This window comes from Ammospiza caudacuta, chromosome 7, assembly GCF_027887145.1.
Source record: "Ammospiza caudacuta isolate bAmmCau1 chromosome 7, bAmmCau1.pri, whole genome shotgun sequence".
Taxonomy (NCBI): Eukaryota; Metazoa; Chordata; class Aves; order Passeriformes; family Passerellidae; genus Ammospiza; species Ammospiza caudacuta.
Genome location: NC_080599.1, coordinates 32,507,806 through 32,579,894, shown reverse-complemented (window position 1 = coordinate 32,579,894; position 72,089 = coordinate 32,507,806). Strand labels below are relative to the sequence as shown.

Here is a 72,089-nt window from a genome sequence, read left to right as displayed (position 1 = left end):
TTACGTATTCCTGGAGCTGTGCAGCTCCACGGCCTGTGCTGGGAACACAGGCACAGAGCTCTGGGGCCTGCAGCAGCAATCCCGAGAGCAGAATATTTGTGCAGCCACACTGTGGAGTGGTGGGAGGAGAACAGGCACTGCAGAGAGCTGCAGCTTCTTCCCCTCTCCTTGTGCAGGACACACTGCACAAGGGAGCAGCGACTCACTGTCCTTCTCCCCAGTAACTCCCTTCATCTCAGTAAAGGCCAGCAAGCCAAATTCCTGACAGCAGCTAGTTGTTTTAAAGGCTCTGCCACTGTGGTAGTAAGAAAGTATGTGCTGGCAGCCTAAACCAGGTAAAATTACTTGGAAGATAACATAACAGTGAGAACTTAATGGGTATTAATTAGTATGTTAAAAATACAGCCATTTTTCTTGCATTGACACAAAACTTGTATCCATTTAATTTAATCAGTAAAGAAATGGTTGCAGTACCATCAACATGTAGACAAAATGCAGGGGGTAAAATGACATTGTATGGGTCTATTCAATACTTACAATTTCAGCAACCTTGTTTTCTGCAAGTACAATGCTGGAATTTTTCATCTGAGCACAACCTATAATGATCCAGATTCTGGATGTGAGGAACAAGACTCTGATCCACTATCCACTGGAGTACAAGCTGGTCTTTTGGGGAACTGCTAGAAGATTCCAAACAGAACTGTTTGTGCAGAATTGGACTGAACTGCTGTCTGAGACAAGGCCATTAATGGCAGTATTCCCGGTGCTTCAGTATTATAAAAGAAATACACTAAAATAATTAATTGATGTCATTAAACTGCTGTGGTGTTGAACACATATTGCACTCAAACATACTGAATGTTGACAATTTATTATTTCAGCTTTCATGACAACACCTCTGTGGTAATATTTCTGCAAAATCTGTAATATATAGGAAGGGGAAGTCTGCACACTATAAAGTGCCACAGAACTGAAGACTTGTCAAAATAAAATGAGCTATAAAAACAATAATATTCAAGCAACATCACTCTCATTAAACACCTAATGATGCCACAGGCATATTAGTGGGGAAATGCTCATGAGGCTCATGAAGAATTAGGAGAAAAAAAAAAAATAAATAAAACCCCTTCTCCTAAAACTGCTTGCCAAGCTGTTTGAACATTCTGCCACAGGCAGTTTCTTGAAAAAGATGGAGATGTGAATGGAGACAGGCAGTGACTATCAGATGCTGATGATGGTGAGGGCAAGTAGAAGTGATACTAGAGATTAAGGGCTGCATTTTGCTTTCAGTTGTCTCGCCTGTCCCAACATTTCATAGTATTTAAATGAATCTGTTACATAAGGCATTTCTCCTGTCTAAGCTGCTCAGCAGCCATATTCTCCTTTCTGGTATGGATTGTCTTGGGAAACTTGCCAAGCTGTGACAGAGCAGTGCATAAAAGGAAATCACGCTCATAAGCTGGGGGTGGGGCGAGCTGCAGGTGAACAGATTCAGCGCAGCAATATATATACACTCTCCTGTCTCAGAAACTGACGGCTTAAATGAAAGGGGACCCACAGTGCTGCTTTAAAAAAGTGCATAGGGCTGCTAAAGACCCCAAATATCCCATTCATTTGCTCCAGGGAGGGTGTGAGCATAGTGGAGCAGAATTGCTCAGCACTTCATTGGCTGCTGCTTTGGCAGATTGGAAGAACAAACAAGTACTTTCTCTTAAGGTGCCAAAAAAGCCACATCTAGTTTTGGAGCACATTCATGATACACAACACCTCCTTTACACTAAGGAAGGTGCTAGATCTTTAATTAAAGACAGGGAATCACAGGTGGACATTGCCTCTTGTAGGAGTAAGTTATTACCTGCCTGCCAGGACCTGTCTGCAAGGTTTGGCATTTCCTATAGAATGCAGGAAATGCACTTGGGTTTAATACTGATTATTTAGTAATAGTCAAGCTCTCAGGTAGCTGCTGGCTTTTCATCTCCATACCTCAAAATGCTTTATAAAGGAGATCATTACCAACAAAAGAACACAGACATCTACATTTGGGCTTTGGCATGGAAAGAGTGTCACAGTTCACCTGTAAAGCAGATTTGCCAGCTCAGCTTCACTCTGGCCACCTGCCCTGGAAACAATTAAATTATTGGGGGCGGGTGGAAAGATTCATAGCTGAACTTCAGTGACACAAACATCTACAGGAGATAAGGCAAGCCTACACAGTGTTGTGCCTGGCTGGAAGATGTGGAGGTCAAGGAAACTCAGCTTGAAGTCTGCAACACCGCAGCAATCTCCAGGCATCTCCACATCAGAATCACTAGATTACTGCAAGGTACTGCTGTGGATTACTACACTGAACACTTTTAACTGCTCCATCCCTGAAAAAGATTTACTGTCCTTTCACTATCTTCACTTGTTATAGTAAAAGACAGGTAAAGAAATGTATTTGAGCTGATAAAATTTTGGCAGTTTTGCACTGCACACAGACTAGGGTTTTTTATCTTAATGACCTGCAGCTGAAACAGATGTTTTGCTTTAATGTTTTAAAGAACTTCACAAAACTTAATACTAATTTATTCTTTCACAGTGTGTGTGTGTGGGGGGGAAAGCTTGATATCGTTACTCACATAGCAGAACAATGTGAAAAATGGAAACAGATGTGTCTCATTTAAGCATGAATAAGAAGGAAGTGAAAGATTAAGAGAAATACCATGGCTTGGTAAAGTCAAGACAATTTCTTATGGATCTCCAGTAAGTCCAGAAAGATCTTCCTAACAACTTGGTCCCTGATTCAGCAAGCACATGGAAGTGCTTAACTCCAGCTGTGGAGGTTGTCTCACATGATTCATTTATAATACTTTTAAAAGCTGTATAGTCAAATGAATGCTTTACAGTAAGGAGTTGAGGGATCAATGGCATTTTTCCTGAAGACAGCAAGGCACTTAGTGTTTTCACAAACTGCAGACATCAGAATAGACATAAAGTCAAACTCAAAATACATTGTTGCTGAAACAAGAGTGCTTTGATTTTCTGCAGCACCGACAGAGAATTGCAAGATCCATAAACAGCAGCCAGGGATCTGCTGAGAGCTCCAGCCTTCCCCCAAGGGGTGCAGCTCCTGGCAGCAGGCATCTGATCTGCTTTGGAAACTGCCTCTCACCAGAGACTGTCCCTGGTCCAATTTCAGCTGCAGGGACTTTGCCTTAAAAGATCTTTTGTACACCTTCAGTGATGTGAGTTTAACTGAGGGAAATGCAACCCTTCAACAATCCACCCCTGAGAAAAACATTACTTGCAGGGATGCAATGAACCTGGGCAAGGGGTGTATGTAACAGTGCCCCCCTATTTGGGAGTCTGGTGGGATTTGGGTGCACACAAAGAACCCATCTTTCATTGTTGCTACTATTTTGTCTTAAGCCTGCCTTGGACAGTGAAGGATCAGACAAGTTTGTTCTCTCCCTCTTTCCAGAGTAAAACCCAGGCCTAGAAATGTGTCCTTGTCCCAGAGGCATTGCCATGGCTCCCAGGGGCCTCCAAGGTGCCCTAGGGCTCTCACCACTGTCAAAGGCAGGACAACCCCACTTGTGCTCACAGCCAGGAGTGAGGTGCAAAGATTTATTCCACCACAGGAGATCCTCCTGCTATTTCCATCTCATCAAATGCCTGCTCAGACAGTTTTCACTCTTTGTCACCCCAGAGCAAATGATCCTCTCTCCAGCCTAACTGAATTATTTTGGTCCATCTGCAACTGTACGTCCTTCCCAAACTGGAAGAGGTGTTGCTACTCTTGATGTTCCCAACAGGGAAGAAAAGCAAAATAAATGTTTAGATACCCCATGAATTACAGCACTGTTAAAAAAATTAAATCCTTTTGTTTCTAGACTGTACCAATTGGGTAGAAACATGGAGCAGTACAAAATTCCTTTTACAAAGGAATTCATAAAAGGAAAAATTGAAAATAAGGCTTCAAATATTCTTGTTTGATTTTTAAGGACAACATTTCAGTTCTAGGAAACCGTCACCTTCCATTCAGCATTTTTAACATGAAAATAACGTTTCTTAATTTGTCACTGATTTCAGCACAGTTGCCGAGAGAGATTTGGCCCTGTGTGCAGTCCACAGACTGTGCATGCAGAATTAATACTCTCGTTAACATTACTATATGCAAATGCTCCCAGGATGCAAAGAGAGATTTGTATTTCAGATTAATATTTTATGGGAGTTTTGTGTGTACATGATAAATGAATAAATGGAGGGACACAAGGGGACATGAAGAACATGTGCATCATGTGTGAGAACTGCATTAATTCTTAAATGTTTGCAATGGCCACAAGATGGTTAAGGAACAGAAAAGATTTATTATTGCAATTACATAGGCGGAGAGAATAGGGAAGAAAGATGAGAGATCAAGGGAGTTGTTTCATGTTACAGTTTCTCCAGCTGCAGAGCTGCCTTCAGAGGTTCTCCAGACCCTTCTGCCCCCACGCTCTCCACCCTGTGTGCCTTCCCTGTCTACAGATCACCATGCCTTCAGTTCTGCCAATTCCACCATCTGCACAATCAGCTTTAAAACAGCTCTTATGGAATCACACCCTTCATTTACTTGGTCTCTCCTTCTTTTCCATATAGAGGGCCAGTAGCATATGAAATCTCAGCACTAATACAATGCTGTGGATATGAAAAAAAAAGGCATGTCAGGGAGACTGAGAAGAGATCTCAGAATTTGTGGGTTAAAAAGGAGAGTTATGTGGAAAAACTGTCACTGATTTCCTGCTGTTTCAACTTCTGGGTCACCCCTTCCCTACCATTCCAGCTGTCCTTATTCCACTGAAGCTTTATTGCTGCTCTAGAATGACATGAAGCTCCCTCACACTTTAACTATAAAAAATTTTATATTGTATTTGTCCAAAAACCTACATGACTAAAAGAAGATCCCTGAGGGGATATTATTAACTGCCTGCTACTTATCATTGATGGTTATTCTCTGAGACAACTCTCCTGTTTAATCTTTATGCTCTCGACAATAACCCTTCTCTCTTTTTGATCAAGTGTTTAATTTTCTTGAAAGATTTTCTCCGACTTTAGTTATTATTGAAGGGGATTTTAATTTTACACCAACTCTTTAATGGCTAAATCTTGCATATCCACTATTTCAAATAGGGGTATTTCAGTTACTCTAAGTAAATAGTTCAAGGATTTGGTCTTGATAGGTAGCTGGAAAATTTCAAATCAAAACAAAATTGAAAATGCAGTTACTTTTCCACTTTAGAATAGCGTTTTTTGTCTCCCTGAATGACCTGTCAGTGTACTGGAATAAGAAATGGATACTGCTAGACTGCTACAGAGCATACTCCCATGTCAGCACGGTTTCATCAGCAAGAGTGGCAGTCCTGTATGGGAAATCAGTTAGCTGGTTATTTCATCTGCAGCTGATCAAAGATAAACAAGACAAAAAAGACAAACAAAGGAAAACAACGATGCAGAATGTATTCTTACCTTCCTAGCCTCCACAGACAATATTATTGCAAAATTTCCTCTAATTGTTTCTAGTAAAACTTTATAGCAAAAAAGATGAGAAAAATAAAGGAAAAAAAAAAAACCCAAACCCAAACCAAAAGAGGTTCAGAAGAAAGCAAAGCCAGAAACCCTTGAAACTTTCTTGTTGCCCCTTCTAGCAAGTATTCTCAATCCTTCCCCATTGTCACTGCATTCCACAGCACAGTTTAAGTCCAGATCATTGGTAAATATCTAATATCAGTTAAATTTAGAGCAGCCCATTGAGCATGGAAATATTGCACCAAAGGACTGAGAAATCTTTTTGGGAGACTTGTTTTGTTATCCTGGATACTCCTGTTTCCAATGACCTTGTTGTCTGTCATAATTACAGTTTACAACATACTCCTGTTCCTGGAGCCAGTAAATTATTACAGGGTCCATGATTTTGTCTGTATTCCCAGTGTTGTTTTACTGTCTTCTCTTGTCTGACCTGGATGTCTGGGAATGGAAGCGCAGAGCCTCAGTCTGCTCCCTCCTGTGCAGCCACTCTCCTTCCCTGGTTCCCATGCTCAAAATGGGAGGTTGGTACATCATTCTTAGGGCAAGACAGTAATTCACTTTTCTTCATTTCCCCTTTTCCACAATAACCCATCCTCACTGCTAACCTCCCTCCAGCACAGACTCGCAAACAGGCTGCAACCAGAGAGGTGCCAGGACGCTCTGGTTGCAGGACACAGGACACAGCTGCTCCATGACCAGGAGCTCAGGTGAGGAAAGACTTGAGTGGAAGTAAGCAGGGCCAAATGCTAGTCAGCAGACACTAGAACATATGGATCTAAATCTATACATCTGAGCCTTACGTATCCCAGTCTGTAAAAAGAATGTTTCAATACTTCCTATTTCTCAAAGAAGTTACTAGGATAAATAAATGAATGCTTACATAACACTGTACTGTCAGAAAAATACTTTTCCTGAATCAACGTTTTCAAATATTTCAACTGATGAAATTAATTTTACAAACAGGTGCAACACAGACTATAAATGGTGGCTAATAATCTCAAAATAATCCCCTTAAGATTCTTCTAATATTGCAAAATCTTTCAGACTGAGTATTCAATTCCCCTGTTGCATTTCTGTTGAGGCAGTTGGATTCAGCAGCCCCATTTGCTTTCTCAGCATCAGACGCCAGAGTACACAACAGTATGGGTGGAAAGAACACAGCAAGAGCAAGGTGGCATCACCAAAGAAATGGAGCAACAGATTTAAGAAGGGCATGATTCCCACAGCAGGTCAGCACAAGTGGCAGCTGTGTGTTTCTGGGGTAGCAGCAAGTGTCTGCTACCACCTTACAGCAGCATTGTGGCTTTAAATTTTATCCTGGTTGACTCAAATACATACCTACTTTCTCACAGTACCACTGCTCTTCATGAAGCACTGCCCCAGCCCAGGACAAACTTCTCCAATGTTTCATTTTCCTACCCTCTAAGGCTCAAACAAGAGATGTGTGGAGAATCTTTGTGTGCTGTCCTTCACACTTGCAATCAAATCTTCCCTGCTTAATGAGCCATGGGCTGTTGCTCTGAAACAGAGGACATTAACAGTTCAGAAAAAATAAACCCCTGCAGATTAATCACCTGGCTTCTTCATGGGCCCAATTGCAATGAGCAGACATTGTGAAAGCAGAGCATCTCCATGTACACTGCCTGACTGATAAGCATATTAGCTGATCCCCCTGCCTGCCTTTGACACACATATAGCACATGAGCCTTATTTCATTGCTTGTTTCAAATATATACCAGAGGTCTCCCAATGTCACTACAGCCACAGAAATTAACAATATGCAGCCATTTCATGATTCTCCTACTGTTCCCCCCTTCCTGAAATAGTATCTATTTCATGCTTCTTGATTTTTGAAGTGAGTGTTTTATTGCTTTCTGAACAGCACTTACTGCTAGGTTATCATTTCTGCATCCACCATGCAGTAATCCTTGCAAAGACAAGGACCTCAATTCATCTTGAGAACTACACTTTGCCAGAAACTGCCCCCTAACTAAGGGTTTTCCTGCTCCATGGTAAATCACCAGTAGCTTTATTGTTACTCAGTCTGATCACTGCATTTTGGTACAGGAGCCATAGTAAAAGGAAGCAGGATTAGGTGCTGGGCAAACCCATCAAAAGCCCTTTGCCAAACCTTGAACATAGCACAGGCAGGACACAGTGCTTAATTTGCTGGAAACACAGAGAAAAGAAACAAACAACCAATTGTGCAATCAGCACAGCTTCCCCCATTGCACTGCAAGGTAAGTTCAGAAAAGACTAACAGGATATGGCACCAAACAGTTTAACAGACTTGAAATGCTCCAATTTATGTAATGACAATACCCTTCCATTACCATAACCCACCTCTCCACCCTTGCCTGCCCCAGCTCTCTGTGGTTCAGGAGCTTTTTTGAACAGTGTGATTCTAGCATAACATGAAGGAAACACCAGCTTTAACTTTTCATAATTTTCATAATTCCTCCTTTCTCTTGCTGGCTGAAGTGTCAGTCTCACTCAACTGCTGATTTAGCCTATAGCAGGTAACAGTGAACCCTCATCCTATTTCATGTATCTATGAGCTTGTTTCCCATGTTTCCATTTTTACAGCCCTTAGAGGCTACAGGAACATGATGCTTTGATTGCCTTTACCTTATCCTTCCTATGGGTCATGTGGGACACTGGCATACCTGAAATAACCTGGGCCTGCTGTTTCAACCATCAGTCACTCCTCAGCTGGAAGGCAGAGTCCTGTTGGCAGGGAGACTCCAGAGCAAAGCAGAGGACAGTGGTGTCTTTGATGGTAACTGTGTACTTCAGCTCCCACCTGATAACAGGTATCCATGGGCACCACTCCTCCCCTGGCTGTTCCCATTTGATCATGCTGTGTTGCTATTGGAGCATTCCAGTAAACAGGACCCAGAGCAGGGTGTCTGCCTCTGTGACCACGCACCAAGGCTAAATCCTCCACAGATTACAAGTCAGAAAAAGCTGTGGTGTTTACCTGAGCTGAGGATTTGGCTCTACAGTATTAATGTAAATAAGAGCCACCAAGCAGGGCTCTTTCCAGGCGAGACACTGAGCAGCATTTGATTAAGGCCAATGTGAGTAGAGTGTGCACAGCATGCAGAAATTCCTCAGAAATAGTCCTTTAGAAAGAACCACCTGGATGCTACAAAATGAGCCATAAATGTGGAGATCTCATAAATATAACAGCACTTCAAACTGGACATCTTTGTAGCCCTTCAGTGTCTGCTGGGGTCACAAACACTGGAGTTGGGAATATTAATTCACCACATCTTCAAGGAGGCAAAAACACTGCTGAGAGTGATGCAAACATGTTTGCTTTATAATGACGCATAAGGACTCTGCCTGGAGTCTCCCAAACAAGCCTTTCCCTTCCTTTACTGGCACAAGAACAGTGCACACTACATGCTTTAAATGGGATTCAAGTCACTTTTTCATTGCTACTAGAGCAGGTACTGCTGGAGATAAAAGCAACTGTCTCAGAAGAGCAGGTATGACATCTGGTACATAGCACCAAAAATAAATCTTTAACTTCCTCTCATACCTGCCAAACCTGTTCCAAGGAAACAAGCCTAGGAAATATTACAAATACACACTTCTCTCTGATTTCAAAGGAAGAACTGACCTATTTTTTCTTTGCCCATTAAACATATTTCCTATGAGAAGACCAGTTTGCTAAAACAATAGGCTGTGTTTGGAATAATCCAAATCATAAACCAAAACCGCATGCATATGAAAAGGGCAAGTGGCCTGATGTTTGCACTGGAGGTAATTCACGCTAACACCGCTATTTATAGTGCAGCAGCACCTTAGGGACACAGTCATGCTCAGCACACCCACTCGGTACACACTATACAAACATGGAATCTGATCGTCTCTCCCCTGCAGTGCACTCCTCGTGCTGCTGATTTATGGAAACTGGCTCTGTAATGCCATACAATTTGGGAGTGGTCCTTTGTGAAATCATCTTCTCTGGTCATATTTGTGTAGTAAGTATTTTCCATATCCTTTTCAACAGCTGACCTGGCTTACCAGAAGACAAGAGATTTGTGTATTGGAGAAGATGACCTACTTAAATCAGGAACAATTAAAGACCCAGCTCCTATTTACATGCTTGGGTAAGGAACCACATACACACACACACACAAATCACAATGAAGATGCCAGGAAATGTTTCTCAGTGCTACAATTCTGGTCATACAGGAGGGTCTAAGACAGGGGGAAACAATAAAAGGAAGTGCTTGTGATTCATTATTAGCAATGTAAATAGGACACATTTGGAGCCTGTCATCATCCTGATCGCTCATCTGCTTTTATTAGTCCTCATTCTTTATTCTTATTGTCTTGTTTTCTGTGCTTGTCGTTAAAGTTAGTTATATTATAGGCATCTGTTTAGCATATTCTATATGAAAATGCAAATAGAGATGAAAACCACCCGTTAAATAAATATATGCAGCTTCCATGACACATACATATTTGACTGCAGCATGTCAAACACAAAAGAATTATCACTTCCTAAGTCTGCATGTTCATTACATGCATTACTTTTCTACCAGCAGATGGCAGTTTACTATTGCTTCAAATAGGTTATTTTGTTAATGTCAGATGTTTCAAAGTCCTGCGTGGTTAGTAAAAAAACTTTCAGCTCATTTCACAGCTAATTTTTAACTCAATTTTCTTCTGCATCATCCCCTCTAGAAAATGTAATCAGGACCAAGCTATTTACTTCAGTTTACAGTCCTGCCACTGAGCAATTCTAATCACTATCAAAACAGTTCCCTGACAGCAAGTTCATGCAAACCAGTGGGTATTATCCAGCTTCAAACACTCACTGCTGCCACCAGCCCCTTAAGGCACACCTCACACTCCCCAACTCCCAGTCTGTGCTCGGGAAATTATGCACAATATTAACACGGGTGGCAGGGCCAACGTGAGAGATGAGACTGTACAAAGGGGCCAGTGGTTTATTTACTTTGAAACTGCCTGAATTTCAGGTAACAAAGAGTTAAAACTACCACCTGGCAATGCTGGCAGCCTCCTACACTGCAGGAGGTCCAAGGGCAGCAGGGAGTCTGTGGCAGGAGATGAAGCCTACAAGGGCTTTCAGAAATCCTGCTGCTGCCCGAGGCCATCCTTTAACCCAGTCAGAGCTCAACTATGAGCCCATCTTGTCCTCCCTCACAGGGCTGAGAATGTGAGTTTTCCTAGTGAAACACTCCAGCAGGGAGCACAAGCAAAATGAAGGGATAGGCCAGTCCAATGCTGCTGTAACACCTGGGCAGGGATTGACCCTGGGCATCAGCTGACACGTACAGACCCCACAGGCACAGCAGTGCCATCCACATCCTAAAACCAGGCACCGGGAGAGACTCAGGCTCCAAGAGCCTCTCTCTCCACTGACATGTGGTGATATTGCTCCTCTTTGCTTCCTGCCCAAAACTCCCTCCTTTGAGTCAAAACCAGCATTCAGGTTGGCCCCATGAGGCAATGTAGCCCACAGTTGGATTTGTTCCCTCATCCAACTCTGCCACCCACCACAGCAAACAAATGCTCCTTTTGGCTGCATCAGCCACAGAGATCTGTGCTGGATTAAAGCAAACACACGACTCCTGGCTTCCCAGGGGAGCAGAACTCCTCTCCCAGCACAGGTGTGGCCCTTCAGTACTTGGTATTTCAGGCACACACCCATTCCTGCCAGCTCGCCAGCCACTGACCACAATGGTGGGCTGAAACAGCCTGTACAGAGGGCAGGAAGGAGGAAAGGACTCCTGTAATGTGCCCATGGGCTGAGGACAGATTAGTTTTGTGGCTGGACTGGGATTTTGTTAATTTGATTTTTTGCTCTGCTTAACACAGGAAACTGCCCTTTTCCTAGGGCAGCACAGGTCCTTTCAAGTCCTGCAGCTCTTGAATTTGTTCCTTGTATTCTCATGCTAGAGTGGCAAACAAGAGATCCAGAGATCTCTTTGCATCTACTAAAGAACTAAACAAAGCTAAAAGTTCCAAAAGAGAGTATTGACACACACCGCTTTGTAACCTGTCTTGGGAATGCAGTATTTTCTTTTACAAGTAGTCCCACATAGCCCCTTTTTAATGATCTGCAGAGAGACACAAATTCACTGGTGGTATTAAATTAGAAGTGAAAAACAACAAAGACAGCTGATGCATTACAAATGGGAAAGAGAACTGAAAAACAGAGGAGGAGAAAGGAAATGTAACAACATTTGGAAAAAACAGGAGAGCATTACACTGTGGGGAACAGGACACGTATACACGGTATCAGGCACTGACTGACCAAGGGAGATCAAAAATGTGCCAAGAGGAACAGGTCAGCAGTAAGAGGGGAAAGACTAACAATTTTTTTCTCCTCAGTGCTGAAGACTCCTGCAGTCTTTCCTTTCACTGGAAACCCTTTGTGGTGAAGTCCTCATGCATAGAGCTGTGCTTGTAAAAACACATGGATATGGTTCCAACAGCCTTTTGTTGGAACAAAGAGCAAATAGAAGTATTTAAGATTCACATAATGACTTGATAATTCCTAAACAATCACTTAACCAGAAAATACATGCTGATCAACCTCTCTTCTTCATGTGGACAACTGTGTAAGTAAAGGTGATGTTCATTTGAGCCTGACACCATCCTATCAACTTTTGTTTCCATCTGAGAAATCCTTTAAATAACATTCAGAGTAGGTTTAACATCCATTATCACTCAGATTATTCCACTCCTAAGAGAATGGATTTCAAAATTGTATTTTCCAGTTGAAGATTAAAGAGCTACTTCTAGGTTTCCTTAACCTTCTTTAACAAATTAAAATTCTGCTGCATCTCAAAAGCTAAACATTAATACAGACGGGAGTTGCTGTCATTTTTGTAAATGTTAGCAGCAAACATTTAGCATTCCCATTATTTTCCCACCCAAACCTCCTCTACTCACGTTGAGAAGCAAACTGGATTTCTTATATGCTCATGCTGCCTTGTCTTGTGCTCAGGGATACCTGCCACTGTTGGACCCCAGCTTTTCTGCTCGGCTTCACAAAGTGAAAGCAGGTTGTTGCCTCAGGGCCTAAAGAGGGCAGCTTTTCACGCCTGTGATGCACAGGTACCCCGCTGACCTTTTAAGCAGCCTGCTGCCCTCCAGGGAGGCTGCTGGAACAGGGGAATGCTGCTAGCTCACCGCATGGCACACGCGCAAACAGCAGCTCCCCACAGCTGATGCTGTGGTACGTACTTGGCACTGGAAAGCAACACATATTGCTGCAGAGTGCAAGGCAAGACGGATTCTTTTCACTGCACATCAGCAAGCAGTGGAGTCCATTTAGCTAGCCTTGCATTCCTTATAGTCACATCACTTTCCTACTGCAGGCAGTCACAGCACTTGCCTCTGACTACAGCATACATCCCTGGAAACAGGGGTGGAGGGGAAGACAAGACAAATCTCATAGTAAGGAACAGAGCTGGGCCCCTTCAATCTTACCCTGCAGAGCCACAAACTCCTGGCCCTGCTGCTGGGGAAAACAGAGGGAAAATCCCACATCCTGATAAGAGCAAAACTATGCCCTGTGGAATTTGTCCGAGGTATAGCATTGCCTAAATCAGGTCTAATTGCCATGCAAGATAGGATGAAGAACACTTTAATTCCCCAGCCTCTGTCCCAAAGGCTGAGCACTCTTAGAGCTCATAATCTTGTGCACTGAGTCATATTAAATAAGTTGCAGAACTCAGCCTAGGTTTGCCACACTTCCTCCAGTGCACTGCTTTAGAGGGAAGGGTAAGTTGCCTAAAAACCAGAGCCTAAAAACCAGAGTGTGCATTCCTTTTCTCCACTTTCCCCAGGCTTTATACCTAAAGCAGAGCAGGAACTAGGTGACTTACCTGCTGTCAGCACCTTTCATGGTTCAAAGTTTTCTATCAGGGCACGCAAGAGCCATAATAACAAAGAACTACATTATCTCACTTTGCATCAGATTTTACACCTTCCTCTGTGATTTACCATGCCAAAATCTCTGGTATTTGAGTGATATGGAAAGCGGCAGATGAAGGCTCAAAACCTGTAATGCTGCCTAGAATATGCAGCAAATAGAGTCTAATTAGAAATTAATATTTATGAGCTGTGTTCCTCTATCATAATTCGTTCTGCCCCAAAGTATCACTAGAGTATCACTTAGAAGACGAGAAGGTTTGAGGTGAAGTTTCTTAGTAGAGAAACAGAGCAGATGCCATGTGGGGAGCAGCAGCCTGGAGGCTGACAGGACTTGGCTCTGCAGAGACGCCAGCCTGCAGAACAGGGGCAGAGGAGCCCACGGACAGGAGGGCTCCAGAAATTAAATACCTGCTGGCTGAGAGCCGGTAGAGCTGCAGCAACCAAGAGGGGCTGGTCCTCATCAGCCGCGCAGAGCTGCGGGCTCCTTCCCGGCGGAGGCGGACGTGGGCGCGTCACGTGCGGCCGTGTCCCCGCAGCCCCGCTTCCTGCGGCCGCGTCCCTGAGGCCGGGCCCCTCAGCCCCGCTTCCTGCGGCCGTGGCCCCTCAGCCGTGTCCCCTCAGCCCCGCTTCCTGCGGCCGTGGCCCCTCAGTCGTGTCCCCTCAGCCCCGCTTCCTGCGGCCGTGGCCCCTCAGCCGTGTCCCCTCAGCCCCGCTTCCTGCGGCCGTGGCCCCTCAGTCGTGTCCCCTCAGCCCCGCTTCCTGCGGCCGTGGCCCCGCGGACGGCAGCGGCTTGGCCAGCGCGGCGACTGCGGCCAGCGGGGAAACGCCGCTGTCTCGGCAGGGCTCACTGGGAGAATGTCCCGGAACAACATCCCTGCCTTTGCCCGCTGGTCTGTAGAACTAAGTCCTAGAAATTAGTGTCCCCCAAAACGGGGCTTCCACACAACGGAATGCTTAAAGAAACTGCACCACAATGTGCATAATGAAGTTGGGAATTAAACACTGGGATTGAAGTTGGGAATTAAACACAGGATTTGACTGTGTCAAATAGAGGCCTTGTCCCATCAGAAGTCAACCGATGCCTAAAGCCAGGAACAAAGCAAACCTGAAGCACCTCAGAACAGAGAATATCATCGAATGAAGCAAACAGCTGAAAAAAAGAGAACCATTAGAGTTACATCCCCTTTCACAGTAGTATGTTAACACAATAAGGTCAAAGCTAGACAGAACTGCTGGGTGTGTGACAAGTTTTCACCAAGAAGCTGTGTTTTTAATCCAGCATGTGACATCTCTGCACAAGCTCCACGCTCCTGCATACTCCACAGTTCTCCTTGGCTGGGGTGTGGGACAAACACAAGACCAGTTCTTCAGCCAAGACTCATCTCTATGGCAAAAACAATGAACTAAGGATACACTCACTGTGTCAGCAGGTCCTATACATTAGAAGTACTGCAAGGGTTAGTAACAAAATAAATGGCAGGATATATTGCGTTTCAATTACAGCTTGTATACTGAAAGTAAGGATCCTTATTCAGGAGTGAATCCTACTCAATGAAACACGAATTTTAAGTAAATGCAAATAGCCCACACTGAAAATGTGAAAAATAAACAAAATATCATTTAATTTAATTTGAGTGCCCAAGCAAGTAATTTTCAAGTCTATTTAATGTTTAGGAAGAAAAAGCCTTAGTTCAGTCTCTGCAAATGGTTTTAGTTACTTCTGTGACTTTCCATCTCTTGAGGATAATCTACTCCTAATAAGGACAATTGCTTAGATTTATTACCCCACTGAGGTCTTGTTAAAGATCTAACAAAAATCCTATTTAAATGAAAAGGACAATAGAATTTAAAGTCAGTGTAGAGTTTAATTAAAACCTGAAACAATGTCTTCATGCATTAGAAAAGCAAAAACAGATTTCAAAGCTGTTAAACTACGTGTAATTGGCATAAACTATCCATTGAGCCAAAGTTTAAAAAAAAGCCAGACTATCATATGGAAATTGAAGTCTATTAATAAATAAGAAACCTGATACCTGTGCATAGCACCATATTTTTGCATGCATTTTTTATTTGCCTAATTTGCTAAGCATATTTTAGAGCAAACATGAAACAAGCTAGCTGTTAAGTTGAACAAATCCAAAAGGGACAAAAAGAGACTGATTGAAATCAATGCATTAACATGAACCAGCATTTAAAAACGTTTCATAATGTTCCCAAAGAGAGCATGTAAACTGCAGCAGTCTCAGTGCAAAACTGCTGTAATCTGTGTTCCCATGTAGTCATTATTCATACATGGGAGTATACAGCTCCTAAGTAATTTTTCATGCATGAATAGTTTAAAACCCAAAATCACTGACATGAATCCACTAGGGAGGCCTCCCATTTGAAAGTTAACGTCTCGAGAACTCTGTGAAGGAATGTGAAGCCAGATACCAGTCCATGTGCTGACAAAACTTTTCTGAAGGGAAGGATCTGCGTGGAGCCTCACTCCGACCGCAGGCACACCCAGGCCTTCCCCAGCCCCAGAGCCACCGCCGGCCTCCTGGGTCCCGTCTGCAGAGCCAAACCCTGCAAGGCCGCAGAGCAAAAGCCTGCATGGCCACAGAGCCAAACCCCGCAGGGCCGCAGAGCCAAGCCAGGTCTTGCCACCTCTCCCTTCCCCTACCGACATGCAACAGGGACCTCGCACACACGGAAGGCAGGTCAGCACTACAGCTGCTTTGGGCACACACTTTCCTTTTCAGGAGAAAATAAATTCTGAGACAAAAACTATCCCATAACCTATTTCTGCATGAAGGAAAAGGCTCTTTTCTTTCTATTCCTTCCCACAGGAAGGGTGACGGGCTGGCTGGGGCGGGCAGACGCGGATGGGCTCGGTGCAGAGGAACTGCACACCGAGGCGCTTCACGCAGCAGTGCCTGGAAATGGTGCCCCGGCTCGGCCGTCCGCTCTGGCTGGCCCAGCTGTCACCCGAGAGTGACAAAGTAAGAGTCAGGAGGGAACTGCGGTGCTGAAGTGGGTCACACGACTCCCTCATTTGGAAATCCCGAAAGGATGATACGTCACCTTCCCTCTGCAGCACATCAGTCCCTTGTTAACTATTTAACCAACTTGGTTACAATACACTGCAAGTCCACAGAACTGGCCATTTTACGTAGGCCTCTCCCTGTTTAAAATTACAACTCTTACTCTACGGTACAGTCGGCGCCCTTTATTTTAGCTTGCATTTTGCATGGGTGTTCAGTATTAAGGGCTCCCTTTAAGTCCGGAAACACCTGCCCGAGCAAGGCCAGCTGCGAGCCGTGCCACCAAGTCCCTGCGGGGCACGGCTGGGCGGCGGTGGCAGCCGGGTCCCTCCCGCCGTCCCTGCCCGCGGCTCTGTGTGTCACCTACCCGGCAGTGCCGAGACGCGAGAGCTCTCAGGACAAGCACGGTGGAACAGACCATGGGGTGCCTGCAGCACAAGCTGTGCCATACCACGGTCTCACCCTGAGCCTGGTGCCAGCACCGAGGGGTAGCGCACGGTGACACTCGAGTGCCACCGGCTAAAGCACCCGGAGGGCGGCGCCCCGAGGGCGGCAATCCCGGCCGTCCTGGGCCGCCTCCACGCGCGGCCAGCGAGGCGGTGGCCTCCGTCCCGCACGGCCCACGGGCTGCAGGGAGCGGGCGCGGAGCCAACGCCCCCGCGCTGTCCCCCCGCGCTGCGCCGGGGGCGCGGAGCTGCCGCGGGTGCGCAGTGAACGAGGGCTCGTCCACGCACGGTTCCTGCACGGCGGACAGGCGATTCCTCAACGCGCCTCAGACCGGCGATTGTGAGCGCAGTAAGGGGGGGTAAATGTCCCATGTCAGCCCTGTGTGAAAGACATTAAAACACTGAAGTGTGCGGTGCGTCCTGGGGGTTGTATTCCTCAATGACCTTTTTAAAGAAATATGGTCTGAAATCTCTTGTCAGGGTCTGCAGGAAAGGCACAGCTGTTTACAAATGGTAGCTAGTACTTGGAATTACCCATTGCACTTGGTGACAAAGAGCTTCTCATTTCCCATTCCATCCACACAAGGAGTGGAAATGTCAATTTAGTGCTGCTCTATTTTTAGTTCTTTCACTACAGATACAAAGCCTAGCACAGTTTGAAGACAATGAGGAATGCTATGAAGCTGGGATGAAATCTTGGAGCATCACAAGCCCTTCCAACCACCTCTCTAGCTAACAAGCAGAACTACATCTTGGTAAATTACGACTAAGCTCCAAATAAAAAATACTCTTTAAAATAAACTAATAGCTGCCAATGACAATTCTAAGCAGGATTTAGGATCTCTGTTTCATTAATGTTATGTAGTTCACTTGCCACATACATGAAACAAAGGCTACTTTCCAATTCAAGGACGAGTGAAATAAAACCATGGAAGGTAACATTTGAGTCTCCTTTGCTCTTTGTACACATGCACTTTCTTCTGGCAATAACAGCACTGCCAAGGGATAAGAGACAGGCTTCTCAAAAGATAATTCACAAAACAACCTTACAGAACAATGGCCTGGTACAACAGCTGAATGGCACAGGGCAAGAGTGGAGCTCCACAGCGTCAACAAGTTTTTCTGACAGAACACAGATTTACACTCAGTAACTATTTTCATTACTGATTGGGTTTCCACATCTTCACAAGCACATTCCAGTCATACTTCCAAAAGTATCTGGCCAGTTAGCACAACCTTGTATAGCAGTAGACAAAATGGCATCTGCATAAAGTTTGCCTACAGGGGAGAAAAGGCAAAATTCAGGCATGAAAGTGAGGTTTGTTCCAAACTCAGCATTAACCGCAGAGCCTCAGTGCTTCATGTAAGAAACAGGTGGTTCCTAAAGCTGTGCCTCTGAAGGAGGCAATACTTTGTCCACTATTTTTTCTCCTGTTTTGCTTTTTAGTCATGCTATGTCCTAAATTCAGTCTTAGAACAGATAACCCACTCCTGCATTAAAAGTTATGGGGGAGACTTTTTTATAAAACCACATCTATCCAATGTTTCTTTAGTAAACTTATTCTGTTGGGGTAACAGATTGTTGTCCCTGTCCTGGAGGGAGCTGATGCTGGGCATGTGGCTGCTCTGTGTGTCCTCCCTGATGCAGAGCTCTGGGACTCTCCTTCCAGGGCTGGATCATGATGTTTACATGTCTGACACCAACTCTACCTATGGCTGCACTCACAGATTTTTCAGTAAACACACAGCTACAGCACCTGGCACTATATCAGTCCAGCATTTCCCAAATATTAGGGGTATGGGAGAATGCAGATAAAGTACTTTACTTCCTTCTGTGCATCATCCCACTCCAGGAGAGGAAGCAATTTCTCACAGGGCTTAAGTAAGCAAAAGGTGATGACTACAATTAACTAGGGCCACAAATACAAATTATAATTACCTCAGTAGAGAGGTAAATGTTTCAGCGCTAACATCTGAAAACTTGAAATTTGGTGACATATTTTCAAACCAGCCTCAGAGTGCCAAACAACCCAGAGGAATAGATATAGCTACTCTGGAAAGTGTTAATGCAGATTAAATCCAGTCAATAGCAGAAGTCAGAGTTATTCATAAATTCTGATTTCTCAGATCTGCTCTTCCAGAAGAAAAGCACTTTATGAATGCAACAGACGCTTTGCTTTTGAACACACTTCAGTAGATCTCAGTACTGCTCATGCACACCTGAACAAGCAGGAGTGCATTCAAGGGAGGGAGCCAGCCTGTCCCACATCTGTTATAACTTACCCACTTGCAGGACTAACACCCAGTTATCTCTATAAAGCTCAACCAAACAAAACCAGGAAGAGGTAAAGGTTTTAGAGCAGTTAGTTCTTTTTCATCCTGTCCACAAGGACCCCAAACTAGCAATTGTGTTTAGGTAGATATTCTCCTGTTTGATAAGCACACACAAAATCCTGATTTATAAATGCAAATGTTACTGGAATGACAGGATAGAGTTGTTCTTTAAATCATGACAAGTATGAACTGTTGGAGACCTAGAATTAATAAAAAAGCTTGAAAATTAATGTTTCCATTGTGTCACTGCAGGGCAAATCTTTCTCTCCAGTCCTTCCAATCTGAAATGGTTCACAGAGGTGCCACAGACACCTGCTCTAAGAAACTCACCTTTCTCCTGTCACTTCTAAAGCTTGCTCTGTCCCACAACCAAAATCCCAGATCCTCTGTAACACTGCCAACAAGATCTCAGATTTCCCTTCTCTACCCAACTTGGGAGCATCAGGTGTCTTCACCCCTGAGCACTGCTCAGTTCCTCTTAGAGGAGGAGATGTCTGCCCCTTCCAGAACACAGGAGGCAAACAGGTGCCCTCTGTATAACTTTCCTCACACCTGCAAAAGTTGCAGCAAGAGAGTATAACTACTTCTGCAGTGAGCTCAATGTTCACCATCCACACAGGAAGGGGAAGTACAGGAACATCACAACCAACTGAGGAGGGCCTTGGGTTTTGCTTTGAGACAATCCTTTTTATATACAAAGACTGTAGAAAGTCATATTTTCTTGAGCACAGTTGCTTTTTAAAAGCAGGAGGATTTTTTTCTCAAAATTCAAAGAGGCACTCAAATGCACTAAGCATAAACATGCTTTAAGCATTTTATTAAGCAAGCTGCTTCTAATTGTCACAATGACTGGTCCTATCTTATTGGCAGCTTTTCCCAGTCACTAATGCTGCATGAACATGCAGAAACACCCATCTACTAGAACAAAATGCAACGAAGCCTCTACCCAACTTTGGATCTGCTTAAACTGACAGCAAAGTCACAAGTTACAGCAGGAACTATTTTTAAATATTCTCAAGAAAATACAATTAAATAACGGAACTAGAAAAAAAAAATCACAGCAGGTCCTATACAAGTGTTCAGATGAGAACTTAAAATAACACCTTATTTCTTTTCAGGTTACCATTTGTTTTGCACTACATTTAAATATCCTACTGTGTCTCTAGGCAGTGTGAGACAGTCATTCTGCAGCAAAACTTCTGCCAAAGTAGGCTCTGGTGGTGGAATGCATTTAGAAATGATGGCCAGATGATGGCATGGTAAACGTCCTTCTTTTGACAGGCCATACATGTCTATTAGAAATATTCCTTGTTCCATATGCATGTGAAGGATCAGACACATACACTCCTCACTCAGAACAACTACCTCCTGGAACACGTCAGCAGAGTATTTACTGCCAAATCCAGAAGGAGTTTGTGATTCTTACATTGTCCCCATTAATGAGAAAAATGTCACTACACAAAAGCGCTCTCTTTTTTTCCCTTTCTTATCAAATCCTTCGAACAGCTGATAACTAGCTTTTATAGATTGGAGAGTCAGATGGGATTCTGAACCTATTATTTTACTAAAACCCCAGGGGTCAACTTATCACCCGAAAACCATTTTACATGGACAATTTGACTTTCATGTGGAGTGCCAGAACATACCCTAGATGGAAATCTAAAATAAATTATATGGAGTAGTGCCTTCTTTGTGCTGAAATTTATCGGTCCCACACTACAATAATTTTGAAAATTGTATCCCTTAAGCTACAGTGCTGAGATATTATTAACTGCTTGAACTGAAAGAGCAGGTCTGATCGGTTGCTATAAAGTCTATGAACAGAGACTAATTTCTATTGAACCACATGCTTATCTGAAGCTGTGTTTCACCATTGCAAGCTGCCAACTTTATTTTCTTCCAGAATACACTGCCCATCTTTTTGCCATCATCCTCAGTATGCACTGTCACTTCAGCAAATCCATTCCAGGAGCTAAGAATGTATCTAAGCTTCTGCTAATACGGTTGTCTGAGACAATCACACCCAGGAGACAGGGAGGGAGATGCATACACTTGTACCTCTTATCTTCCTAACACAGGTTATTTTCCTCACTAAGCAAGCCTCCAGTGTCTGAAATGCATCTCTGGGATGTATCACAAGATAAGCATATCTATTTCATGACTGACAATTTCTCTATCACTTCCGCTGCCATACTTAAGAACTAACATTATTTGATAATGTGCTGATGCTTTGGTCAATGCACCGTTTACATCTGTTAGTACAATCTTTAGAAACCAAATTGACCTCAGAGCCGGAAATCTTTATAATTGAGAAGATACTGAAAATGATAAATGATAAATAGTCACCCAGCTGCTGGGTGACTATTCTTTGAGGGGAAATTCCCAACTAGACAGAAAAACCTTCTCCAGGCATAACACATAAGGCACAAGGATAGAGTTCTGGGATAAAAGAAGTGTATTTCCTACACACAGGAACCTAACAAGTCTGGAATAAAAGAGCTAAAATATTACTCCATACCAGGAAAAATAGTAATAAATCATACTGCCTCATTTTCATTCAGATAATTTAATGGCCCTTATAAACAGAAAGAAATTGCCTAAAAGGAGGTTCTGGTTTGCACATCCAAGTTTCTAGACAGCACTACTTTCACTTTTTCTTTACTAGACAGTGTCAAGCTCTCCATGAGGCATTCAAAACTAATGACTATTTACTGTGGCAAATCAATCTCTCTAAGCAGAGAACCTATTGCTTCCAGCAATGGCATTCAGCTCACTAAGACCTTTGCCAGGCAGGAATTTGAAAACCAAGGCATGGCAGTTCTCTTCCAAACCTTTTAATGCCTGTCTGTCCAACATCTTTCTTTTATTTTAGGATGGCTCTAAGAAGCAGTAGGAGCCTGTCAGTAAGTGGACACTTGTCCCGAATGAGTGGCTTGGCTGTTTAAAGAAACACCATCAAAGGTATTGGCAAAGCAGGATATAAGAATCTGTGAAAATATACAGAGTTCAATGGCAAGGTTTGCTGTATTACTTATTGTATTATACAGATTAAAGCATTAAAAAAGAGTAATATTTCTGTGTCTACTTTCATTACATCCTATCATTTATTAAAGTGACTAGAGCAAGTTAGCAGCCTTTTTCTGTCTCACTCAAACAGCAGGAATTCTCTCACATCACAAATTCACAGTACTGGAGACAAGGAAAAGTGCCAAGTTAGGAGCTTTCCACTTGCACTGATGAATATTCTGAGTACTTTTAAATGCTTAAACTGATGAGATAAATGTTTTGGAATTAGATCAAAATAAGAAATTTATAATTTCAAAGGATAAAGCCTGAATCTAGCTGGAAGTATGATCAGGTATCAACATGCAGCAGCTTAAAACAAGTTATGCAAGCTGACCTTAAGATGTGTGAATATCAGGTTTCCAATGCAGAAATATGTATTTTTCAATATAGTTTTCTGAGCAGAAATCATGAGATGTCATTTATATGCAAATCAGACTATATTCTGCAGAAGCCATGGGAATTATTTGCACTTAATAAAGACTTATAAATAGGTTTTGTCTCTAAGTGGGTGGGGGAACAGCAAATATATCATAGCCATTTACAGTTACAAACGTCTTTTTATTTTCAAAGCTATATGCATCCTTTAATAGGAAGTTTCACAGTTACAAAAGAAACATTGTTTCCTTTATATAAACAAAATATCCTTACAGTTTTCAAAACAAAATGTTTTGCCTTATTCCCTATGCTCAGCTATCTAAAATATAGAAATTGCCATGTAGCCCCAGTCAAAAAGACATGCTGGTTCCATGCAGTATATGTTAAATACAGGCAGAAATTACTTGTTATTATATTTAGGCAATTTTATTATATTTGAAAGGACATATACCTTCTTTATGTGGTTTGTCCACCCAGTACCATCTACTGCATTTCTGCAAAACATGTTAACATTTTCACACATCACCAATTACATGTGCCCCTTAAGTCCTGGCACATGGAAATAATCCATTTAAAAAGCACAAGAGGACAGACTCAGGACACTCAAAGCACTACATATTCCCCCCAGTGTAGTGTTTCAGTGTGGTAGGTAGCACACAAAGCAAACTGGGAACCAACTCTCCCTGACTGGTATTAACAGTCTGGACTGGGGCTCCTGTTAAAGGCAGGACTGCAAGTCAACAGTAGCACATCCTTTCCAGTCTCTTCACAACCAGAGGGAAGAGCAACAGTGATAGCATTGCCTAGAGACAGACAGACCTAGTGCTTACAGAGGTGCACTCCTTACCCCAGCCCATTCCATCTGAAACGCCCATCAGGGCACATGGAGACCAGGAACTACAACACTGGGAGAAAGTGAAGGCTTAAACTGATACCATTTAATGTCACACAGACTTCAAGAACAAATACAGAAGCATGGCTAAACCAGGTTTATCTCAACTGAATAGTGGCAGCCAATAAACACCTGTCCTTTTTCTATCTGATTGTTTTCAGTCAAGATGAATTAATCACTGAAAGCACTGTATGTGCCTCAGTTAATTCTCATGGAAGTCTTCCAAAAATTCAGTGTGTCATTAGCCCTCTGCAGGAAGAGACTTTTACCCTGATTAGTACCTTCTTTTCTATTTCCTTGTTAAGCAAAGGAGCTTGGAAAAAACCCAGGCATTCACAGATCTCATTTTAGAGATATAATTAAAGATTCTGGCAGTAAAACAATTGACATGATATGACTCTTTTGCTCATCTACATAACATGCAGACAAAGTGACATAAAGAGCTAATGCAAGACACCCTTTCTTTCAGAAGAGGTACCATCAATACTGTCATAATGATGCATTAGAATGGTATCATTTGTGCTCTGCAAAATGACTAATTTCAAATATTTTGTGTGTGTTGGTTTCATACAGAGACTTCTGTTCATTCTTTATCATTATTCTGACTGCCTTTAAGAGCACCAACTTTTATATATCATGTAACTATTCTGTGAAGGTATATCTAAGTGAAAATACACCCAAATAATAAGAGTCTGACTTGTTGCAACTGCTCTTATTTTGACAATTACTGTGATGTTTAACTCATTAAAATGTTCAAATACAGGAATAAAAGCTATATAATTAAAATGTGCTCAAGACAGGCACCACACAATGAAAATTGTTACAATACATTTGTAGTATTCTGTATGCTGTAACTTACCTTATACACAAAGATGCCTGGCAACATGTTTAAACACTATACTATTTTCCCTCTGCTTTTGAAGATTATAGGTTTTGAGTGCATATTGCATTTTCTTCAGGCCCAGATATGGTTGACCTCAGTTTCTATTTTGAAATCAGTATGTGTGATAGGACAAGGAAGCATATAAGGAAGTTGAAGTTAAATTAAAAGCAGGTATAAGCATGTCTTTTATTATGGGGAATCATGCAAGTAAGATAGTAAAATCTGACTTCTCATCATATTGAATTGTCTTTCACTTCTCCATTATAGAAAACTTTATTTTTTATAATGTAAATTTTGTAGAATCACCCCCAGACTAAAGTCTGTGGCATCCTGCTGTATCCCCAAAGAATTACTTACACAATCCCAGTGATTGAAACTCGAGCCACTCATTTAATGTTTCAAGTCTATGTAGAATTAAAATAAGGATCAGTTTAGACTCTAACAAATTTTTTATGTACTTTAGTCTGTATTTTACTCATTGTCAGTAGCTTAGTGTAAATGTCTGATAACATCCTGTTGAATTTGTCTTTTTTAGCATTTGGTCAGCACCTGAAACAAAGCATAGCCATCTCTTGCCCTTTTATTTACCTTAGGGAAGTTAGCTCCTTACATGGATAAAGGAATTCAGTGTCTCACATGCACAAGCAAAGCAATATTCAGTGAGCCTGTCTGTGAAATTACAGCACACCAGCTTCTCCGTGTCACTCTCAACACAGGTAATTGGACAGTTGCACCAAGAGCAATTCAGCCCACTTACAATCTAAAACATCTTCTGACAGTGTCTGCTTCTTTCTAGTGACTAGACAGGCAATCAATTAAACAATGGTAATTACAGCTCTCCATAGCTATATCAACACTTACCTTCTGGGGTGTGACCTGGGGTTTTGGTCTCCTGATCATTTACATGAGGCATCTTTTGAGAAACACCACTGTGCCTGCCTAGGAGCCACCCATCTCCCATGGAAATCAGAAGATGGTGAAGTGCAGGAGATAAAATCTGCATTCTTAAATCTTACCCTGACAGAGAACTGGAATGTGTACATGACTGGGATTGCTGGGTTAAATGTAGCAGTAGTACAGTAATTCTGACTTACATCAGCTTGGAAGCTTAATTTTAAAAAATCTGACAAAAAGAGATCTGACATACTAATAACTTTGAGATGTAATAAAATACTTGAGGTGTAGAAAAGTGAATTAAACTGGGGCCTGCTGGCATTTGCATAGTCAAAAAATTGTTGAGGGGTGAGTACTGAGGCTGCTTAGGTTAGGCCATTCTTTCATGCAGAGAAAGAGTTATATTAAGTCAAAAGTGTAGGAAACACTGGAGTCAAGCAAAATGTTAATAGTTGAGAAAATTACAACCTGGTAGTGGAGAAAAACATGGCTGCATTTAGTTGCACCACAATGTTGAAAGAACAGACAGCTAATGTTTCACATGTGATTATAACATTTTAATTCCTCACATTTTAAATAATTACAGTAAAATTTAACATTCTCTTGGATTTTAGGCAATATCATAAATTCTACTAACTGTTGAACTTGCAAAGTCTACTATTCAAACACTAAAGCTAAAAGAAAATATCCAAATGCAATACCTGGTGCCTAAACCTGTATTAGGACACATGAATGTCCATTTTATGACCTTGGGTAGGAAACTGAACAGGGAAGAGAGTTTTAGAGTATTTTTACAGACATTTAACAACTGGTTTCCTGAGAATCTGGAAACATATCTGCTTAAGCTGCATTTTTTTATTAACACATTCATAGCACTGTCAAAAGGAATATCTAGAATCTAGAATAATCTATCATCCTATTACTTCTGTTTATAAATCTAATTATTTTACAGCACTATGAAAAATTCAACTTTAGAGAAACTGAAAGAAAAACCTGAAAAATATTACAAAATTTCCAAGGAACGAGTCTTTCATTCACTTAAAGATTATTTGAGAAGCAGGACATGTTATTATAAACACTTAAACCTTTACTTTCTCTAATGGGATTTTCTGTTATCTATTAAAGTACCCTCAAATTATGAACTATTCTCCTTTGACACATTTCAATATTTTTCTTTATAATCCTGAAAACAGCAAGGTGAACAAAAATACTTTAATACTTGTAAAACAAGATATTATTTCTTACATTCCATAAATTATACAACAAAACTGGTGTCTAATTTATTGTATATTCTATGCAGCAATCCAGCTATTAATAAATAGGTATACAACAGGAATCAAACTCTCTTGACTGGAGCCTTCACTGTAAAATTGACTGTAAGTTCTTTCCTCAGCACTTACAATGTATTTTGTTTACATGTTTTACAAAATACCATCAAATATTCCAAGAAAGGGCTTGACATCATTGGTTTCATCATCAAGAAGAAATCTAAAGATTAAGCAAACAAACAAATAAGGTATAGCACATCAAAACCTATGGAATCAGGAACACTATAGAGTTAAGAGAAACCAAGACAAGCAATTTTAAGTAATGTGTCTTAAGAAAAATTATTTGTTACTATTATTGAGAAAACTAAACTTTTTAGCAATGAATATTAGAAACTAACACATTCACCAAAAGTCTCTATTCCATGAAGAACTAAGCACTGAAACACTGAAGAAACAGAAAAACATATGTAACTTTTCTTACCTTGGATCTACTTCTTTTTCCTGCTCTTTTGTGAAAATAAAAAAATCTTCTTTCCTAGTGAATTTAGAAGAGTCTGAGATTATTTCTGGGATGGAAGAACACTGTAAACTTTTTTGCTCTTGAGAAGGACTTGAATGTGTTTTTTCTTGAAAACTGAACTGCAACACAAAAGTTTAAAAGTATACATGGTTAAACCAACTGAAACTCCCAGATTGTTGTACAATATAGTACTGGTATTTAATTGATATTATGATATTTGACAAGAACCAAGCATGTGACGAATCCAAATATATACTGGACAGAGAAATTATCAAATTGAGTAAATAGTTTTGAGATCATGCTATATAAAGTAAATTCATATCCTATTTCTTTGTATCAGGAATATCCCAATGAACAGAGAATGATTTGGACAATTTGAAATTCATGATATCCTAATTGATTCATCAGTCAGATATGGCAGATATATTTACACCATAAGTACTCAAATGATAGAAAATTCAGCTGTCAATATATTTTTACTCACCAAGGTTGTATTTCTAATCTGTGCAGATAAATTCACTTTTGATGTGCTATTGACCACAGAAACATCTGAGTTGTGAATCCTGGACTCATCTTGTACCGTGCATGAACTGAAAATACCAAGTTGAATAATTTCAGTATTTTTACAGAAGGGAAAAATTATTTTCTGTTCAATTCAGGTTTTTCTACTTATCTCTCTGCACACTTAAATAAAAACCAAATTAAAATAATGCAACAAGTCATGCCTTTTAAACACTGAAATTTCACTCATTTTTATGAGTGAACAACATTCTATACATTTAATTACACAGATACAAGTGAAATACAGACAATATTTTACACTGAATAAAATAGTAGTAAATTATGTAAGTCTTACTCTTTTGAAATGTTATTTGTGGCTTTGCTTGATGTATACTGGCAGAGGGGTTGACATTCATCTGGACTTTGAAGGCAGATATTTCCATGTTCTGCAAAAGAATGAAAGCTTTAAAAAGAGGGTTGAGAAGAAGCCACAACCCCTTCTAAATATTTCCCATGTTATGATAAATAGTACTTTAAAAATTATGAAAGTGTCTTAACACTTGAAATATTTCTTTGGGTTTTGGGCTAATATAAAGATAAGCAGAGATATACAGTCAATATACATTGTGAAACAATTATGCAGTTGCAGGCCATCAAAAAACTTTAATTGTGAGTTTTTCAACTGTCCCTTCTGTATTGGATTTGTCACAATATACGTGACATTCAAGGCAGAATAATAAATGTCAGTCTAGTCAATTAACCAAAAATTTCAGGTGGTTCTATTCATTGTATATTATTATAATTTATTCTCAAATAATAGCCTGTAGAATAATTTTAGGAAAGGAAAAAGTTTGTTGAAATTACCTTACCTAATTCTCTACTGACAAAATTACTGGCAAATACCAATTTCTCATCATCAATATCATCCCAAATATCATCTCTCAGTTCAAAGTCCACATTCAAAGCATCTGAAAAACAGTATCTGCTTTTATCTGTGGCAGAAAAATATGAAGCATTAATTTAAATATCAAACCAGTGAACACTGCAATTTTAAACATTAGCAATAACTTACTACTCTTTCCACAATTCCAGGATTGCAGTTGTTTCTGAGATACTTCTAAGGTATTAATATTATCCTCCTGGTCCACTGAAGGTGACAAAGATGACAGTTTATTGCTAGACCTATTTAAAAACAATAAATCAATGACATGTCTGTAAAACAATTACAGAAAGTGGCAAAATAAATTTATTCAGAAAGCAATTCTTAGTAATACCTTGGCAAGGCTGGCAATAAAGCCTTAGGTGTAAAAACAAATTGTTTGAGATCCACATTTTGAGCTTGATTTAACATCTCCATCTAAAGAAAGCAAAATATTATAACTTATAAGATATAAACATACTAAGAGCTATTATTTTTTAACAGGGTTAATGGCATCATTAATATTCTAAGTTAGCACAATATTTAAATGTCATAAAACCTTTCTGATGTCTGTCTATCTAATGCATTCAGTTAAAAAGGTTTGAGTTATGTGCTTCTGGTGGAGGTATGCAAGCACCCCGGCAAAGCCAGACTGGTTGACTCTCATCTGCGTTAGCTGTAGGCTAAATAGTCCTCTACTGCAAACAAACAAGCAAACAAAACTGTGAGGTAGAAATAAAACCCTCCAATACCTCAAATGTCATTCTTGCTGCAGAAAGACCTAGTTTACCACTACATTCAGAGGAATAAAGTGCAAGCCATGAAATGTTTCAGAAGTTTAAAACCAATGGGGATAGTTTTCTTATAAACAAGTGGATCTACTTGCCAGTGAAAAAGACTCTTAGTAGCATGACTAATAAATACCACAATTTAATTCAGGTAATATTTTGCCAAACCAAGTCACAGTGCAGTACCCTCCAACAATGCCTCTGAACCTCACCAACCACAACCTATCAAATGCCATAAAAGAAAAGATATAGAGGACGTGCACAAAAGTGGATCAATGGAAATGTCCCAAAGAACAGCAGAACCTCTCAAAGATTCCTGGACCTTTGTACTTCCTTACTTTTTGCTCTCCACACAGAAAAGTCAAACTTGGATGTTCATGTTTAGTGATAGAATTCTCTCTGCAAACAATGCCTACAAATATGTAACAGATTAAAATAAACCTATGAAATGGCTGACTGCATTCAAGCAAACCTTTAGACGTTTTACTGGGGGTATAGATGAAACTGAGTTCCTGCTCCTTAAATCAGCTAGGTACAAAGAAAAGTTTGTGTCTCCATTCATCTGTGACTTTGGAGGTACTCCAGTTTTACCTGAGAAAATGAAGTAAAATAATCTTTAGATTAGTTACAAGGGATAAATCCTAATTGTTTTCAAATTACTTTGAAAAACTTTGCCACTAAGCTTAATATCTTCTGTTAAAACATTCTAAAAGATTTCACATGCCAAGTACAAGATTTAACACAGTATTCATATAAAAGCATAACAAGCTTGACATTTTTTAAGATCATATGCTAAGTACAAAAAGTATTATTAATCATTGTAGTACCTATAAAAGTGCTATTGCCAAAGCTACTTATAATTGCTTTTATGACTGCAGCATAACAACCCATTCTCTTGCTGGTATTGTTTCTGCTAACGTAGCCATTGGCATGATGGGAGCTGTTCTAAATTACATTTCTCTAAAAGTATCAGAAGTAGTAGATTTAATGAAACTCACAGCAGTCATGCCCACACACATCTTTATTTTTACAGCGGTGGTTGCATTCTCTGTTGCCAAATTTCTTGTAAGCAATCTCCTGTTTAGATCTGCCTCCTAGATTAATATAATACAGAAATTCGAACAGTAATATTGGATACCAAACACCCATGATTTTTCTAACTTTCAAAATCATCAAAAAATTGCAGTGTAGTACTTTACGAGTAGAAGCAGCAGAGTTGTATTTTTATTACCTTTGAGAAAGAAACAGCAGGGATGAATAAAGATTTAGTTCCCTAGTGAAAGCAAAATTCAATTTTCTGTTGACTTTAGTATCAGCCAGATACTGTGATCTGACCATTTACCTGTATCTACTTTTGCTGCTGGCAAGCTTTGAGGTGAGCTATAACATTTATCAAGTGTAGATTCAGCTTTCAATTTTTGATTTGTAACCACCTTACGTCCCTCTGGTTTTGGTGTTAAGTAGAAGGCTGTATATGCTCGCTGTATATCAAGGCCAACTTGGAAAATAAAAAGACAAAACTATTAAAACAGCTTTAAACTGTTTCTATACTACAATTATCTTCAGTTACTCAAAGATCATGGAAATTTAAAAAAGTAATTTGCCCTTAGAGCACACTCTTGTATGACCAGATTCTTTAGGATTGAGATTAAAAACCCCAAACATTTTTTAGAATTAAAGACATAGTTACTAGAAGAAAAATGAAATTAGTTCCTTTAACCAAATGTTCTTGTATTGATCAACTTTAAGCTTACTTTTGTTAAAACTAAATTTACCAATGACTTTGCACAACTGATAAAATTTTAACTTTTAAACTCTACTCCAGTCTGTGTTCAGGAGTATCAGCAGCTCTGTACTGGCAAAGGCAAAAAATGAACATGTTTATAATGCTTCTCAAGTTGAAGGCCAATATTCATGACAGACTGAGAGACACCCTTTGTAAAGAGAGCAATTTTGTCTTTTATTAGGGAAATAAAATTTGTTGGAAAACCAGACAGGCTTTTAAAAAATGTGAGATTTCTTTGAAGTCTGAAATAGGAACAGACTTAAAATAAGTAGAGACTAGGAAGACCTGGTTTTAGTATAATTTCACCATTACCAGTTTCAGAAAAATTAACTGTTGTGCTGAGTTTTTCTGAACTCAGTACTGAGTATTTTATCTACTGTACCTGTAGATAAAAGGACAATTTTCATTTCTGTGTGGTTAGAAAACTCTTTTTCCCAGAGCCACAGGTCTAGCTATAGAAATATAGATTATTCCAGGCTTGATTATTGTAATAATCTCAATGTCAATATTTACCATGGAAGCATCAAGTACACTTCAGTTAACCTAACACACAGCACTCTTTTTTACTGGTGGGGCATGATGACAGAATTCAATGGAGCCAGTTTATCTTTAAATTGTTTTTTGAAGTTTTGCGTTTCAAGGTCATGAGGTGCTCCTTTACTGCTATAGTTCCAATTGTATGGAAGTTGTCACTGAGGGGACTCATGTTTAAATCTGCACACAGTAAGGCACAACATTTCCAGCTGTAGGAATTTCTTGTTACCAAAGTGGAGACGACCACATCCAACACCTCTTTACTACAGTGCAAAACCTAACCACTCACAAAGGCAGCTCTGCTCAGCATAAATAAACTGTCAGGCTGATAGGTTATCTCTGCTGAGAGTTAACCCACTTGAAGGAGAAGGACAAAAGAGAATCCCAATCTGTATCAACAGAGCTAAATATTGTCTCCTAGTAACAGTTTTGATGCTTCGCAGTTCTTTATGTGGTAGTAAATGAAATACACAGATAAGTAATTGTGAGAGGTAGGATGCAGCCCAGTAAAATACATGTTATAGAGGTTTGTTTCCAGACCAGCTCACTTTATTATACTTTGGCTTAACAGAAAGCGTTTTAGCAATTTGTTCCAAAATCTCCTGCATATTGGTTTTTAATTCAAAGAATACCTTAACCTACCATAATCAGAACTAATTAAATTTATACTAATGTCTTCTGATTTAACAGCTCTTTTAACTTCAATTTTCTTCATCCAATTTCCAGTTTTCAGGAGCACAGAATCCCTGTAATGCATCAGCAAAGTTGTTAGACAAGGACAACATACTATGGTATCTGTAACCAAGTGAAAGAGCCTGAATTTGGTTCTACTTCTTTCGTTCTGCTTGATAATTGGCCTAAGAATAACTTTTCAATCATGTATGATTTATGGCCATAAGAGGGCCAGGATCCTGCAGATCAGTTTCAATTTTGCCCAAAGTGCCAGACTTTGGTCAGAATTGTCATGAAGGTCAAGCAGTTGGAAAAGATTCTGTTTCTCTTTTCCCATTTGCTCCAAGCATCTCTTAGCCAACTGGAGAATTTAAATCTATCTCTGAGGGGAAAAAAAAAAATATTTCTAAAATATAATTAAAGAAATACAGCTAACAGGAGTAAGTAACAACTGTTTTTTCCCATAATTTTAAAAGGTATTTTACTTGTTTTATATTTATGGGGAAATTATTATGACTTTTCCATAATATGACATTGATGTTTAACAGATATTTACACGTGCTTTCTTCACTGACAAGCACACTGGCATGTTTTGGGGGTTGCTGAATTTTGTGTAGCATTTTAAATGACAACAGTGACTAGAAAATGCTGTAGGATAAAGAATAATTTTGTACTATTAGACATCAGTAGGAAATATTGAAAATCTGCCTGAAAGTCACAGAACAGATGAGAAATCAACACCATAAAACTATGTGAGGCAAAAAAACCTGATCATACATACATAATTTTGTGATTAATAATGACTTGGTTGTCAGCATCTCCTATGACCAATGTAACATAGTGAAAGTCTGGCGCTGTTCTCTTTGTCTGGAGCTGCTCATAGTTTGTTAGTTTGATGGTTACTAAGATTTCTGCCAACGTGTCACTGTATTTGGGAAGCTAGGGAAAATGATACAGAAGACAGAACTGATAAAATATGCAGAGGAAAATATATGCCCCCCATAAATTTCTATCTGTTGATACAAGCACAAAACCTCAACTTAAGCAATTTGAATTTGTGGTACAATTTTATTTGTTCCTCTGAGACACTGATTTTCAGCACTAACTTGGTGATAAGCTGAATACCCTAAGTTTGATTCAGTACTGAGAATCAAGGACAAATGCAAAGAGAAATAGGCAAGAATATGATTTGTTATATAGAAATTATATTTTGGCATCCCAACATTCCTCTAGAAGATTTTTATAATTGTTAAATCTTCATTCTGAGAATTGAGCTACTCATCTGGTATTATATCAAGGGAAAAGTAAACTAGAACTGATTGTTATACCAAGAGAGTTTCACACATCTATTGAGCTTTTAACTTCAAAAGTGTCTTCATTTCTATCAACTTTAAGGTCACTTTTCAAATTTTGCATTTTAGAAAGCTAGAGTGTCTTTGTGATCCGTATAAAGACAAAATGCATATCAGAACCTCAAAGCTCTTGATTACACATAGAACTGTACCCTTCCTTTGAAAGGGCACCAGCTAGGTTAATGTACTAACTTATTGTTTCTCTATATTCCTAAGTGTGCTGTAGAAAATAAACATGCATTAATAGTATTTCAGTTAGCTGTATTTGGATGCTTTGCTGTCTCTAGGGTTTGTTTAAATTCAAGATAGAAGAGACCTCTCAGACTCACATATAATGCTAGAATGTGAATGTACTGGTACACATCTGTAACATAAAATGCTATCAACAAGAGAGGCCAATTTATTATGGGGAATGCCTGTTCCAAGGCTCTCCTTTGAGATTTAGGAGTTTCATTCTACCTGCTAAGCTGGAAGGAGGTCACAATATTGTCTGATCTTCCATCTGGGAAGACTCAGAACTGCTTTAAGTCAGGACTTGTTTTTTCATTTAATAAAACCAGCATAAAAACATAAAATAAATATGAAAAAATGTACCTGTTCAATTTCAAGTTCGTATTTTGGAAGATGCAAAACAGACTCTTTTATCTGGTTTCCAAAAGGAGGATGTCTGTTTAAAATCTGCAAAGATGTAAATCCAAGGAATCAAAGTCACCTGAGTAATTATGTTAGCAACAAAAGCTCCTTTCATTCTTGGTTCTCTACTGTCATTGATGCCCAGAATAGCAACATTACCAAAAGGAAATTCCAACACTTGTAAAAGTTGCTACTGCTTCAGTTCAGATAATTCAATCACCTACCAATGACTACTCAGGTTTTATATGAGATGACTCTTCTATGCTGCACAAGCTTTAACTAAAACAAAACAAATTACAAGAAAAAACACAAAAGGAGCCAGAATGATAAATCAAATTTCCAAAGTCAAAACAGAAAAACCAAAGTAAGATTTAGAAGTCTGTTATATCTTCCAGAACACTGGAATAACAGCTTCCACAGAAAAGAAGCCAAAAGCCAAAGAACCAGTCCTAGAGTAACATTTACCTTTCCTAAAATAAGAAGTGTTTTGTAGATGATTTAGAAGATTTTTATTCTACTCCTATCTCAAACTTGCAATAATGGAAATTTGGGATTTTCATAATTAAGATACACTAAGAGAAACTGTAAATACATATTCCCTTTTATATTTTTCCAACACTTCTAATAGAGAAGTGCATATTGTCCTTTGTTACAAACCATGTTCATGATGAAATTCTACATATTTGAGCATCTGCTTTCCACAGCCAACCAAATCAGTGAAATCATCATTCACATTAAATTTGCTACAACAAAACATCATACACATTTTCAAGGAAAACCAGCAGCAGCTACATAGTTTTTAAAATTCTACTAGTTAAAATTAATAAATCACCTAAACATCTAAATTTTGCTATGACCATATAGCAAATATATTTAACTATACTGCTTTAACTGCTAACAGTATTAATCCTCAGTATTTTCCCTATCATATTTATCTATGTACAAAATAATAAGTTACCAATTCAAGCTCTCTTGCATTTATGTCTTCAATTTTTTTAAATGATGTCAGCCCAGCATTTACCATAGCATTTGACAATGATACACCTGTGAAAAACACATATACAAGTTTTATGCTGTTAAAGGACAATGAATAACCTCAAATTATTCTAACAACTGCATTACAGCAGGTAAACCCAAAGCATAAATAACTCTGTTACATTTGATGCAGCTTTCTGCCCAGCAAGTCACTAAACTTATTTTCACTCAAGTATTTCAGTAGTAATTAATTTCTCCATTAGTAAAGAGAAAAAGAAATGCAATACAAACCAAACATGAAAATATACAATATTTCAATGATGACAACTTTTGCATTTTCTACAGTAAAACAGATTTTACATCACTTTCTGTAGGAGTCAAGAAATGTGTTCTGTATATATATGATAAAAAAGCATGCCATGCAGTATTCTTTGTCTCAGAATGTTTTCCCTATTCAAGAAATTATTTAATTATGTTAAAATCATAAAGACCTCAATGTTTTTGAACAAGTTAATAATGAAATTCACTGAAAAATAAATATTTATTATTATCTTCTACGAGTTATTCCAGCTTTAGCAAAAAACTTTCCCATGGGCATGTAAGCCACAAAAGCAGAGAATTCCATATACACTTTTATTTCTCTTTGTGATTCACCATACTTCCAGTGAGATTTAGACTTATCACAGCTATGAAAAAGCATTTAACTGACCTGGCATTACAGCCTTTTATAATAACTGCAATGATTGTATGTAAAAAATACTACCAAATACTTAGAATGAGTATTTGGATCCTTCTCACACAGTTCTGCTAAAGAGCTCTGCTAAAGAACGAATGTAAGAAATCTGAAAATTAAGTGGGAAAACTCTTAAAATACTTTTAGATTGCTTCTTGGAAGACATTACTGTAATCTTATAAGAAAATACTTAACTCAAGAATTTAATACTTTAGAGAAACAGAACACCTTTTTTCTTTTCATGTGTATTTGAACATAATACACATGGGTCTGACTTGGGGAAAACATCTTTTACCATCTTCCTGCTCCTTTGCAGAAGCTCTGCAGTCTGAATACTGAGAATTCTCAGATATTACTTCTTCTGCTAGAGCTGCTCCTCTGTTTCTTTATAACTGAAGCTGAAGATTAACTCTTTTACCCTAATTCCTAAAATGGTAGAAGGATTTCTGCCAGTGAAGAGAATACCAGATGTAAATAAGATTCTTTTCTCTTTATTTTCATCTACACTTCTGAGCAAAACGAATAAATGGGGGTGGAAATAAAATTGAACAAGTAGTAAACGTCATAAATCCTGTATGACAACTGATCATTATCCTGTCTGTCAGAACAAGCAAACAGAAATCAAACCTACCATTCAGTAACAAGGGGGAGTATCATTATTGGACAAGAGCTGTAGAAATGCAGCAAGAATTCAACTGAAATATCAGTCTCAGTAAGGCCAAGTGTCAGTCAAAGAACTGTCACTCTAATAATGGAAATACTGACTAAAAAGGCATTTTTAAGGTTCAAAAACAGCACACTGAGCTAAGAGTTTAAAAATTAAGGATTTCTGAATATGCTACATGGTATCAGCAAGTTTCTGGGAACTTAATTTAACTCCAGAAAGAAACAGAAGATTAGTAGCCATAGGCAGAGGTTAAAAAATCGTATCATACTACAGGCATCAATTCAGTGTTTGATTCAGGAAAAGAGTGAATGTCAGAAGAATGTTCAAAAGAAGCTTGTGAGGGGAACAAATGACACTTTGGAAGTTAGCAGCTCTTTGTAACATATGCTGCAAGAGCAATGACAGCATAAGAATAAAGTACCCAGAAAAAGGAAAATTGGACAGACATGTCTGTATATATACACCTCTTATTAAAAAACTAAACGTGACTTTATTCTGGTGAATATAGTGTACAGGGAAGGATTTGTCTACACTGCAAGTGCCATATTTATCCCACTCATCCTAACTCCACAGAAATGCTGAACATGAGGCAGATTCCTCAGATGATGGTGTCAACATTGCCACAGGTGTGGGGTAGTGGAAATGTGTTCCCAGCACTGTGCACTGTGCTGTGCACAGGCTAACAAGCCCTGCCCTTGCTTTGAATCCACATGAATGAAGCATTACAGCCTCTGCCCTTGAGCAGGAAAGCCTGTAAGGTGCTGGACCCGATGGACCTCTGGGTTTAGCCATTCTCTAATTTGCAGATCTCTGTACTACACTCTTCAGCGCAGAGCTGATGTATCTCTAAAGAAGAAATACAGAGAATGCTGCAGTGAATTTTGAAAGCATGAAGGTATGATAAGACCAGACATCAAAGCAGGAAGATACACTACTACCTCAAACAAGTATGACTACATTTTTATAAAACAGAAGACTCAAAATTTTCTGAACTCCTTTTCAAATAATTATGACAAGCCTGTACTTCCAGTCAGAAGTTCATTCAATAACAGGATACAGTGAAAGGAAGATCATTAGAAACTTTTGATCATCATGTGTATAAGAACCTCATGCATAATAAATTGACTTATATTTCATGATTCCTATCCTTTTCAATGTGAATTAAAAGGTTTTAATGCATACAAGCAAGAGGACCTACAGCAACTGCTGCCTGGAAAGGAAGACATAGCCTAGTCAGGGACACGCAGTCATATCAATGTGGAATATGCCTGGGATACTGAGAGGAATAGTGAGGAATAAGAACAATTCTGAAATACTTTGAAAGCCTTAAGAAAGCTACTAAAGAGCTTGCTTTTGCAATGGCAGATTCTTCTGGCAACTGTGGTACTCAATTGTGGCAAATAAGTAATTAGCAGACTAATTCAATTATGTACATAGATATCACAGAAATCAGCAGGCTAATTATGAGTTATGATTCTTTGTCAAGATTACACTTTTATAATTTTTAACTAGTACCTACCAATTTTTTCCAATTGTTTAGACACATGAAGTGAATTTTCCCAAAGTCTGCACCTGAAACACTTTGCTAAAATCAAAGAGTTTAATAAAGCAGAGAAGTTGTTCTTAGATGATGCCAGAAAGTCAGATAGCCCTGTAAAAATAAGATTGACTTATGTTAACAAACATAATGTAGCTTATTAGGAGATGTACCAGGAAAATAAAATTAAATTTTACCATACATCTAGTAACTCTCAAGCCATTTCTAAATATTCTGCCAGTATCTTGTGTCAAAGTAAAGTCTTGAATAGGAATACATCCCAGCTGAGCCTGAATGAGACTGGAAAAACAATGGGTTTGTAAACAAAGAACAACATCAAAGTTTTTCATGGGAAAAAAAAGGAAATTCAGAATAGAAACAACAAAATACAAGATCTGGTCCTCTGCAAAATGACAAAAAATTTAGCAGGGACTTCACAGCCTTAAAATGGCAGGTTTTCAATAAAAAATAAAAAGGCAATATAATATTTACCAGTTTACTTTCATTTCTCTTGTTTTTATCTTCCCCTCCATTGGAAACCTATGCATGAAAACAAATATTTTCTAAATTCATTTTATTTATTGCTAAAAAGGTACTTTCAATTTTCAATGTATTTTTTAAATACCTGATTGTTATTTTGTCTTTGTCTTTATTCAAAGTGTTCAATATTTTCTTTTCATTTGTTCTTAACTTCACATCCACAAATTCTGTGCAGTTGGAGATCATTGTAATCTGTAATAATTAAATGTTTTTAGTAATTGCTTTAATTTGCCATTTTTTCTATTACTTCTTCTAATTTTTTTAGAAGAACATTTAAAAAAATTTATTTCCTCAGCAGTATGACCATGAAGACACAGTCCGTCAGTTCTTTTTAATACTGACCACCTTTCTTTCCTCTTCCTATAAAGGTCATTAATGAAAGGGGACAATTTTTCTTTCAGCTTTTTGATTACTATTTCAGTTGATGTTATCTAAAATTAACCCCACACCTTACTAACACTTTATACAAGGCAAATACAAACAACTTTTTCTGTTATGTATTTCACCTTGCTTTCTTCACACTTTAATGACAAAGACAGGCACAGGAGAACAAGTGTTCCATTTTTTTCATGGCAAATCCGTTTTACCATAATATTTGCTTGAAAACAAAATGTCTTGTGCTTCAGATAACAACTCATTAGCTGAAAGAGGAAAGTTACTTAAAACAGAAAGACAATTCCCTTAAAAGTAAAACCTGCTCTTGATGCAGCTGTTTTTTCAACAAATAAAACCTACTACAGCAGAAAATATTAAGGCTTTTAGTACATAAACAGAACAGCTTCAGCAACTTTACATCTTCATAAGCAAGGTTAGTGAGTGAAGAAAGAGTTGGGAATCAAAAGATCTCAAAGTACAAAGTCTCAAAAATACTCCATATAGAATTTAATTAGATGTATTCTCTAAAACTTTATAAAAATAAAGCCTGAGCTCTTTAAAATAAATAACACCTTACCCTTATTTTCTTAGACTGTTTAAAAATAATTGAACATATGTAATTTAAAAAAACCTCAAATTACCAATTCATTTAGTGTCTCAGTTCCCTTCATTGTGAAAAACTGCTTCACTGTATCAAATGCAATGTAATACCACGCCATTAATCTTCCAGTCTCTGTAAAAGAAGAATATACCATAAAAAAATAAGTATGTCAAGTATATTTTAGTGGCTTAGAGTTTTTTAAGCCACAAAATTAAATTAATTTTCTTATTCCAGGCCTCTGTGAGATTTACCCCCACTACTCAGTATGTCATTGTCCCCAGCTGTGAGATGGACATGACTGATCCAATCACAGAGTGGCAGTGGCAATTCTCTCCAATGGAGATGAAGTCCCACTAACACACCAGGCAGGGAACTGTGGTTGCTAAGAAGCCAAACACCTCTAGCAGAGGAGTCCAGAGAAGAGCAGGTATTGATAAAACCTGTCCTTCCTTGCACTGTGCCACAACCAATTATCCTGACACAGTGTTCTGCAATCTTCTAATCTGCAACAAATTTTCAGCAACAAGAGAAGATCTATTCATAAAAAAAGATTAAGAGTGTGAACATCCACGACTTGGTCAAGAAACTTGTCCAAATATTCCACTCACAAAGTCCCTCAGATTTTACTCTCTACTACATTTGTGTACTCTTATTAATGAGTCACAAGGGTAGCTGAGATCCTTCACAGTTCACTACTATCTCTACATCACTCCTGAAAATTAGTTTATTTGAAAAAAGTATTACCTGTTGGTTTGAAATTATTTGCTTCATCCATCCTGATCAAATCAAAAGCTGATAAATCATTTAAGTTCTTCAGACACAGTTCTGTCAAAAATTTGAAAAATGTTTTCTGCATGTACTAAAAATACCTTATCCATGTACAAACCACAAACATCATCATCAAATGGTATGAATATATACCCAAGTAATTCCACTGAACACAAGTAAAGGTTTTGGAATCCTCCTATTAAAGTTGGTGGCTAACTTTTCTCTGGGGAAACTCACTGAAAGATAACTGATAAGGACAAGCCAACTCTTTTTCAGTAAGGTAAAAGTTGCAAAGGAAAAGAAACTAGATGCTGGAACGTAGGTTGCCATATTCAATTTTGAATGACAGATTAGAGAACCCACAAGCACTTATACAAAAGACTTTTGCTACAGAGTTAACACTGAAATGGTCCAAATTTCAAATACCCACAAGTATTCATGAATCCTTCATTAGAAATTTTCATGTTGCATTTGTATTTATTTCACTAAACCTGTTGTGTCAGGTATCTGCATAAGAATGACCAAACTGCTTTTGGTCTCTCTTTTTCAAGACCAGGGCAACATTCAGAGTTTAAGTCAGTTAGAACAGCACTCAAAGAGATAGTTCCCCAAGCAATCCTTCACTTTACACATGAAATATATGAAAACATTATATACATTACTACAAAATATTTCATATTGTAAGGAAGAGGAGCTAGTTTTTAACATCAGAATTGCCACACTAAAAAAGCATTAATTGAATTCTTCTATCACTATCTGTACATATTAAACCATGCCTTCTCCCATAAAGGCTTGTTTAGGTAGTATCACACTTCATTCCCTCTATTCCTTTCAACCTACATGGCAAGAACAGAAAACTCCTGATGTAAAAGACAGAAAAATATAGAAAACTACTGAAAAGGCAAAATTTCTTACTGATAAGTGCTCCTCTTTTCACTGTCTGCAAGTAAGAGTCAATGTTTCTCACATTTGGGGACCTCAAGTAGCAAAATGCAGCAAATGTACTGTGTTCCTGAAGGCCCTTGAAACCCTTACCCAATGAACAGCCTCAGCATCATTCTATGAAGCCCAAAATCAATCACAAATGTTTCCTACACAGTTATGTTAAAAATGTGTAAGTGGAGTCCAAGTAAAAGCTATAGAGATTTCTGGGCATTTTATCTGTCCATGTTTTCATGGACCAGACCCTCCTCCAGATATTTTAGTTCCAAATGGTCTGGATGGACATGAGGAGTTTCACTGAAGAAAGAAAATTGTATTTGTAGATTTGCACAACTTGAGAGCAAGTACTCTTTTATAAATATATTTACATTTAAAGTACCAGAAAACTTACATTAAAACAAATTAACAAAACAAAACCACCTGAAGAGTTGTATGCTGTTTCTGTATTTAAAGTTAATAGGCACCAATTCCCAGATGATTCTGTCCACTGTATATTTTCTAATGGAATTGCAAATAGCTAAAATGCAGTATTTTTAAAAAAAGGTTAATAACTGGGTTTTATTCAAGTGTTAGCAAAAAAAAGCCTCATAAATTTATGCAATTTTAAATTGTTTCTGGACAGGGCAAAGATGTTTACATTTTATATCCTTTGTTTTCAAGGCTAAATTTATGAATGGAAGGTGACATTTTCTGAAAAGAACTTTTTTGAAAGTATAGTAACAGAAATTAATGAAAGCAATTGAGATCATTGAAAGGAAAATTAGGAAGAATGATGAACAATCAAAATTAAAGTGTTCTGCTTCATATTTCTGAGTATGTATATGGAGATGAGGTAGGTAAAGGCATTTAATGATTTTCCTCTCCCCAAGAAAATTTCTTCTACCACTTAAAAGGTACTGATAGTATTTCAAAAACATTAATAACAAAATAGAATTAATAACATACAGTAAATTACATTTGTCCTGCAAATAGCTCCATTGAAATTAATGGACATAGATAATAAACATGGGTGAACCTGCCCTAAATTGTAACATTTTACTGAAAAAAACTAAGAAGCCACTTACCTTGTAACTTTGCTTCAATTCCAACTTTATCTAATCCAGATGAAAAACCTTCATGGCAAAGACAAAAGTTGTTTTAACCTAACATATCATAACCTAGTACTATCATACACTTCTTCCTCAATGTCATCACCCATTAAAACTGATTTGCTGATTTTTAGGAAGCAGATAAATACCCCAAAGTGTAATATGTGGGAATGTTTATTATACTGCAAACAAGTCAGAAGTTTTACAAGGTGTAACTCTCTAAGTATCAGTAAGAGACTTGTAGAACAGATGTGCAAAGGTAAAAGCTGCAAACATTCCCACATGTAAAATATCAAGAGTCCTAAAAGTTTCAGAAATGTCAGTAGAAACTTCCAGGTACAGTTTTCTTATTTTGGAATATAGGAAGCCACCTAAATTGTAACACCCATTCAAGTACTGGATGTGCTATGTTCCAGCTATAAATCCTTATAAAAATTGTCTGCAGCAATTACCCAATGACTTCAAAATCAGGGGTAGAGCAAGTGGACAAGAACAAAGATATGGTCAGGGCTGGGGACTGGGATAATGTTCTAGACAAGACAAACTGAAGACACTGGAATTAAGATAACTAGAATTTTATTCTAGAAAAAATGATCAAATACTAGACTAGTCTTTTTCTTAGCAGATTACATATTCAGCAGTGCAAAATACATTATGGCTTGATATTGTATTAATACATGGTCCAGCATATTAAGATAAAAAGAAACGGATTATGAAGTTGTAAATGGCTTCTTCACAGTTTTAAAATGTTATACCATGCTGAAACTCCCACTGCTTATGTTAAAGAACAAAATGTTACAGGCCACATTGCACATCTTGTTTTCATCACATTATGAAATAACAGTCCCTAAGAAAATTATAGAAACAAGTAATATGGACATAACACATCTTAGTGCCATAGTTAGATGAATTAAAGAAATAAAACCAAACAAACCATAGTGAGCTGGATTTTTTAAGGCTCTAATGTACAAGAATGTTGATCGTATCCATTCCAAAGCTACACTGACATCTGTGACAGTATGTAGCACTATTTCTGCATTTAAGTGTTCAACAAGGTGCCTGTGCAAGCTAGTGCAAAAAAAACCAACAATTAAGGACTTTTTCCAATGAGCAATACAAAAAGTGCTAAAACTAATTTTTGGGAATAAACAAAATCAAACAAACCCCTCCTCCCAAACCACAACTGTTCACTGTAATCAGTGAAATTGATGGAACACAGTAAAGATTATGTAAGTAATCAACAATGTAATTTGTTTATTATGGCCTAATGCCTAGCAAGCAAAAATAAACTGTCAACTGTGAAGTTCGACATTTACTAGAAAACAAAGTTACATACATTTAAAAATTGCAGCATAGACATTCTGTGCTGTTGATATTCTAAATATATTTGAAAAATTAAATGTTAACAAAAGTAAATGAGTAAAATTTCTTATTTTACGTTTTAGCATCCTAACTTTCCCACATATTTCTCATGATAATCTGTTAACAGCAAATATAGGTCTAGTACTTCCCAGACTCTATAATCTAGAAATTCAGATAGGGCTGCATTAAATTCCTGCTCTTTGTCTTTGTAATAAATACTCTTTCAGCTTCCTCAGTTTTCCAGCAGGAATCTAATTTTTCTTTTGAGCTTAAGATGTCCTAAAGATTCTTTTGGCTGATAAAAAAAGAGACCACTAACTACTGAATAGCTTGGCTTTATTTTCCTTAATTCTTTCTTAACTTCTTCTAAATGGACAAAAGCAGAGCCCAAAACCCATGTGAAGAAAAACATATTCTGTAGAAACTCTGAAGTTTAGCTACTATCTACAGAGTCTCATAAAAACATACTTAGTTACCTGCTCTCTATTATATCAGCACCATTTAACAGCTGTACATATCTCTCCCTGGTACTGCAACGAGTCATGATAACTGCAGTGGCAGTAGTGTCAAACTGGAAAATAAAACCCCACATAAAAGCTGCTCTTGAGTTCTTATTAAAAAACACAGTTGAATATGCATCACATACCTGCTGAATCCACTAAAACTCTTTTCTCAAAATCCTGTCTGAAATATACTGTATGCCAGTTTTCTACTTTTTCTCTAATCCTCATTCACTATGTAACCCAAATGTAATCTTCAGATCTTTTTCTACTGCAAGGTGAAGCAGTGATTTTTGATGGACAATACAAAAGTAAACAGATTTCTTTCTCGACAGAAAAGTTACCTAGGAGTAATTTAAGTATTAATAACCCTTTAAAAACCAAATGCTGCAGTAAAATTCCTGGCATTGTACTTTCTTCTGCAAGAATAGCTTCTACTAATTTGCCTATAGACAGCATCAATACAGTAAAACATTCACTTACCTGAGGCCTTCCAGCTCTCCCAATCATTTGCAGAATATCAGTTTCACTGTACTCTTGAAACACTCCTCCAACATAATGCATTGTGGATTTTATAACCACCAGGTGTGCAGGCAGATTGACTCCCATAGCTAAGGTGCTAGTAGTAACTACATCAGATCAAAGTATATGAACACCATCAAAATGTCTGGCAGACTCTAATCAAGCAGCAAATAGGTAACTTAACTCTTGATGCCTAAGAGTTTTTAGTTTCTAGTGGAATCAGTGGGCACCACAAAGAAATTATGTAGATTAGACAAGTACTTACATAACAGTTTCTGTGTATCTGATCATCAGCATTCATTTGTTCTCATATTCTTTAACAAATTAAATCCAGATACTTTTACTTAAACATTCCTTTATACTTGGAGATAATCCAGAATATGATCCATGTTCAATATAACAGACACACAATGCAGAAACTTTACTCTGATTTCTTCAAGGGTATGTATTTGAATAGAGCCATGGCTTCATCTTGCCTAGTAGTGGTCAATATTAAAATACATTTTTTAAATCATCAGTCATTAGCATTGTTTATACCCATGGCACCAAACCAGAACCATCACCAATACTATCACAGCACTTTACCAATACACACTCTCACACAGAAAACATCAGTCAAGTATGTGGCAAGTGATCTTACACTCATGTTTCCTAATTCACTTTCTCCAGAGAATATATGGAGTGCCAAGAATTCAACACAGAAAGCCAGTCATATGGGCCAGCTGATATTACTATTCTGCTAGGAAAACACAGGATTATTGAAATTTCCAATTCTTTTGGAAATGAAATGAAAATTAAAAATAGTCATTAAATTATTTTTTCTTATGATCATTGTAACAGGTAAGAAAAAAATTCACAAATCATTTAGTGTTGTATATGAGCAACACAGACAATTCCCCATAGGGTCTGGATCTTTTTTTACAGGACAAGAAAGCCCAGATGAGATGAGACAATCACACCTAAGATCTCTTCTCATTTCACATAACAACAGATGGAATACTTCTTAGGGACCTCCCCATCAGTCACAACAGCTTGCATGGGAGTTTGAAAATAGCATCCTGCCCACCTAAGATGCATAAATGTAGATGATTACCTTCAGGGAAGCCACAGGTGCAAAGAAAACCTCTTGGAAACTCAGAGGAAAGATTCACTAGCACAGAACTCTCCACCCCGATGGGAGAGCTCAATGGTAGGAAAAGGAAACAGACACGGCCAGATCTACATGGACATAGGATGGGGATGACCTCCATGTGTGGTGAAAAGAAGTTCTATGGTCTTTACTAACAGTGCATATGTAGGCTCACAAGGTAAAAGTACAGGGGAAACAAAAACACCTTCACCTGGATTTCACAACTTCCAAAGGTTAAGCAAACTACAGAACCATAAAATATTACTTCCAAACTGCAATCTTCTCAGGATACAAAAATGAAATTTTGGCTAAGTTAATTTTACTTACAAAGTACTGGCAAGTCTCCTACAGTAAAAGCTCCTTCAATTATTTTTCTGTCTGATATCTCCATACCCGCATGATGATAAGCCACACCACAGGTCAAAAGCTCTGATAATGAAATTATACATACATCATTTGACTAGGTTTTCTCAAGCAAATATTCAATCACAGAACAGAGAAGTTGTAGGTTATATTTACCTCTCAGTTTGGAGTCCTTCAATGAATTTGCAAACCCCTGTAATCTATGCAACACATACAAACAACAACAACAAAAAAAATAAATTAAAAAACATACCTTCTTTGGTTATTTTCAACCACCCTTCCCATCCTCAGAGAGAACAGATTGACTCTCTGGGGCACCTATTGCAGCTTTTCGAGCCTGGTCATCTTTCCAAGTGACAATCAACAGTCCTTATGTGTTGTTCACATAAAGCAAATAAGATCATATTTTAGTTCCAAAGTCAGAAGTAGCTTCTGCAGCTGCCATGACTAGGCAACTCTGAAGTAAATAATAATTAATATGGCTGTATTTATTAACAGTATCTGAAAAAATAAAGACAACTTAAAAAATTACTAAAGTAACACCCAATTCAACTATTCATATGCTTAATATTTGCATTACAAGGTCTCAAGGGGCATAAGAATTAGCATTTTTACATTCAGAAAGCAGCTTTGAGAAACAACGTTTGTGAAAGGTATCCTAAAATTCTGAGAAGCAAATAAAACTTCCCAAAAAGAGCACCAATTTACCAAAAAGAATGTCAACTGTGATGATTTTCTCTGCTAGAAACTGTATTAGCTCAACAGCTTTCTTCACAGATATCACAGGTTTACTAAAATGTACCAACACTTATTTCCAATTTAAATAGAAAAATACCTTTGTTTCTGTTCTATACTCAGTAGAAATTTAGCATCTTTTGCAAGAACAGAAGCAGCCTGCTGTACTCCTTTTCTTGTGGCACAAAACTATAAATAAAAGATATTTTTTTGAATCAAAACTTTCAAGAAAGAAATAATTTCAAACATGATAATAAAAAGCTGCTGTACCACAAGTGCTGGTTTTTGCTCCGAGTATGTTTGTATAATGCTAGCGATCTTGTAGTTAAGAGTTAAGTCAAATTTGAATTCTGTCTGATTGTCACTGCAAGGAAAACCAAGCACAATTTTGCGTAGCTTCACTGGTCGTTGATCCTCATCTATTTTCAGGCACACAGCAGGCATCTTACTATCTGAAAGCCATTCTGCGATCTTTAAAAAAAGTAGAACAGAAAACATAAATTTCTTCTTTTAATTGTGCTCCAGTTCTAATAGCATCACAGAAAAATTAACTTAGCTATTTCACGTGTAAACTACTAACACATTTATTTATCTTTTAAAATCATAGGTGAGGGTCTGCTTTTTTCAGGACCAATATAATTTGAACTGAAATCTCTAATCTGTTGTGATTTGCACGTAAGAGGCAAAAATCACAAGTAGAAATCTAAAACCAAAGCATGTCCATACATGGCTGACATTTCCATATGGTTGAAGGTAATCTTACATTAGCAGCAGCCTCATAGCTGTCATCAGATCACAGCTTAGAAATTACTATTTTGCTATCAATCTAAAATTGTAATTCCAGACAAATTTTATAAAACACAACTTCATTGATCAAAATGCATTAAAAGGTAACTCTTACATCTTGAGTATTTGGGATTGTTGCAGAAACAGCTACAAATCTCAAGGGAGGAACAGTGTCATGTTTCTCTAAGTGACGCCAAAGAGAAGACTGAATAGTTTTCATCCGACTGACTACAACTTCCAAAGTTGCGCCGCGGCTTTCATCCTTTATAACGTGTACCTATCAGGAATTTTAAAAGATGTGCTAAATATTTTCTAGTTACAATCTGGACATGTGCTAAATACATTTAATATTTTCTAAAGTTCCTTTTTATCTTCACAAAAGATAAAAAGCAGTGCATAAATCCTCATTCATTTTCTTACCTCATCGATGAGAAACAGTCGCACAAGCTGGACTATAGAGTTGTCTCTCCACCTTCTAGTCATGCTATCCCACTTTTCCTTGGAGGAAAAAAAACAACACATCAAAACAACAACAGAAGCTGAAAGATGTTTTAAATGCCAACACAAGCCACAACTATAGTACATGAAGACATGCCTAAACTCATTAAATCTTTAAACAGAAACAGATTAATTCAAGCTAATGCCATCTATGTTTCATCTGGTGTGTTATTATATTACTTTTTTTTTATATGAACTGCGAGTGTGTACAGCAGTGTGCAGACAAACAAAAGGATCATAAAATCACTGTCTATTACCAAAAAAAAAAAAAGAGCAGTACTTGCAGCATACAATTAGAAGACCATTAATGTCTGTTTATTCTAAGTTCTTGTAAGAACTGGATATGAAACCTACAGGAGTAGTGATGATAATGTCAGCATGATGTATTTCAAATAAATCATCTATCAGTGTATCGCCTGTCAGCTCCTTGCAGGTGAGTCCTATAGGTCCAAATTTTTCTTTCCAGTCATCAAAACGCTGACTGCATAGAGCTTTTATTGGAGCCACTAAAAACAACACCAAATAATGAGAATTAAATCAGGAAAACCAAATCTTCAACTGTATTAGAAATGTATGCATTAAGTTTCTTTTGTAAGATGCCTTCTTGAATTTAATTTCCCTAATTTTCTGCTTTGCTTCCAGAACCATAAAATCTGTAACTGGTGTTCCTGTTCTTATTATCCTGCTCCATGTGCACAACCAATGTTGAGCTTTGGGCCCTAGTTCTTCCCATCAGCAGGCAGAAACAGAACAATTTAATTAAGATTATTTATGCTCTCTCTTAACCCTTTATCCTGTTGGGTTTGATTTTTTTTTTTGCAGTACCACATGGAAACAATCATTCAGCTATCAAAGGTTTTCTCACAGATGGAAGAAACCACAGGTAATACATCTTTTCTAATGGAACATCATACAAATACAACCTTTTCCCAGTTAAGAATTATTTGAATACTCTGTATTCAGAGAACAAAGTATAAGTGAGAAACCATCCAAGAGCAAGAGACAGAGCTTTATTTCTCCTGTTTTTCTATCAAAATCAAATGGACAGTTAGGTGTAGGGTCATATGAAGCAGCTAACACAGCAGGTAGCAGTTCTCATGAACAGTCCTAAAACAATCTACTTACATTTTTTTTTCCTGAGAATACACACTGTGCTTTTGCAGACACTTTTTTCCCAGAAATCAGACATCATTCTCAATAAGGACTGATATTAACAATACATGTAACTGGTGTGAGTATCTCCAAGTATTTACATATTTCCTCACAGATCAGTTAAATTCACAAAGATCACAGTTCTGGTGAGGTAGTATCCAGAAAATAGCAGGAAACTTTGCCAGGTAAGTGAATACTGAAAAATTTGATCCTCAGAGCAACAGCCAGCCATACAAAAGATAGTGTCAGCCAGAAACCATGCATTAAGAATTTTTAATTTCCTTTGCCTCCTCCTTACCTTTTCGTGTACGTCTCACCTTCTTGGAGGACAAACTTATACAGGACTTCCTAATTTTTATCTGTATAAACAATGCTGATCACTACAATTACACAATGCTGTTAAATACTAATAATAATTACAATGGTACCACAAATAAACACTAAATCAACTTTTTAAAGAATGAAGCAGGTTGCAATATCTTAATGTATTTTATCTCAATATTATTCCTGGACTCACTCCAGATCTCTGGGTTCCCAGAATGACATTTTCTGTTCTGTCACCAAAATATTTAAAGCTGCATAATACTTACTGTAAACAACTTTAATGTTTAACCAAGGCAGTGGGGCTTCCATGAGTAATCTGGTAATAGCTAGTTCAAACATTACAGTCTTTCCAGAGCCAGTTGGAGCACAAATCACAAAGTTCCTATCTGTATATAAAAGCTAGGAAAGAATTGTCCTGTTAAGTTTTCAATAATGAAAAATGCAAGATTTGCATGACTGTGCTTCCCTTTCACATATTTTATCCTTCACCACCTTAGAAGCCAAGTGTGTCCATGTCAAGCTCCCTCATTTTCCTCTGACAAGACTGATCTTCCCTCTTTCCTCCTCTGCACTGTCACTCACCCATGTCACTCATTCACCCAACCCTTCCTCCTCCTTGCAAATATATTACCAATCTGCATGCATAAATATAATTCTCATCTTGACATAAAAGTATTTTAAACTGAGAAAAACACTTTTTAAAGTTCTTCTGGTCTCTTCTCCCAGCTAAGCACAACCCTGATAAACTATTCCAGGAAGAGGTTCTAGATATATTATAGTTTTCTAATCTCTTTTATGTTCTGAATATCAAAGTCCCACTTAAATTTATCTACAAAGCACTACTTGCAGCTGCAGTTTATGTTCCATACTTACATCATCCAAAGCTTTTGACTGTGCATAGTTAAAATATGGGAACTCCTTAAAAATACTTCTAAATTGGGTTGCTTGAGAGCATTAAGGAATTTAAAACACTAGAGCATAAATTATAAAATTGTAGGAATGTAAATGCATCTTGTCCTTGCAATCTAAATGCAAACTTAAAACATACCACAATATTACACAGGCTTGTAAAAAGTTATCCAAAAGTAACCTATTAAATGATTCAGTAGTTTTAGATTCTTGGTGTGCCATATACAAAGTAAGAAACAGTTTTCCATATCACTGAAAAAACCTCAACTTATTTGAACCAAAGCAGTTAAAAATGGGTAAAGAAAAGCAAGTAACATTAGAATAAAGAAAATAAGTATTTTTTAAAAATACTTATTTAAAATCCCTGCTCTAAATAAGTGATTTATTTTCAAACTACAAAGCATTAATGATCCTTAATTGGTAAATTCAAAACAATGGAATCCTTACTAATTTTGAAAACTGTGACTTTCTAAACTATTTATATGAATTTAAGGTGCCTAAATTTAGACATTTCCTCTTCCTGATATTTAACCTACCATTTGACAGGTTCCTAGAAACAAAATATTGAAAAGAGTGTGTTAAAAACCCAGAAGTTTGATGGATATAGATGAATACTTGATTATATTTCATGTTCAAGGTAGAAAGAAAATTATGGTAAAATCTGCTTAAAGAATGGAAATACAGTATAGGCACACTACAACATAGGTACAGAGCTACAAGGAATATGTTAAATTAATTTTCTTCAAAGAAAATGGGACCGAAAGTAAGATACAGTTTTCCTAATAAGCCTACATAATAATTAATTTTTCCTTTACTTAAAGTGTATGGAGATATATGTGTATATGTGTGCTTGCATAGAAAATGTCTGAAATATATATTATGCAAATTAAAATTTTACATTTTATATTTTAAAAAGAAAGTTTTGAGGATGAAATTTGAATGCTTGAAATAAGAACAAGCTTTCTTAGGAATGAATGATCTGCAAGTTGTCTTATTTCAGTCTTGCTTTGGAAATCAAAAGAAACATCTATTCAACATTTGATTCTCAGCATTATGCTATGAATTGAAACTGTTACAATGTAATGCATTAATTTCTATGCCTACAAATCAAACATAATAATTTTGCAAATGTAAAAGCAGTGTAATAAAATCAGGAAAACCAGACCCAGCAAATACAAGGATACGTATTTCTGTAACAGCCCTCAAAATTTCCAATTTTCTTCCTGTAGTTCCTAAAGAAGTAAAAAACCGTACATTTAAAAAATATGACTCATTTTCAGCCAATAACCATGCAAAGTATTTTCCTGACCCCAAGCTGTGTTCTGTAAGGAGCTTCAAGGCTGCAAGAAGGTCCAGGTGATAGAAAGGAGAAGATGGACAGGGAAGTCACTAGCTCATCATTTAAAAAGGCCATAGTGGTGGCCCTTTCATGAACTCACTCCAGTTAAAGGCTATCTTGCATGTACCAGAGACTCGAAACTTGATGCAGTATCTAGTTGTGGTGTCAGAAGTGCCAAGAAAGAGATAATCACTTCTCTAAACCTCCTAGCTTTGTTCACAAAGCCCAGGATGCTGGTGCCTTTGTTACTGCAGGGACACGCTGCTCACTCAAGTTCACCAAGCTGCCCACCAGGCCCTGGGCACTTTTCCGTGAGCTGCCCTCAGTCACACCATCCCAGAGGAACCCGGGGGTTCTTCTCTTTCCCTGGGGCAGGACTGTGCATTTGTTCCTGCTGAATTTGATGAGAGTGCTGTCAGCCCCTGCTGCAGAGCACACCCCTGCAGTGCTCCCCTTGGCGCTGGCACTGGGGCAGTGTGACCCACTCACCACCCCCTCTGAGCCTGGCCAGCCACTCTGACACCAGGCAGTGGCTGATGCACTCCCAGTGCCCCACGTGGGTACCAGAATGCTGTGGGAGTGCTTTCCAACCTCTCTGTGGGATGAAAACCCTTGCTGAAGGCAAATTGAATGGTACCCACTGCTGTCCCCTCACCCACAAATCCAATCACCACTGCTCATACAGCAATCAGAGGAATAACCTTGCTTTCCATTCCTGACCTTCCAAATCCCATCCTAAGCCACTGCTCTGCCCTACATTTTTCTGCTAGAACTAATTTTATACTCCATATTTCTGTAGTAGTCAGGCATATAAGGTACATTCCACAGGTGTCTCACGTCCCAAAAAGTTTAAAATCTAGAAATAAACTGCACTTACTTAAAAACTATTAAAAGACAAAAATAATTTCTAAACCACGTATTTTATAATTTCATCAAAATCTCACCACTTCCCTCCATTTTCTAGATATCTCCTACTTAAAATATATTTCTACAAAGATACAAATATGAGCCACACCACAAATAAACATTTAATTTTCAATTTCTGTTTTCAAATGAAGGAGAAACTCTTTACCACACAAAGTGACAAGGCTGTTTTTTCTCAAATTGCTGAGGGGATGCAAAATGACATTTTCAAACAGGTTTACATGACTTAGCACTTCTGAAAATGTGAATCTTCTTCATAAATTGTTTAGCCAGTTCATATTAAACAACAATGCAATCAAGTTCCACAGGACTGCAATACATTCTATCAATTTTAGCCAATTATCTCACTTTGAGCTGGTGGGAAAATGTTCTTCACTCTTCCTCAGATCTTGGATACCCTTTATTATTATGTACCAAAGACAGACAATGGACTGTTTTTCTTGAAATAGATAAAAATAATTACCTGTCACATCCAGAATCTCTGAAGCATTAGAAAATGATTGAATTTTAATTCCATTTTCAGACACAATCTCCTCGTTATTTACCCTATGCAAAGTAAAATCTGAATCTTTAGTTATTGGAGCATGATGATTATTCCTCAAAAAACCTTCTTTTGTCACTTCTTTCATGTTTTCACTTGTATTTAGGTAAGTACCAATTTCTTTCACATCAACAGAACCAGCTTTAAATTCTGTATTTTTATGCACATTGCCAGACTTTTTAAATAAGCTGCAAAAGACCCAAAACTTTCATTAGCTTGTTGTAATGTTACAGTTTATCTAATATTTGAAAAATACTAAATATACAATTGTATTAGCTGCAGAACTAGTAAGATAAATAGTAAAATTTTATCTAACTTTATGTAATCTGACCTAAAGACTCCTTTCAAGATACATTTTAACTTCACTTTCATTGCAGAAAGAACATGAAAGAATAAATTGCTTGTGCAGATAGGCTCTGACTCCTAATAGCAGATTAATTCTGAGCTTCTGCATCATTAAAACCAATAGAGACATCCAGGTTCTGAGGAACGGGAGGAGCTGGACACAGAAGAGCAGTTTATTGATAAAATCTCTCCTCCCAGGGAACACTGAAATCACACTGAGAACTGCCCAAGGTATTCCTGACTAGCTGACCTCTGCTCAGCAAAGCAAATGATCTCAGCCTTCCTCGTCACCAGGCAGATAAAGAATTCAGAGCAGTATTTTCCAAAAGCTTTGTTATCTAAAGACTTATTTAAAATTTAAGCAACAAACCAATGCTTACTTTTCTCATGATTGAGGCTGAGCTCAGGACACATTTAATTAAATTACTAAAATATTGCCAAAAAGAAACTTTTTTTTTCTCTTACACTGAAGAATTAGCATCTGGAGCCTGCTAAAGTAGCTTCAATTGATGGATCCCAAACTTGTGTTCAAGAGATTTATCTAAAATAATCATATGATTCTGGCAGTGATAAATTGTCTGAGTTGACTAGACACATACCTTTTTCTTAACGTTGAATGGACACTCTCATCATCACTGTTTTCACTTAATGCTTTATTTGGTGGTTGCTGAGAAAAATCTATTACTCTTTTAGATTTATTTTCATCAAAGGAAAGAAAAGATGAAACCACTTTCAGATTTTCATGCTGAAAACTAATTTTATCTCTTTCTCCTAGACTTAATTGTAGGACTTCCTTTTCAGGGGCTATGCCAAAATGAATAGGTGCTGATGATTTATCTTCCACTTTCTCTGTGTTATTCTTACACTGCTGTATAAACTTCTCATGCTTGCTCCCCCCTACAAAAATGATAAATTATTATTTCATTAATATTCATATTCTTATTCACAGTTATTTAATCAAGTACCTTTCCCACAGAATCAGCCAAATTCACATCTACTATACAAACTGATATTTCTATCTTATTGCAAGAATTTTAGTGTGTATTTCATGACTTATGCTAATGAATGTAATGCATGCATTGTCAATAAAAAGTTACAAAAATAAGGTCCCTTTCTTTCCTTCCTATGCAAAATAAAGGATAAAAACTATTCTTCAGAACTACAAAATAGTTTGTATGACAGAACTCTCCACCCTGTCCCAGAATAAAGATGGTCCTTTAAAAAATGACACAATGACCAAGCTTGAAGTTCCTGCTACAAACAGCTGAGATAACCACTGCAATCTCAGCAGTCAGAGCTGGTGCTGACGTTGGTGACAGGCTGGTTTCATAACCTTCTTGGTTAATTAGCACACTTTGCAGGGTTAATTCTCAGTAGAATCAGTGTCATGATCTGGCTGACCAGATCAACAAGCCTTGCTGTTGGCAACAGGAAGGGAAAGGGACAAACAGAAACAAGCAACGAAATGCAACAAGATAACAACTGCTCTATTTTGCTGTCTTAATTTCAATGTTACCCATCTAGAAACTCAAAATTACAATGCCCTGTTTGTAGCATAACCCCAGCAGTTCTAATTCTACAAAAATCAAAAAGCTTGTTTGAATAAGTAGCTCTTAATGGAATTATTTTTGCATAAAGCAGAAACAAACTCACCTCCTGTTTTACTAAAATTCCTAAATAGAGAATATTATAAATCAGCACAGCAGCTGATAAATGTACAGATCTAGTTGACATAGATAAAGAAATGGCATTCTTTAAAATAAATTTCTTTAAGCTAATCCCAAATGTCTAGGAATATGCCACTTAGCAGCATGGCATAATGACCAGATTCAAATTTGGCCTCCTGATCAATTTGATTAAAGCCCCAAGAAAGGGAAGAAAAGAGGGAGTTTCATATAAACTCTCTGTTCCTTGGGTGGCAGACAGGCCATCAGATCCATGTGGCAACATCATGCTCTTACAGCCACTTCCCACTGTGTTACAGTGCTTTGTGAAACAATGTGCAGGAACTCAAATTTTGATTATACTTCTTACCTTGCACAATTCTGCACAGCAAACTTGTGGCATGTTTATGCCTAAAGAGGACTGCTATGCTCCTGGCACATCTAACACCACCATTCTCAACTCAAATACATTCTTTTCTCTACTTGCATACCTAGAATATTTCATATTTCACAGTAAAAGAGGAATTATCTGTCACACTAATTACTTGTTGAGTTATTTAATATTAATGTCAAGTAACACTTGACATTGTGTGACACTAGTTGGACCTTGCAGTGCTGGGTTTATGGGTGCACTCGATCATCCCAAACATCTTTTCCAATGGTTGCAATGATTCTGTGATTCTATTGTCTAATACCTTACCCATGTGAGTGTGAGCTGAGCTTTTTTCCAGTTCCCTCTGTAACACCTCTGCAGCTGGAATTTCAGCAATAGCTGGAGCAGGTGCAATAAACCAACTATTACGATCTCCATTTTCCAGACACCTATTTTTAACACAGAAATGTGAGGTAAAAGCATTTTTAAGCACCCTCCATAACAATTAGCTCAAAATCACTAGTCATAAATAACCTAACTTCTGCTAACCCTTATTTCTCATAGCCCTAAGATACACCTGCATCATTGAATGTGCTTGGAGAAACATTTCAAAGTATGGAACCAGAGATGTCTAGCCCCACATTTCTATCAGTGGACAAAAAAGTGAGTCATAAAAAAAAAACCACTGTTGCAAAATGATTCCATCTGAAAACCAATATATATATATATAATAATAATAAAGATTTACCTTTGTCTCATATCTGGTTTTTCATAAAATAAATTATCCAGTGAAAAGACCATGTCTGCAGAGTTGAACATTTTTAGATCAAATGTAAAGTCTCTTAGTCTGCAAAGGGCAGCACAAGAAAATGTAAAACTGAAATTACTAGACTTGAACCTGTCTAAAGCAATACAAAGTTTATTAGTTGTAAGTGCCAATATTTAATTTCTATATTGTTTTCTTTTAGAGCTCTTGACTGCATTTTTAATCCTTCTTCAAACAGAGAATCTCTCTCCTGATAAAATGTGGTTCCTATTGCTTATGCTAAAAAGGCCCTATAGGGCAGCACTTGCAGCAACGTTTTACTATCATGACGTATCTGGGAAGAAAAAGTGGGTAGGAATGAAGATCCAGATAAAGATTACATTAAAGTATTTAAATTCTAGTAACAATGCTAAAATTCAGCCTAGAGAAGGCTAGAGAAGAGGAGACTGAAGGGACACACCACATTCTTCAACTTCCACATGAGGGGAAGAGATAGGCAGGCACTGATCTCTTCTCTGCAGTGACCAGTGACAGGACCCAAGAGAGCAGCCTGAAATTGTGTCAGGGGCTGTTTAGGATGGACCTTAGATAAGGGTTCTTCCCCCAGAGGGTGTTTGAGCGCTGGGACAGGCTCCCCAGGGCAGGGGTAACAGCAGCAGCCTGACGGAGTTCAAGAAGTGCTTGGACAATGCTCTCAGGCACAGCAGGGCCAGGAGTTGGACTCGATGATCTTTGAGTCCCCTCCAGCCCAGCATATTCTCTGATTATTTTATACAACTGCAGCCAATATTTTCTCCAACTGTTTTGTTATGATCACAGTCTGTCAAGCTTTTGCAAAACAAAATTACATTGCTATTTAAAAAAATAAAGTTATACTGCTACCCCAAAAATTATTTTAATTGACAATTAAAAGAATAAAGAAAAAAAAGGCGGGTGTGGGAGTGGTGGGGAGGAGGCCAAAACGCTTCCAAGATAGCCACGAAACAAAGCGTCTTTTCCACACGCTCAGTGCTGTTGGATTCCACAGGGAAAATGCATATTCCAGATGGCAGAATGAGGGAGTAGGTGTTTGCAGGAGCAGCACAGACCACTGAATCACATTTACTGAGAGGTGTCTGCCAAATCCTGGGAGCAAAGAACTCCCTCATGTATCTGCTTCAACAAACACCTTACTACAAACACTGCAGGCCACGAGGGAGCTTGCTCAGTTTTGAAGCCACTTTACTTTTCACCTTCCTCCTAAAAAAATCCTTTCCCAGTACACTTATTTCATCACAGAGCTCTCTCCAGGGGCCCAAAGTGCAGGTCACAACCTCTAAGGGTGCTGACCCAAACAAACCGCAAGTGCCCGGTGCCCCGGCGGCGCAGAGCGCATCCCCGCCTCGCTGCGCTGCTCTCCGGGCCTGCGAGGCCCCGAGGCGCCTCACGGCCAGGCCTCCGCTCCCTCCACCGAGGAACGAGAACGCAGCGCCTCCCGCCGCTTCCACCGCGCAAAATGGCGGCCGCGGGGCGCCGCGCGCTGCAGCCGCCTCAGCGGGGCCGGCGGGAAGTGGCGATGGCGGCCGCGCCTACCCCGCACTGTGCGCGCTCGGCGCTCCCTCAGGGGCTCCCACGCTCCCCTCAGGGGCCCGGCCCTCCCTCAGGGGCCCCAGCGCCGCTCCGGGGCTTGGCGCTCCCGCCGAAGCGAAATGGAGGGCGCGGGGCCGCCTCACGCCCGCTGCCTGCCCTGTGAGGGGCGGCCCGGGAGCAGCACCTGACAAACCCCTACTCGGAGATCCTCTAATGGGAAAGAATTGGCCTAAATTCCCCATAAAAACTGCCAGAGAGGAATGTGCAGACACTCCACTGGTGCTGGATTTAGAGCTTGTTCAAGCATGGATTTATTGTGAATTACTCTCCTGAGAAGTCCTTACTCACTTCAACCCGGATGGAAATTAGAAAAGGCAGCTGATTCCTGAGCCATACAACTCAGGAAAATTATTCCTGGAGAAAGAAAGAAAGATAGCAAAAATATTGATCCTTTTAGTGGATTTTTGAAAATACAAAGGTTTTTTCCTTGCTGTTCAAATGGTACAACAAAATTCTTCAAGTTATATGAAGTGAAACAATATGACAGAGTATTTGCAACACGCAGAATTAGGTCACTTACCTCGCTCCTCCCTGAAATACTGCAACATAATATTCTGGACTTGCCATTAGAACATAGCTTTTGAACTAGCAAATTTTAAATAAATGGCACAACTGTCTAAGAAAGTCTAAATTTTAAGCTGGTTCAAAGCTTCATGACATTCAAGAAATACTATAGAGGCAGCTACTGTAAATGTGTATTTCCTCATACATAAATAGATGAAAAGGAGAATATTTTCTCAAATATTGATTGATTTTAACATAAATAATTTTTATTTAATCAACTTTTTTGTTTTTCTTTCTTGAAAATATTAATTTTTAACTTTCCATTTCAAATTCTTAGACATTGTTTATATTTACTTAACGTCTGTTCACTCAAGTTGTCCAAGCCCAGGTCAATAAAGACCCAGGTCAATGCAAGAAATATTATGTTTATTTTTACTATCTAGTATATGTTCATGTCTTTCTTTTAATTTATTCTTCCTTTTAAAAGACTTTCATCCGAATTGTGTCATATTACAATATTCCAATTTTTATACCACACATTTAGATGCTTTAACCCACTTCCCCATGTAATTACTGGGCAGACAGCCAAAGGTGAGAAGCACTTCATTCCTACTTCCAACATGACAGGATCTTGGCCAGCACAGAATAACAAAGGATTTTATAAGGAGCTTAGAATACAATCAGGATTGATAATGAACACATTGTGTGAAATTAGATTCTGAAACCATCAATTTTATTCAGTAATCTGAATAAAAGTGGGAAAATGTTTGTGCATAAGCATGCAGTAAAGCATTCATTTTTTTGCTTACAATAAACTCTGAAACCAGAAAGCATTTTTCCTTCTTACTATTAGTGAATGCCTTCTTTGATTCTGGCCTCAGGCAAGTTTCCATCTTAGTTCACAACATCTGCTTTTAGCTGACCAGACTTTAATGTTTAAAGCCATAATACAAACAGTTCATTTTTTAAAGCTATTTTTTCTTCGATTCCTTTCCCTAGGTGACATCTCCCTCAACACACACACAAATCACATAAAATATATAGCAAAGCAGTCTCTCAACTGCTCTGAGACAGTTTAATTTTTGATTTTCCCCAAGCCTAACATCTGATCTGCCATATGTTTTGAGTCTTTCCAGCTCATGGAGATCACATACTAAGTCATAAACTTGCACGTTCTGGAACAACACAACTAGAAAATCATGGACACCAGACATTGGTCAGTGATCCATATGAGAACAGAATAATTCTCATACTTGCTAAATACAGGGCTGTTAGAACATTCAGTTTTCTCCAGAACTTACAAACTGAACAAATCAACGATAAATTAAGTTCAGAAAAGTAGGAAGATGTAAGCGAGCTCACAATCGGTGGTGACTTCTCTCAGTTTCCTTTGCTGAGCTTTATCCACAATTTCAGAGACATGACAACACCACTGGTCCCTAAAAAGCCTGAGGTCTCTAAAAAGCCGTGAGGAAGTCTCTGCCTTCCTCATGGTAGAAATCACTGGGAAATGTTAGAAGGCATGAAATCACAGGCAACCCCTGAACTGCATGACTTTTTTCAGCGTGTGAGGTGGTTACAACCATTCATTTATTAAAGAAATTGTAAGACTCAATAATTAAAAAAATATTTTCACCTGTAACCTTTTCCAGTAAAATAAAAATGGAAATATGGCAAAAATGAAGTTACCTAGTTAGGTGAGGAAAAGGGGAGTTCCTTCCATTTTATCATGTTGGCTTTGATGGACTTACGCCAACATTTCTAAACGCAGGATTTACAGATGCGGGCCGGATGTTGCACCGCCCCTACAATCCGTGGAACAGGTGAACCAGCAGGTTTGTGCAGCTGCAGTGACGGCCGTGCCCGAGCGTTTCCAGGCCGGGCGCTGGCAGAGCTGAGCGCGCTCCCGCGGGGCCGCGCAGTCCCGCCGCGCGTGTCCGCCCGGGGCTGGCCCGGCGCTGCGGCGAGCGCGGCTCCCAGGGCGCTGCCGCCGGCCCTGGCCGTGCCCGGCACATGCTGCTCCCTGCTAGCTCTGCTTTTTGTGTGCCTAAACTACAATATTTTTAGCACTGTTTTTTTGCCTGTATTTTTTAACCTTTGTTTCCTTTTTCAATTTCTTACCCATACACGTTTTGGGGTTCTTTTTAACACCTTTAAGAGATGAACCCTCCGGTACAGAATAACCAAGAACTATTTTCATTATGTATAGTATTAGGCTTGTGCTTCAAACTAACAAAACGAGCTTATTCCACATTTACAACCCCACTCTGAACAAATCTTGTCACATACACACACTTACTTTATGTCCTATACTGATTAGAGACAATAGCAATTTTGCACATAGACAAAGGGGATATCATAGTGAATATAGACTTAATAGTTCACATAGCTGATACTTGACAATTCCTGCACATCCAAATCAAATGCTCAGCTGATAAAATAAGACATACATAGAAGGAAAGAAATTGAGATTAAAGCTGTAGTGATATTTGCTCTTTTGCAATGCACCTCCTAGAAGCCAAGTCATTGCTGCTTACCTTAAAAATGAAACAAAAATGTCTCACTGAAAAGCATCAATGGAGTCTGCTTTTGCACAGATGACAAACCTCAAAGTTATATCTGCAACCTCTGGTTTGGAAAATATTTGGCTATTTTCATCTTGTCAATTCCAATAATATATTTTTTTAAAGGTAGGGATAAAATGGATTTTTTTTAAGCTAGAACTATTTTGTTGAAGCCAGCTTTCAACAGAAATACAACAAATGCTCTTTTTTTTTTTAAGCTTTTTGTTTTAAATTATTATGAATCAATTCTGCTTGCAGCTATACAGCTAACATCTGGATTCCAGATCATCTAATGGTTCATGCCCTTTGAAAATGTTTCCTGTCAGCAAGATTCCTTGCTTTGGATTGGAAATTATATGTCTATAATTTAAAAATATTCAGAACTCCTGAAAAGCAACACTTTTTTAGACTTCTTCCTTTAAATAAATAAGTTTGCTAAATATTTTCTCAGAATAATTTTTTCATTTGTAAAAAGTGAATATTTGTCTGTAGTCAAGGAACAGATGAAAATTTGTGAATTTTGAAAATATGGGTCTGATATATTATGCATTTTTAGAGTACATTTTCTTTTACACATAGCTTTTTTATTCACCAAGAAAGTTAATATTTTTTCAAATGTGGTTTATTACTCTGGCAAGCAACGATTTGAGGAAACCATGATGCTATGGCCACTTACCAACTATGTGTCTGATTCCTCCTCAAGGGAACTTATTTTCTCAGCTTTGTGTCCACTTCATTTTGTTTGGAAGAAAAGAAACGAAATAAATATTTTAGGTACTGTTCTCTTTGAAATTCTCATCCAAGTTTTTCTAGAAAACCTAATCTTCACTTTCTGCCTTCCCTGGTCACATCCTAACTATTAAATTTATACTGATTAAGGTGGAATAAAACAACTCAACCACAAACAGTGTTTAAAGCAGCAGTGTGATCCATATGCAAAGTGTGGGGGGTCCAGCCAGTATGATTAACAGCTTGATGTAGTCAGGGCTAAGACACATATGTATTCCTAAGATAATTCTGTTAATTTGAAACTGTCTTTCCTAGAATGACAGCCTACTTACTCAGTTATTTCTAATAATCCTCCATACTGTAGCTATGCTGTGCATTTTAAGTTAAACAGCAACAATATGCCAATTAAATTTCTGCAGACTATATGATCTGAACACCCTACAGATCCTTCACTCTTTCAAAGTAGGTCCGTGTATACAGATTTTGTTTGATCTCTGGTTCATGTCAACCTGGTTTTGAAACATACCATAACTAGAAAATGTTTCTTTATGATATGTTAGTTATCAGGAATGTGATCTATACTTATAGAGAAGGAAACAAGTTCATGCACTGATCTTTCTTCAAAAATGAAGTTTATTCTCCTTGCATTAAGGGAGAAAGCATACATTCTTCAAAGCTTATATTTTCTCCCTGTTTCAACTTTTATGATAATTTTCTTAAACCTTATGATTTTAAATTTACTAATTCACTGCTGGATAATATATCTACTGATACATCATAAGAAGGTTAAGTGCAAAACTGTGTGTCTTGTATACATTACGAGACAAGGTGGTCTAGTCCTGAGGAGATGATTGAGATCTTATTGCAGTGCAAGAAATGCACAACAGAAAGTACAAGTGCAGAAGTATTGTGCATCCTTGCAGATGATGGAATGAAGACAAGTCAACCCTCCTGACTCATATCAGATACTAGGAAATTGTATTTTACAGCACTGGAACCAAATCGATGTAGGAACTCGACCTTTGAAACTGTACTCTTGTAGATGCAGCAAGATCCAACAACACACAAGAATGACAGAAGTATCTGATATCAGGGTAAGAAGAAATGGCCTCAAGCTGCACCACACAGGATGTAGACTGGATATTCTTCATGGGAAGGGTTAGCAGGCTTTGGAACAGGCTGCCCAGGGAGGTGGTGGAGTGACCATCTGTGGGGGGATTTAAAATGTCTGCAAACATTGTTTGCAGAAAATGGTTCTTAGGCATATGTTTTAGTGGTGGACTTGGCAGTGCTGAGTTAACAGTTGGCCTTGATGATATCAAAAGTCTTTTCCAACCTAAAGGATTCTATGGTTACCTGTTCAGTACTTCGTCACAGTCCATGGGCTCACTGCCCTTCATTACAAATCTATGAAATTCCATTGCACAAGTCTCCAAGGCATTTGAACAGAATATTTTTTCCAACTCAACCAAATTTGTACCACTGTAAACTCCAGCAGCATTGTATTTTGGAACTGAAAATCCTTGTGAAACAGTATAATTCAAAATTTTAAAGTAGCAAGTGTCTTACATTTTGGAATGCAGTAACTCAATACAGATGTTCAGATTCCAACTGGGGCACTTCAGGCAATTGTTCCTGATATATTCTGAAAACAAACCCCAAAACAAAACAAAAAATTAAATGAGAAACAGTAGACTAGAATATCTGAGTACGCTCACATTTAAGAACTTGTCCATCACCAGATGGGTTTGTTCCAAGCAAACGGTGGACTCCAAACAGCTGAGCTCTCAGGAGTAGGCACAGTACTAAAGAGAACACATTCTGGGAAACTTCCAAACTAAGAAGTAAAGACAATGACTGAAGCTTGGGGACTTCTCATCATCACAAAAACATTTGAGTACAAAATCCCACTGAACTTTGGCACAAAACAGTGAAGATGGTTTACACAGACTCAACTTATCCTCAAAGTAGCACAGCTGCTTTGGTGACAGTGGAGAACCTGAGATATCAACATGTTGCAAAGAAAAACTTCTGTCACACAGAATTTTTGATAAAAATGGAAGAGGCAGCAAGGAGCACAGCTGAAAAATGCAGTATGTTGACACACTACCAAAAGAAACAGAGTTAGATATGAAACACTTTTATAACAAGCTGACTACTGACAATGATACAGAAAGTAGGTGACAGCATTTCAAAGTCAAGACATTCTACATACTTGTTGATGTGTTTACAACATAGATGAAAGAGCAGTTTCAAGATTTCACAGAGAAATACAGCCTGACATGTTGACATTGATAAAGTTTTTAAAACATCTTCTCATGTAAAACCTCAAAGAAAACTTTGTAATTTGCATATTTAGTCCAGCTATTCACTAATCAAGCCTTTCATGTATTGATTCAGACCATACAGACCTATTGGTAAAATTGGCTTAAGATGTTCAGAAGAGGACATATACATTTAAACACACAATGAAAAGACAGAATGATCACTGGACTTTGTCTACAGAAGAATTCAGGGTGTCATAATGGTCTGACAGTTTTGAGAGTCTTCTTCTGGAAGGTGGTATGTGTGTTTTCTGCTGAAACATTATGTAGAAAATTGGAAGCCCTGGCTAGAGAGAACTTGGGAATTTATTAAGTCTATCCCAGCACTATGAAATATGGTAGGGTTCTCCCTTCTCATTTTACCAAACAGCATTACAATATTCACTTGAGATCCCTTCCCTTTCTGTGAAGTGATTTCAGTCCACATCTCCCATCTCATGAGTGAAAGCTCCAGCTACTCCATTATTGGGTTTTGTGATCCAAGCCTGTACCAGCTCTTTGAGGGTAAAACCATTTCAAGTTCTTTGGAATAATTAAACCTTATGTAGAAAGAGCGCATACGTGCCAATAACCACTGTTTGTCTCAGAAAAATCACCTTAGACTTGTGAGATCCCCCAAAGCAAATCACTGCATTCCCCTAGTTACAGAGAATACAGTAATTTGTGCTCTTGTCCAAATGGTTATTTCATGCAAAGGAATTAAACCCACTATATTTGGGAACCAAATACCCACTGTAAGTAAGCAAAGTATTTCTAGGGACATCAGTGATGTTTGGATCACATTTGCAAGAAAAGCCAAAAAGTCAAACCACTATTTAAAAGTGAAAAATTGTTCTCATGCTAATAACATTGAATTGCAGGAGTGGACTTAATATAGGTCTTTAAACTGTTTAATTTAGCATGAAAGAAACTAAAGATTAAAACCCCATGCCTTAACAGAATGTTTCTGCCAGTCATACTAACTTACAAAAGCTAAATGTTATAAAGTGTGAATTTCAAGTGTTTAGTAGCCATTCGTTACTTCTTTGTACATAAGTGCCATGCTTTCCTGTTAAACAAGCTAGATTTGCAACATCTAGGCAAATTAACATTTGGTTTTCATAAGCTGACTACAAAGTACCCAACGTGAAAATAAATTATTTCATAAAAAGTCTTATTTTCTTTGTTGAGAAGTTGCTGACAAATAAAATTCTAATTATATTCAGACAGTATTTTTATTTATACATATACAAAAAGAAATCCATCTCCTGTCTCCTTGTTTTAGCTTTTTGTTCTGACTTAACCTCTACAGAGCCAGAATGGTATGACCAAGGAGGCTGTGAGAATCCCCAACGTGAGCTGCTTCATGTAAAAAGCCATTAAAGTTCACTAAGTCACCCCCTTTTTGAGACCTGTAACTTTTCCTTTTCCCTCCACCCTCCTGTTTTCTCCAAAGCATGACCTATGGCCTATATTCAGTCTGTGCATAGACTGTGGAAGCAGAGGGATTTGAGGTAGAAACATTTCCTTGGGCAATAGAAGTGGTAACAGCAGGAGTACCAAGGAAAACAAAGTGTTAGGATAAATCTCTTCTTAACAGAAAAAAAGGAAAAAAAAATTCACAAAAAAGGTGCTCCTCATAGCTACTCTATAGGTATGGGGAAGAATCTTTATCACCCGTGCACAAGATACAGAATACAGATCTACAGAATTAACTAAAACTCACAGTATATTTTTTAAATAATAGTGATTAAAAATTGGAGCATGAGCAAGAGAAATGCACTTAAATATTAAGACAAAGCCCAGCAATCATGTATTTTAGAGTCCATATTTATCACGTTGCTAGTCAGCTCCAACCACTGCTTTCCAGACGGCAGAGGAGAGCAGAGGCACAGGGCAGTTATCCTGATGGAGCTGAGATCTATCACCACAATAACAACCCTGCAATCAAACAGGAGACAGCAGAAAAGCAGAGGAAGTTTACTCAAAAAACCCCCAAAACCCCAAAAAACATAGGAAAGGGCTCCAAGAGTGGCTGGGGCTCCTGAGAGGGGCATCTGGACCCTGAAGCCCTGGCTTCTGTAGCACCTGCCTAGGTCAGCACCAAAAGAAAGATCTGGTTACATTTATTACTGGTATTTCATGTTTCAAAAGTAAATTGCTATTTCTCCAAATGTGTTCCAAGCTTTTAATCAAGGTCGTTACTACTGCTTCTTGTCATCTGTTTCCCAAAGATTAAAAGGAATTTGTCTTTCACAGTCTTTCTGCTTTGTCATTAGCTCACAGGTGTGGATTGTGTCTATTTCAAGGTTTGAAAACACAGTTTGGGTGTCACCTGGTCCTTTTTATCTGACACTGAGGGCATGAAACATGCCTCTAGCACTAAACAGAACTAAACTTCCATAAAAACCTTGGGCCAAGTTGCTATCTTCAAGTGGAATATTCTTATTATGGTGAAAATTCAGGCAGATTGTGGCTTTGCTTCAACAGTACTTCAGTAATTTCTAATTCATTCAGAACAGTCTTGTAGAAAAAGGCATTAAAATGAGATTTTTAGGTGCAGGATTTTCAAACATTTCAGTTATATTTCTACATGATCCAAATTTTTCCTAGTTTTACATTAATAGTGAAAAATCTCAGCAATGTTATTTGCTATTGTCATAAAAACAAGCCAATTTTCTCCTGATGATTTATATAGCTAGACAGTATGCAGCATGTATCTCAAGTCCTATACAACTGAAATGCTCACAAAATGGTATTTCTAAGATATATTTTGATGTTATACAAGGAATTGTATGCCATATGTTTGGAGAGGATTAAAAAAGCACTATCCTCATATTAAACTGGGGACAGGGGCTTGCTACTTGCATTATTTTTATTCATGTTACAGTGTTTCAAGTAATTTTATTCTATTTTAAGCATAACAACCCTCAAGAAATATCTACAGAAATATTGGAAAAGAGAGGAAAAAACCCCCCTGATACCAAACACAAAAGACAATGCTGAATTTCATTACTATAATTGTTGTGTTAAACCAAGCATCTAGGTTAGTAATCTACCAGCTCTCAGGAAAAAGAAACAAAATTTCATTCATATACATCCAGTTTCTCTGCTTTAAAATTAATTTCTTTCGAAGAAGGTATCAGTTAACACCACACAGAGTTTTGTGCCCCTTTGCAATGCTCTATAGTTCTGAACCACTAGCTGAAAATAGGACTTCAAGGCAGTGGAGGAGAGTATGAGTTCAGGAGCTTTCTGTGATTCTGCATCCACTGAATTATTAGTACTTCTGAAAGTCAAGAAAGCTGGGTATTGTGTAAAATAGCTTGAGGGAACAGCTTCAGTACATTAAAACACAGTCCACAGGCAATTTTCTAAAATAACTCTCCTTACCACAGCTCTGTCCCCCTCTTTAATATTTTAAGGAGATGCCTAAAGTGGCATAGGCATGACTGTCCTTTCAGTAAGGCATTTCCCTTTGGCAGAGCGCTCTGGCGGAGGGCGCTCCCAGCCTCGGGGCTCCCTGTGCCCACCGGGATGCTGGCACGGCTCCACCAGGGTGCTGCTGGCCGGGCAGGCACAGATTCTCTCTCCTGTGTGCATTTCCTCCTCCTGCCGCATGCAGCTGTGGGTGGAACCCTGCTCTCGGGAACCCCGGCTCTCTGCTCCTGGGCTGGCAGCTCTTGGGAGGAACACGCAGCAGGCTTAGGGAAACCCTGACAGTCCCACTTACTGAGCTAAGGGTTAACTCCACCTCTGTTATACTCATGGAAACGAGGAGGAAATACAGTTCTCTCTACAAGGCTAATCTAAGAGAAAGTATACATTAAAAGGAGTAACTAAAGCCTAGAGTTTTGGAGCAGGGATGTGGCGGCTTTTAGAGATTTGCAATCTTTTTATTTTTATTTGTAACATCACCCACAGGGGTTTGTTTCTTTTTTTGTCAAACAATGAAAACAAAAGAACCAGAGTTTAAAAGCTATAGTTCAAAACCAAATGTCTGTAACTTCCGGGTTTAGAGTAGTGAATCCTTGTGCATGTATACTTGCAGTTAAGTGGGCAGAGTTTTACTTGTATGGAAAGCTAAGTGTTAGATTTAAAATAACTGTTCTCACATCAGTGATGACTTCAAAAATAATATAAATGCTACAAATATAAAAGATATTACAAGAAAGGTGTTTCAAACAAAGTCAGTTTTCCAGCTTATTAATTCTGGGAGCTGACTCTCCTCTTTATCGCCTTTTTGTAAACCACTGATGCCAGAATATGGAGAGCATGAATACTAGCAGCATAGCAGAAACAAAAAAAACCCAAAAAAAAAAAACCCTCTAATTTTTTTAAAATGAGGATCAGTGGGTACAATGCACAAAGAATTCTGTTTTAAAATTTGAATAAAATAGTATACTGTTCAAGAAATAGAGAACAATATCACGCTTTCCTAAAATGATCTTTTAGCTTGAAGAATTTAGTCTTGCTAAAACAGAAGGCCAGTTACAAACAGGTGAATTTTTACTCACAGGAGATACACAACAGAAGAAATTCAGCTAAGACCCCAAAGTAATAGCAGTGAAACAATGAAGTTACAATTGCCTAGAAACAGCACAGGAGAGTGGAAAGTCTAGCCTTGTGTACTGATTTAAATAAAAGCCTGCATGTATGTTGTTAGATCATATTGGAAGTGACATTGTGTTAAGAGGTTTCAGCCACTGAAGTTGTACTGATGCAGGCTCGGGCAGGATTTGGCCCTGCCTATCACATTTATTATACATGTGCTGCTCCCTCTCTTGTTTTGCTCCAGCCTGACCTATTGGCTGTCCCTGCTGGCTGGGATGCTGGCTTCATCCTTGACCCCGGCTTTCTTCCACACCCTGATTCTCCTGTGGCTGCACATTACTGCTCTCATTGCTTTAGCAATCTATTTTTTACCATCATTTCATCCTCACTGAAGTCTCCCATTAAGAAATCTGATCATTTCAAGCTATCATCGAAGCTGTTTGCTTTCCTAATTTGAAATACTTGTATTTTGACCTCAATGTTTCTCAGTATAAGCACCCTGCAGAAACATTAAAATTAATCCTCTAAAGGCCAATTTTAATGTAAAATTATGTCAGTTTTCATCTTCAGCTATCCCTACCAGCTCTTCATTGATTGCAGGCTCTGTTAAGAAATGTCTCTCCTTGTTTTCCTCCACGGATTTTCTCCAGACTACCTTTTCATCAAAGGCTGGACTTTTCATTCCACCTCTCCTTAGGAAGTAACTTTCATCAGAGCTGTGTGGATACCAAATGCCATCAAGTAAAACGGTTACACACAGCTTTGTTTTCATTGTATATATGCAAATGCAGATAAAGTCAGCAGAGAATAAGGTCCCATTGGTCAGTGCTATGCAAGAATGCACTGGGATAAACAGACCATCTACAACACAATACCCCTAACTGTGCCCAAAGGATGTATTTTGGATAAAAAACAAGAGGAAATTGAGTTTTCAGAGTTGAGAGGGAATGGTTAGGACACAAAGCCTGTGGCTATAGGAATATTGAATATAACAGGGATCAGAAAGGCTGAGAGGCTGTGCTTTTCTTCTGGCATGAAAGGCAGTGTTCACAGTGCAGGGAGGCATTACAGTTGCCTTATTTCCTTTCCCTTACTCAAACCTCTGAAGGAAGACACCCTGCTGAGCTGTGTGTTTCCACAACAGCTTAAGGTCCTTGCCACAAGAACAAACCCCAAGACTTCAACTCTCCCCAGCCACTCCAAATGAGCACTGTGGTGTTCCTGTGAGTTGCCACCCCCTCATTAAGCACCACTGGCTCTAGTATGTTCTGTCCTTTGTTAGAGTTCTGCCAGCATTGCTTACAAAACTGCTTCTGCTGTCTGCAAAAAATCCTTCCACCCAATCCTATTGCTTTCCCATTTGTTTTCAAAATTCCTATGAAAATACCTGTTTCTAAGTGACTCCTTGTACTTGGATACAAACTTCAGTTAACAGAGGGTCAAAAGAGAGTATACAAGAGATTTCAGTGACAGAGAGCAACATCTGAGAATGCCATGGACTTGCATAAAGGTGAGTTTGCTACCACATTTGTACCAAAACCAGGGACACTTCAACATCTTATCTTTGTTGAAGGCATGTATGTGTTACTAGGTAGCTGACAGCCCCTATGGACAAAATATGAACAGCAGCCATTGCATCCCTCATGCCCCTTTCAGGGAATGCTAGCAGAAAATCTATTTTCAGTTAGGCAAAATATCTGGAGTACTTGTGAATTAAATTAATTTCCAGTTTCCTTCTTAACATTAGATATTTTAGAAATGTCTATTAGAAAACAACATTTCTATTTTCACAGGTGTTTTGGGCTTGCTGCTTTCTTGAATAGCGACATAACTTTTGATCAATTTAACTCATAGTTTCCATATTTTGTAGCTGTAATAGGAAGCAGTTTTGTAATGAGCACAAATATTTCTGTGGCTATACCATATGGTCCTGTGGCTTGCATACCACAGAGTGAAGAACAGAACTAAAACCAGAATGTAGTCACCAAAAGTCTCCCTGGAAGGCTCATGTACAGCAAAACCCACTACCTGGAGGATGCTCACACCAAATTACAGCACTAAAATATTTCCTCACTGAGAATATGAAAGGGATCCACAAACTCCAGAAATGGTGCTGTGTAGGAGGAATTTTGGAACAACTATTGTCCTGTATGCCTCCCCACAAAAAACATATTGCAGCAGAAAGCAAGCTACCACCCATAGGTAAGGCAGTGTCACAAAATAAAATATTCTAGGTGAGTTTCTGTGCTTAAAGGAACATTAGAAGATGGAGGCAGTTGAGGGCTGAAAAGGGTTCCTTTCTAAGTGAGTGTCCTGTCTATTCCAGATGTAGCCATAGGTGCTATTTGGTCCATTGGCTCACCTGCCTGGAGAGGGCTTGTCTGAGACACCTGAACACGGAACTTGATAACAAGGAGAACATGGCTCCCACGTATGTGCCAGAGGTCACAGCAGACTAGAAACATGGCATACTTTTCCATCAGGGAGGAAGAGAAGCAGAACTGCCTTTCTACATGATCACATCCCTGCCTTCCCTGTGCCACAGCTTGAGAAAAGCTTTCACAGAGCTGTATCCTGACACATGGGGCGCTGAAGCCACAGTAAACTTCAACTTGTTCCTCTGCCAGCCCACAGAAGTTACCACCTTATTCTGGCATTAGAAAAGTCACCTCGTTGCAGTTTTTCATATAATAACAATGAAGCTGGTTTTCATTTCATCACCTGTAGCTGAGAGTAACCACAAAAAAAAGGAAAAATAAAAAACCCCAGACAATTGTCTTTAAAAATAAATGAATCAGTCAAGTCACAGCAAACTATTCACAAGAGAATTCATCCTTGGAATTTAATACAGAACAAGCTCTGCAGTGCACCAGTACACACCTAAAATAAAGCCTTTCCAAGGCATGTTATCCTCTGAGTGAAAGGGAAAACAATCCAAAGCAAAAAGGAATCAAAAAAAGGCTCTATATTCAAATTCAGTACTGTT

At 38.4% G+C, this 72,089-nt stretch overlaps 1 protein-coding gene across 1 annotated transcript; it reads right to left on the bottom strand.

The window, feature by feature from the left end:
• Positions 1-26,664: 26,664 nt before the first annotated feature.
• Positions 26,665-56,873, bottom strand: HFM1 (helicase for meiosis 1). Its single transcript, XM_058808777.1, has 38 exons — positions 56,803-56,873; positions 56,382-56,503; positions 54,617-54,914; positions 53,595-53,860; positions 52,053-52,100; positions 50,833-50,903; positions 50,226-50,358; positions 48,838-48,989; positions 48,406-48,483; positions 48,101-48,262; positions 47,470-47,670; positions 47,300-47,388; positions 46,621-46,664; positions 46,429-46,530; positions 44,934-45,079; positions 44,427-44,521; positions 43,523-43,656; positions 42,565-42,612; positions 40,535-40,615; positions 39,831-39,922; positions 38,900-39,006; positions 38,767-38,814; positions 38,477-38,574; positions 38,257-38,388; positions 35,321-35,406; positions 34,324-34,407; positions 33,159-33,316; positions 32,348-32,451; positions 30,728-30,883; positions 30,384-30,479; positions 29,858-29,976; positions 28,953-29,035; positions 28,754-28,860; positions 28,548-28,646; positions 28,034-28,124; positions 27,662-27,767; positions 27,139-27,296; positions 26,665-26,877 (listed from the first exon to the last, which is right to left on the bottom strand). Exons 1-38 carry the CDS (start codon positions 56,871-56,873, stop codon positions 26,811-26,813), a joined length of 4,332 nt encoding a protein of 1,443 aa, XP_058664760.1. The 3' UTR covers positions 26,665-26,810.
• Positions 56,874-72,089: the final 15,216 nt, after the last annotated feature.

Bases quoted from the DNA above. Each gene is read 5' to 3' on its own strand.
- HFM1 (XM_058808777.1), bottom strand. From the start codon at position 56,873: ATGTTCAACTCTGCAGACATGGTCTTTTCACTGGATAATTTATTTTAT. The intron at 48,484-48,837 runs GTAGGTTTCATA...TTTTCCTCCAAG, and splicing joins ACATTATCATCACTACTCCT to GAAAAGTGGGATAGCATGAC. The intron at 28,125-28,547 runs GTAAGGTAATTT...ATTCTTTTGCAG, and splicing joins TTTTGTCAGTAGAGAATTAG to AACATGGAAATATCTGCCTT.